Source organism: Rattus rattus, chromosome X, assembly GCF_011064425.1.
Source record: "Rattus rattus isolate New Zealand chromosome X, Rrattus_CSIRO_v1, whole genome shotgun sequence".
Lineage (NCBI taxonomy): Eukaryota > Metazoa > Chordata > Mammalia > Rodentia > Muridae > Rattus > Rattus rattus.
In genome coordinates this window covers 43,743,877-43,815,965 of record NC_046172.1, presented here as the reverse complement: position 1 = coordinate 43,815,965, position 72,089 = coordinate 43,743,877, and the positions used below count along the sequence as shown (strand labels likewise).

The 72,089-nt window shown below is 38.3% G+C and overlaps 1 protein-coding gene across 2 annotated transcripts; it reads left to right on the top strand.

Annotated features, from left to right (window-relative positions):
• The first annotated feature begins 16,674 nt into the window (after positions 1 to 16,674).
• Positions 16,675 to 40,671, top strand: LOC116888896 (dystrophin-like). 2 transcript variants are annotated; one of them, XR_004386354.1, is made up of 4 exons: positions 16,676 to 17,211; positions 26,346 to 26,438; positions 33,432 to 33,463; positions 38,129 to 40,671. XR_004386354.1 is itself a non-coding variant. In XM_032890157.1 (3 exons), exons 1-3 carry the CDS (start codon positions 17,169 to 17,171, stop codon positions 38,224 to 38,226), a joined length of 234 nt encoding a protein of 77 aa, XP_032746048.1. In that variant the 5' UTR covers positions 16,675 to 17,168; the 3' UTR covers positions 38,227 to 40,671. The 2 variants fall into 2 exon arrangements, 1 of the variants encoding a protein (XP_032746048.1); XM_032890157.1 differs by lacking the exon at positions 33,432 to 33,463 and having other exon boundaries at positions 16,675 to 17,211.
• The last annotated feature ends 31,418 nt before the right edge of the window (positions 40,672 to 72,089 follow it).

Here is a 72,089-nt window from a genome sequence, read left to right as displayed (position 1 = left end):
AAGACATGGGTGACAGTTGTCCAGGAATATAAGTTAGTACAACCCAAAATGTGTTGTACAGAATGTCTTTGAGAGACTTTAAAGTACTTTAAGGACAGATGAGCTTTCATATAAGGTATCATTGTTACATTAAATGATTGCTTGGAGACATTTAGGAGGGAAGCCATCTGATTAATGATGTTTAACCCAGTACTGTCCTCACTTAGTTGACCTCAAACCCAATTGTAATATTATACAGAACACATAGGAAGAAAGAAATTCACGTCTGTAATAAACCAACCAAAGACAGGGATAGTTAGCTTTCTATTATAAGTTTTAAAGTCTGGCCTTTGTCTTTTCTCAGGAGATTCAAAATACAGGGAGGGGTCTGACCATAAATCCTGGACATATGCTAGTGCTGAGTCTACAAAATGCAAAGGAGCATGTGAGATCATTCTTTGAGATCATTTCTTTAGAGAAAATTCTTTGCACCCATTTTGTGGACTGTTGTGAATCATCTGGGTTTTCCACTAAACCATGAACAAAAGATTCCACTAATACTTTGATACAATGAAGTTACTATTATAAAATACATAGTTGTTCACTGTTTGGCTTTTGAAAGTTTGAAAGTTGCCAAAGAAGGCAGAATAGTACATTTTTTAGAAAAATGTTTTATATACAATGGCCTCTTCTTGCTTCTCACACTTGCTAGGTCACGAGTTTAACATGTGTAGTCAACACAGAAGAAGACTTATTTTCTGTCCCTTTACCTTACAACAGGAATGCAAATGTAGCTTTAAAGTACTTTGTAAATATGAATTTATAGTATGTGTACTTATTATATGGTACTGTGCAATGCTGCTTCAGGAAACACTGAAATTTTAAAGAAGAATGCTCAGTACGCCCACCTTGTATGGCTTGTTGATGAGCATGTTCCAATCCATAGAGAGTCATAGAGTCATCGGAAAGAATGTCGAAAAAAGGTCTGGAGTTTTAAGAGTTAAGTCTTGAGTAAGGAGCTTAAGTGAGTTGTGGGGGAAGGTCACAATCATAGAGGACACAGAAAGGACATCTAGAAAGAACGTGTATATAGATCAAACACCAAGGGCCTTCTGGTGTGCTTCTTGAGAGGCTTCTGCAAATGGCTAACTTCTTCCATTTTGTATTTTTATCTTAATAATTAAAAGGTAACCTTTGTGTCTGCTACAAAGTACCACTCTTTACACTGTAAGTATAGGCCCTAAGCAAATAAATTCATATATGTTCTTTTTCTATAATTTTCTAACAAATCAGGGTAATAGTTTTAAAAGTAAGTAACCTATGCATTTCTTTATTTACATTTTTTCTCCATCTTTATTAATTTGGGTATTTCTTATTTACATTTCAATTGTTATTCCCTTTCCCAGTTTCCCCTCCGGAAATCCTCTATCCCATTCCTCCTCCCCCTGCTTCTATGAGGGTGCTCCCTACCCAACTGACCATTCCCTCCCACCTCCCTACCCTGGCATTCCCCTACACTGAGGCATCAAACCTTCACAGGACCAAGGGCATCTTCTCCCATTGATGCCCAACAAGGCCATCCTCTACTACATATGCAGCTGGAGCCATGGGTTGCTTCATGTGTACTTTGTGTTGGTGGTTTAGTCCCTGGGAGCTCTGGGGTATCTGGTTGGTTGATATTGTTGTTCTTCCTATGGGGATGAAAACCCCTTCATCTCCTTCAGTCCTTTCTCTAACTCCTCTATTGTGGACCCCATTCTCAGTCCAATAGTTGGCTATGAGCATCCTCATCTGTATTGGCCAGGCTCACACAGCTATAATCAGGCTCCTGTCAGCATGCACTTCTTGGCATCCGTAATAGTTTCTGGGTTTGGTGACTGTATGTGGGATGGATCCCTAGGTGTGGCAGTCTCTGGATGGCCTTTCCTTCAGTCTCTGCTCCACACTTTGTCTAAGTATTTCCTCTTGTGAGTATTTTGTTCCCCCTTCTAAAAAAGACTGAAGCATCCACATGATTCCTAGTCATTTTAAATTTTCCTAATGTTTGTTACTGTGGCAGAAATAAACAATGCCCCACACACTCAAATAGGAGCTCTTGATAGCTATGAGATAGTGTTTCACCTTTCACTGTCTACTGAGTTCTAGGTGCATACATGTGTTATATAAATATGTGGAGGGAAAATACTTTTTGTAATTTGTACTGTGACAGAAAAAAAACTGCATCTTGTAGGTAAGACAAATTTTAGGTTGAAGGTTTTGTGGATAAATTGATGTCCTCCTCTCCACTGGAAATCCCTGCCGACTACTTCAGTTTCCATATACCCCACCGGTTGGAGTCTCAGCTAGGATTACCTCTATAAACTCCTCAGAGCCTCCCTTGTCCTAAGTTTCCAGCTAGTCCCACAAATGCTTCCCGTTGATTTCTGTTCATACCTCCAGCCCTCTTCTGCCTTGCCTTTCCCCACACTTGATCCCCATCCCCATTCCCCTCCGAACCCACTCTCCTACCCAGTTCCTCCCCCCACCTCCATCCACCTCCCATGAGTATTTTGTTTCCCAGTCTGAGTAAGATTCACACATCCTCCCTTGAGCCCTCCTTATTACTTTCTTTTGGTCTGTAAATGTATGTAGCATAACTATCCTGTACTTTATAGCTAATACCCACTTATAAGTGAATGCATACCATGCATGTCTTTCTGGGTTTGAGTTACCTCTCTCAGGATAATATTTTCTAGTTCCATCTATTTGGCTGCAAATTTCATGATGTCTTCATTTTTAATGCCTGAGTAACATTCTATTGTGTAAATGTACCACATTTCCTTTATTCAGTTTAGGGACATCTAGATCATTTACAGTTTCTAGCTATGAAAAATAAAGTTGCTATGAACATAGTTGAGCAAGTGCCTTTGTGGGCTGTTCAAGCATCTTTTTACATATATGCCCAGGAGTGGTATAGCTGCGATTTCAGGTAAAAACTGTTCCCACTTTTTTAAGAAACTGCCAGATTGATTTTGAGAGCAGTTAATACCAGTCTGCATTCCCACCAACAATGGAAGAGTGTTCCCCTTGCTCCACATCCTCACCATCATGAGCTCTTCTGATGGTGTAAGATAGAATAAGATAGAATCTCAGAGTCGTTTTGATTTGCATTTCCCTGATGACTAAGGGGTTTGAACATTTCTTTAAGTGCTTCTAAATCATTCAAGAATTCTCTGTTTAGCTCTGCACACCATTTTTAATTGAGTAATCTGGTTTGTTTTGTATCTAATTTTTGAGTTATTTAAATATTTTGGATTTTATTCCTCTGTCAGATGTAATGTTGAAGAACTTTTCCAATTCTGTACGCTGCCATTTTGTCCTTAGTCTTGCAAAAGCTTTTCAGTTTCATGAGCTCTCGTTTATTAATTATTGATCTTAGTGCCTGAGCAATTGGTGTTCTGTTCAGAAATTTGTCTTCTGTGCAAGTATGCTCAAGTATCTCTTCTATTAGATTCAGTGGTCTGGTTTTATGTTGAGCTCTTTGATCTCCTTGGACTTAAGGTTTATGCAGGATGATAAATACGGATCTCTTTGTGTTCTTCTACATACAGACATCCAGTTAGAGCAGAACCATTTGTTGGAGATGCTTTCTTTTTTCCCCCCACTGTATGTCTTTGTCTTGTTTAGCAAAAATCAAGTGTCTATAGGTATATGGATTTATTTCTGGGTCTTCAATTCTATTTTATTGATTAACCTGCCTGTAATGCCAATACACTGTGGTTTTTATTGCCATTGCTCTGTACTATAGCTTGAAGTCAGGGCTAGTGATACCTCTAAAAGTTCTTTTATTGTACCAGATTGTTGTACTATCTTGGGTTTTTTGTTTTTCCAGTGAAGTTAATAATTGCTTTTTCACAATATGTAAAGGATTGTGTTGGAAATTTGGGTATTGCATTGAATTGGTAGATTGCTTTAGGCAAGATGGCCATTATTACTATACTAGTCGTACTGATCCATGAGCATGGGAGATCTTTTCATCTTCTGAGATCTTCAATTTCTTTCTTCAGAGACTTGAAGTTCTTATCATACAGATCTTTCACTTGCTTGGTTGGAGTTACATCAAGATATTTTATATTATTTGTGGTTATTATGAAGGATTCATTTCCCTAATTTCTCCCTCATCCCATTTATCATTTGTATAAAAGAAAGCTACTGCTTCCTTTGAGTTAATTTTGTATCCATCCACTTTGCTGAAGTTGTTTATCAGGTTTAGGAGTTCTCTGGTAGAATTTTTGGGGTAACTTAACTTCATTTTTTAATGCTGACTAGCATTCTATTGTACAGGCATATCCCATTTTTATATCTATTCATAAGTTGGATATTTGGGTTATTTTGACATATTGGCTACTTATACAAGTAAAGGGAATTATTTTGAAAAATGTTTTTTTTTAAATTTCTGTCAGTGGAATACAAGATATCAAATATGGTAAGAGTGTTAAAAAGTACATTTCAGAAAGTGGAAAATATGCCATTAGGTTGAATTTATTGGGAGAACTTAAGACCTTGTTTAACTACATAAGAGGGGCTCAAGTTAGAACATATAAAGTGTAAAATTATGACTCTCTTAGTGACTATTAAACCTTCTTGCTGAGCATAGATCATGAAACTTTGACATTTCACCCTACTTGTCTGAAAACCCAAACACTTTTTCCAGTGATACTCTTCCTAGGGACTTGACTAATTCACCTCCAGTCCTGGTTGGCCTTTTGGTTAGAGAAGAATATCTGCTACCATGTTTTCCTCGTCAGATTTATTTTCATATAGTGTGTCTAGGATTTATTATGACTCCTTCACTTTTGCTGAACAGATGAGAAACATATTTCTCCTATAGATAATAATGTGTATAGCACCTAATCATGGATTTGTGAAGAACCTGTAAATCGGTAAAGCCAGTTAATATTGTTAAGTTCTGGTGGAGGGTTTTTTGGTTTTGTGGCTTTTTTTTTTTTTTTGGATTTGAGCAAACATTAGATTGATGTGTCAGTGGCATACTCAGAAAATATAGCATCTAGATATATTACCCTAGTCAACTTGACCCCAAATAATTTATTTTAATGGTAATCGAGATATTATTTGACAGTTTTCTTAAGCAACTACCATAGTTGATCAAACCCAAGGAGTTCTCATCATGATTTTAACTAAGTAACTTTATTTTTCCTAAGTGTTCATCCTTGATAAACTTCACTAAAGCACAGATGGTGGGAAATGCACACTAATTGCAAAGTTTGGAGGTAGTAGCTATAACATGGCTAGGGGCTAGAACTCAAGTGAACATCAGGCAGATTTAGAAGGCTAATTCACTTTCCTCGCACTATATATTTACATTTTCTACCAAGCTCATTACAGTTTCATAGATTGTTTTCATTTAGGATTATCTAAGTAGTGTTTTCTGATAGGGAATTTTCAGCACACCTGAGGCTCCAAATCTGAAAACCACAAAACAGAGGGGGGGGGAAGGGAGGGAGAGAGAGAAACAGAAAGAGACATGGAGATAGAGACAGAGATACAGAAAGAGGGGGAAATAAGAGCAGCTGCAACCAACATTTGTGGAATACATGGTATGAACAAAGCTTAGTCCCAAGAACAATTTACACACAGAATACAGACCAGTGACATTGGCTCTTCAATCCTCATAATGAGATTAGTGCTTAAGTCAGTTGCTCCATTTCAGCAGGGAGTAAATCAAGGTCTTTCTAGACATCATCTCTCAAATTCCATTTTCATTCCCTCCTCTGCCAAGGGTGGTGAAAGGCAACAGAAAGACAAGGTGTCAAAAAGTTATATTGTTCAGATTTTTCTCCTGATGGTTTTCTCTCCACCGTATGCTTTGACATCTATTTTAAAATGCATACGTCCCTGGAAGAAATGATGAATTATTCTAAAATCCCAGTAAGTATTACGTCTCTTATATAAGGCCTTTACACCTAGTAAATTCCAGTAGGAATTAAGAACTTTGATTTTTTCAAAAGGGAGACCCTGTTAAGGAAAAAAACAAGGGATTAGGAGTGAGCCTGGGGGAGTCCTCCCATTTTTACTGTTTTGCTCAAGGCAGATCTAAAATATGCACACTATTATTTCCTACACTGTGAGATTCTTCTTAATTAACATTGGTAATGCCAAGTCATATGAATATCTTTTCTATCTAGTCTACAGGCATTTTTGACTTGGTGTTTGATAACGTATTTTGATATAGCTTTAAATAGTTATGATTGAAAAGGTTTGTTCAGTTTCCAGTTTCAAATGTATCATGCCGGCGGACTATTATGTCTTTTTAAAAAAGGAACTACTAATTCAGTAAGTATGTAGTGGCTCATAGTTTTATATGATTTATTACATTCTGTCAATAAAAATCTTGGTGGACTTGGTTGCATCGCTTTTAATATTGTATAAGGATTTCTAATGTCTCTGATCTGTCCCTTTTCTATATATACTACATATTGACCCTATGTGGGCTCAGACTTATTAAATAGTATAATGTACAGTACTGTTTAAGAATATATTGATCACTGGAAAATTACCTTCATTTTTTAATTCACATATATATATTTAAATACCTATATAATTACTCTTAGAAGGGGAGTTCCATTTAAAGAGTAGATGACCTATGTGAAATCATTTTACCTCTGCAAATTAGTAGAAATTACAAAGGACTGTTGTAGTTATCTATGCTACTTAGCATTGCCTTAGAGATACTTGTAAATCGTTGCAAGGGACCAGTTGCTTCCACGTTCCCACCTAGTAGCGATGAGTCAATAAACCATGCCAACTTTTCTGCCCATTAGGTGCTTAGGAAATGTAAGTTTGTACCTGGGCAACAGAGTTTGTACACTTTGTGACAAAATTAATCAGCAACAACTATGTATGTATAACATGGAAGGTTGTTTTAGCTCTACAGAGAATAAGAAATTAATAATGGAATGGGAAATTTTTTTAGGATGACTGGCTACAAGAAGAAATCATAGTGACAGAAGCCATGTGCAATGAATTTGAATTAGTGTTCTTTAGGGAGCTCTGAGAAAAATACAATTTACAAGATAATCAAGAATGTAAATAGATTCTCTGTGGAGTTATTGTCTGATCCCTGACATATATTCATCTATATTGAAATTACTCCATGACTTCATCCTAACAATTAAAGAATCAGTAGGGGTGAGATTTACAGCTTCAAGAAGCTGGTATGTATCAGTTAGGGATGTAAATTTGTAAGCGACTGTTAAAATGAGTAAATTGTGTACTTGTGCAAACTCCTTAAAATATTCACCTTGAGAGCCATAGCATATCTATAATCCCAGCACTTGGGGGAAAAGGGTCAGCAATTCCAGGCAAATTGGTACTGCACAACAAAACATTGTCTCAAACAATGTAAAGCCTCTTACCTTGAAATGGCAGTTATATAGTAGTATCTTATCAATAATTTAAGGGAATAACCTCCTGTACATGTCTTATAAACACTGGATTTAAAAAAAAATCTAGACACTGGAAAGATGGCTCTGTGATTAAGAGGACTTGAGTTTAATTCTTGGCTCCAATGGCAGATAACTTACAACTACTTCTCACTCCAGCTCCACAGGATCCAGTATTGTTGTCTGACTCATGTATATATGTAGCCCCTCACCCACAATTAAAAACAACATAAATCTTAAATAATTCTAGCATTATAGTATGTTTTAAAAGTATATGAATAATTTTAGCTATGTGAATAGATACACCAAGCTGAAAAGCTTTGTTGCCCAATCTCTAACAAAAATATAACGTAAAAGTCCTGTGACCATGACTGTATTTATTTTAAAGCAATTGGCATTATGGCACATGCTTAATGCAGAAAGACCATAAGTTCTGGGTCAGCCTGGACTATGCATTAAGTTCTCAATGAGCCTAGACTTTATTACAAAGCTGTATTTGAAGAACAAAACAAAGCAAAAACCTAAAGCCAAAGCTTCATTTAATTAAACTTGTCTCCATGGGACTGAAGAGATGTCTCGTGGGTTATAGCCACTTCTGTTCTTCTAGAGGATCTGAGTTCAATTCTCAATACACTCATGATGGCTTTCATCCATTTATAACTCCAATTCCAGGAGATCAAGTGCCCTGTTCTGGCTTCCATGTGAAGTAGCCACGCCCATGTTGCACAGATACACCTACAGGCAAACACTCATACCTACACATTAAAAAAAATTAGTATTTAGTCATCTCAAATTCAGCCTCATGTATCAAGGCTTCTTGATAAATCCAAGCATTTATAAGTCACTTAAAAAAGAATTTAGACTTAAAGAACTTTACAGCTTATTTAATTGTTGGCCGAGAAACCACTTTAGTTGAGAGGCTAGCCTGGGTTATATAGTGAATTCTAAACCACCCATGGCTATAAAATGAGACCTTGTAAAGAGACTTTCCTTGAGTTGCATATCATATCAGAACTCTTGGCATAACAAGATGTGTCACATCAAAGCCTCAGGGTAGTAAGCAATCAATCAAGTTACTTAATTAAAGCTAAAAGCCATAAGTTTATCATATTTTTATTTAGGGAATGAATGCTTGATTGACTCATTGGAGCAGTGCATCGTGGAATGAATTAATACTAAGAGAACCTTGACTATACATCTGAAAAATCTGTATGCCCTGGTTTCCTCTGATTAAGATGAGATTAGCTCTTATACTAAGTCATCTTCCTTTGCTCTCGCATTTATCTAGTGGCAGTTAATATATGAAATGAAAAGTGAGAAGGACATAGCTTAACTTTAAAATTAGATAAATATCTTTGTGGACCAGAAATGGCAAGAAAAGCTAAACAGATGGTAGTGAGCAATAAATGAGATAAAATTTGTGGTCTTCCAACTTCTGATACCAAAAAGTGATTTAAAATTATCTTTAGACAGTGGGTTTTAGAGCCAAGATTGTGTTGGGAAATCAGGGCCACACAAAAACATAAACATACACACACACACACACACACACACACACACACACACACACACACACACACACATACTTGTACTTGAACACAGACATTTTAACCTCTTTATTGAACAAAAAAGTAAAAGCAAACATGGGGCTAATGTATAGACCATGGGAGGCTGGTAGGTGGGTCAGCACCACAGCCTTGAAAGCAGCATCTGAAACAATCTGCCTATTGCCTGGTGGTGAGACGTGTGGTGTTTCTACATCACTCAGTGTAGATGCCAATAGAAGATATGGTTGTAGACTGTCACTCCCAAAATGGTGAATGGGAGCAGCCTCAAAGCCACTTGACACACAGAAAGAGAAGTTCAGAAGAACAAAAGATGAAGGAAAACCTAGGCACATGTTTTTCAAGCATGTTTTCACCGAGAGTCCAAAGGAAGTAATGATAGCATGCCTCCCTCCAATGAACCATCCAAAGATGTAGTCTAGAGAATGTTACAACAAATATTGCTTGAAATTGCATTCATGACAAAGATATAAATAAAGGAGTACCATTCACTAAAATCTGACTCTTTAAAAATGAAAAAGCCATTGACATTTTGTAAACTCCACAAAGTATACATTTGATCGAACTGGGTGAAAGGTTAGGGAAGGGAAGGAAAATAATATGCTTAGAAACACGGTATACACAAAGCTGAGGGGGAAGGACAAGATATACAAGTGCATAATTAAGAGAAGTAGAGAACTGACCTTTAGGACTGACCTTGACATTTAAGGGCTTTTCAGAAGAAAATGGAAAGAATTACACAAAAGGGCTAAAAAAAACTAACTAAAAATCTATTTCAGAATTTAAGAAGGATGTGAGTCTTCAATTAAATGTTCTCCCAAGAGGCCAGTAACTGTGTAGAAAGAAAAAGCCTATACCCTATGAATAGCAGTTAGTGTTCGTTACACCTCAGCTTTGAGAAGCCTTGGGTGATTAGCATGAGCTTCTGTTATCGAAAGACAGAAAACTAGAAATGAAATGTGTTGTATATACTTAACCATGTTTCCCAGACAAAGACGCTTAAGTGCTAACTTACAAAAAGAGGCTTGTGGACAACTGGACCACAGAATCAGTATAACAAGAAAGATGTCTCTAGAAGAGATAGTCTTCTGTTCTATCTTTATGACAGTAAGTGACAAAACAGTAATAACATTGTTACATCATTCAAGTAAATGTGCCAAACTAGTGGTACTAAAGGCACCACTAGTGACCCAATTAGTAGAAAGGAAGGTTTTAACAACAATTTCAGGGAAGTGGTTTTCCTTTTAGTATTTGTTTATGTGTATGAATGTACATTTGTGTAAGTCACCTGCCTTGACCATGGAGTCAGAAGAGAATGTTGAGCTCTTTTGAAACTGGAATGAAAGGCCATTGTAAACCATCAGATGGATGCTAGGAAATAAATCTAGGTCCTCTGGAAGAGCTCTTAACTGCCTAACTAAAACACCCCTCCTTAGTCCCAATAGTAGCGTGCGTGCGTGCGTGTGTGCGTGTGTGTGTGTGTGTATGTAAAACTGTATGATACAAGGAAGGGAAAATGATTGTTGCTGTGGAATGAGCACCTCTGAACATAGTTTCCATTTCCTAGAAACAGTTAACTGATTGCTTGATAAAATGCTCACGAATTGGATTTAATTAATTTGGACAACTACATAAATTTGGTTTAGATGTAGAGATGCAGAGCTGCAGAGTCTGGCTGAAGGAAAGTAAACATCCATGAAGTTTGTGTCACTGCTTTACCAGGGGTGATTGTTAAGAAACACACTTACTTCACAAACAGCGCTTGGAGATTGATTGCAAGAGGATCTCAGTCGGTATAGTCTAGTGATTGATTCTGTTCTTATAAATCAAAAAGATCAAACATTGATTTCCTTCATGACTTTAGATTCCTGAAATTTTTGTGCAGTTTAGTACAAGGTACGGCTAAAACAATAACAGATTAGGAGTTTCCTGTGTCATTGTGGAATCTAGATTTATTTGACCCTGAATTTTTTAGTCTGGAGCACAAGCCATTTCTCTAATGTTAAACCTTCTTCATGAGATAATCTGACTGTCTCATATATTATTCAATGGAAAATCTCCTCTTTGCTCCTGGCCAGAACCTCTTCATTTATCTTGTCTAGAGAAATAATTATCTAAGAACAGCTGAAATCTGTTTTAGATTACTAAAATCTGAAATTTGCTGAAATCCAAAATTTTAGTTTGCTAGTTATTGTAACCAGAAGGGTGTCAAAGGCAGAGTATCCTTGTTTGTAACTGTATGTTCAGTATCTTCCAAAGCATTAAGATACTTCTATTCCATAATATTGTCTGTATTCCCTAGAATGGCAATTGAGTATAACCAGAACTGAGTGGAATAGTTATCGAGGGAAAAAAATCAATAACAATCTAAGTCTTTATACCTATAACTGCATAAAGCCCCATGTAAGTAGGTTATAATAGATTCAAAAGGAGAAACTAATAGATTATTTCAACATTCATCTAAGAAATTGGTTAGCTGCATGTTATCAGAAATTTAGTAAACACACAGACAATGCCAACATTAATGGACTTTATGTATACTGTCTTATGAAAAGGAACATACATATTTTTAAATACTTATTTAAAGGTGATTATGAGCTAGAACTAGATCATATCCAGATAAAATGTTAATTGAATTAAAAAGTAGACCAAAATGATTAGTAAAATGGTTGGAAATAGAAAAAACTGTACCTCTAAATCACAATGTGTTGAATTTAAAAGTCCACAAACATTACAAAATATAAGTAAACAAATTAAATCAAGTAATATAGGTATATATATGGTTGATGCAGAGATTGAGAAATGCATCCCAAACTTTCTAAAAACTGTAAAAATAAAAAGTAATCATTAATGGGTCCACACCTTTAATCTAGGCACTAGAGGACAGAAGCAGGAGGATCTCTGTGATTTTGAGGCCATGCAGGTCTATGTACAGAATTCCAGGCCAGCCAGGGCTACATAGTGAGACCCCCATCTCAAACAATAATAGCAAATGGCATTGAAAATCAACAGAGAAACAAAACAGAAATACATAAAGCCATGGATATGAAATATTGTAGCTATAACACAAAAATAATGAAGAGCTTTGTAACATTCCTGTGTGTGAAAACTCAATTATATAAACTTAGTTCTTCTCAGTTTTAATATCTAAATTCAATATAATTCAAACTCAAAATGTGATCAGGGATTTTCATAAAATATGAAAATTTGATACGAAAATCATACAGATCAAAGAGATTACAATAACCTAGATAATTTTGAGGAAGAATAGAGTGGAAATGTGAAGTCCTACAAGACAGCAATTGATTTAAAGTTATACAAACCAATGGAATAGAGTAGAGAGTACATAAGTACAACTGTGTGTTGATGAACACTTGATGTTTTGCAGAGGCAATGACAAAGACCAAGTAGTGAGTGGAGTCGCTATCAATGTTCATCTGTGAGAGGAAAGTAAAGTTAGATCATAGGTTCACACTATATACAAAAAGATTTTGTAAAAATTAAAGTCCCAAATGAAAAAGGTAAAAAATTAGTTTTTAAAGAACCTGCTATTTGTTTTCTATGTGTGTTGGGTTAAGTTCCACACTTAAGGGGTCAGAAGACAAACTGTACAAGTTGGTTCTCTCCACTATTTAAGTTCTACTGATTGAATTCAGGTCAAGTTTGCCTGCACACTTGACCTGTTAAGCCATCTCCCTGGTCCACAGTTTTTATATATAATTTAACTTTCATTGAAATAGCTGTTTTACATACATATATTCTGATCCATTTCTCCCCAACTCCTCCCAGATTCTCATTTACCCCATTTAACTCACATTCTTTCTTTATCTCTCTGTCTTTTTCTCATTAGAAAATGGGCAACTAAACACACACACACACACACACACACACACACACACACACACACACACACACACACACCTGATTAGGGCAAAACAAGCAAACATTCAGGGAAAAAAGAGCCAAAGGAAAAGCCTAAGAAGCATTCAGTTGCATATCCACACACAAATACACACAAACACAAAGGGGGGTTGGGGAGATCCCATAAAAACACGAAATCAGAAACCATATTATATAAGCAAAAGATTTGTGAGATAAAAAAAAAACTTACCCAAAGAAAGCATTATAAGACAAATCCTTCCAAAAACACCCCGGAGTTCATTTTGTGTTAGTCATCTATGGCTGGCCATTGAACCTGCCGTTGAGTGAGTGTGGTTTATATACCTAGCTACCCAGAGAGACTCCATTGGAGGAAACTAATGTTTTCTTTGTGGGTTATTGTCAGTTGGAGATCGGGCTGTGTGCCCACTTCCCCCCTTACTGCTAGGACCCCATCTGGCTTAGCCCTGTGCAGGCTCTGTGCATGCTGTCACACCCTCTGGGAGTTCATAGGTGTATCGGTCCTGTAGTGTTTAGAAGGCCTTGTTTGCTTGGTGTCTTCCATCCGCACTGGCTCATACGATTTTTCTGCCTCCTTCACAAAGCTCCCTGACCTGTTATGGGGAAGGATTTGACGGAGATATCCCTATAAGGACTGAGTGTTCCAAAGTTTATCACGTGCTGGTCATTGTCCAGTTGTAGGTCTTTGTATTTGTTCCTATGTACTTACCACAGGAGGACACTTCTCTGATGATGGCCGAGCAAGACACTGATCTATGGATATAGAAAAATACTATTGATTCATTTCATGGCTACATTCTCTCAGCAGAACAGTGGTATTTGGTTTTCTCCTAGGTACATGGTCTATCTAGTCTCAGGTTCTCAGCCACCTGAGCAGTATCAGGAATGGGCTCCATCTTGTGTACTGCTCCTTAGTTGTAATCAAATACTGGTTGGCAACTCTCACAACTTTTATACCACTATTGCATCAAAGTCACCATTGAAGTTCAAAGAGTTTGTAGCTGGATAGGTGTCTACCTTTCTCCTTCGGTGGCCTGCAGCAAACGGTAGTTCAGTACCATGAAAGCTAGTCAATAGTGGTGAAGGTTCTAGTCAGGTACTAGTTAGATTCATCCATAATCAATGAGTTATATAGCTGTTATCTCTATTAGTGTAGGGCCTAGAACATATATATGTATTTATGTATACACATATACATACATACTTACATATATATATATATATTCTTTTCCTATTGTATATTATATCCTATTGTATATTCTACTGTGTTATATATTATATATTCAGTATCCTATTATAAATTCTGTATGTAAAGCATTTGTATATATATATATATATATGTGTATATTTACATATATATATATATATATATAGGCAAAATACTCTCACACAAAAACAAAGTAAGCAAATCTAAAAATTAATATAATTGTACGAACTAATATGTCCTATATATATTAACTTAAAAAGGATAGGCATTTCTACTCTATCAGAATTTTAATAAGGATGAAAACAATTCAGCAGGATATCAGGCCCCGCCTACAAAGGCTCAAGGTCTTCCAATTTTTTTAATTAATTATTTCATGTATTTACATCTCAAATATTGCCCCCCCACCTGGTCCCTCTTCTCGGAGTTTTCCCCCTCATTCCTCCTCCCCATCGCCTCTAAGAGGATGTTACCCCCAGCCTTTCCCTTCCCTGGGGCATTTAGTTTCTACAGGATTAGGTGCATCGTCTCCCACTGAAAGGCCTGCCAATCTTGACCTGATACCTACAACCAGACTTTACCTCTTTAAGGTTCTACAACCTTCCCTAACAGCAGCAGCAGCTGGGGACCAAGTATTTAAAAACATATTCATATGGGAGACATTTCACATTAACCGTCAACAGTCAGTTATGACAGAAGTTCAACTCACCAGTGATCAGAAATGTGAAGATTAAAATATAGCCATCAGATGGTCGAAGGTGTGAAGGTTTGGTAATTCCAAGGTTTTATTTTTATGAGAGTGTGTGGCAAAGGAAATGTTACATTCACTACTGCTAAGAGAGTGCATTGGTAAAACCATTTATGAGACCACTTTGGTGCAGCATATGAAGCATTTACACGGACCCCTAACTCCTATATCAAGATGTATATTTATAGAATCCTTTAAACTGGTTTCCAAAGAGATTGCTGTTAAGGAAGTTCATTACATCATGGTTTGTAATAGTGGGAAACTGAAAACTTGGACATATTCAAGCAACAAGATAAAACCTTATAGCAATAAAGTAACAAACTATTTTGTACCGACATGGATACAGCTGCAGAAATGATGTTGAAGGCCAGAGCAACTCATAACGGTATGTATATTCTTCAGCATAAAGTTCTTAAATGAAACATTTAAGAACATGCAAAGGAATGATGCTAGATTGAATCATGCAAAGCGACTATTTTTCCCTAAGAATAGACAGTAATAGCATCATAATTTCAAGGTAACACAGGACTACATGCATGGTATTGATGGACATAGAATTCAGTATGGCATTATCTTTTTAGCAGTGATGCTGAGGAGAGAATGGTATGGGATTGATAAGGTACATTGGGGTAGCTTCAGGTTTGGCTGCCACAATTTATGGCAAATTATGGCAGGTGTTAAGTTTATTAAAGCTGGGTGATAGGTACACATGGTCATACTCTGTATGTGTGTGTGAGTGTATGTACATGTGTGCATGCGTGCGTGTGTGCATGTGTGTGTGTGTATTCTACATTTCTGTTGACTTTTTTAAAAAGAAAAAGTCTTAATGGGGTATATAAAATTTTAATCTCCCATTAGAAAAAATATTTACAAAATGATTAAATCTTCTGATGCTTCCTTATCTGAACATAGCACCCATGAGACTTTTAGTATGACATAAAAAATTGAGAAACATCTCTCCTCACACACCAGTCGAAAGCTTCCAATTTTATTTTGTTCCTTTAACATCGGTAAGATCATCCTCACATAAACCATTCATTAGTGCCTCTTCTGTTCACTTTTCGTTTTGTGGTGGTCAGTTTCTCTGTATGCCAGAGATCAAAATCTAGTGATGAGGTGAAACCTGTTTTCCTCTTCTTTCTTAACTTCTTTACCTAAGAAATCTGCAAAGCGGAATATGATCGTCTGGAAGCAAGCAGCATGAGCAGAAGGCCTGTCCCCACTGCGTCCTCCTCTGAGATGATGCCCACCTCTCCCCAGGAGTCCCAGGGATGCCTGAACTCATTGCTGAGGCCAGTTTTACCTGCCCAACACAAAGGACGTCTGGGCCGAGAGCAAATCCTGGAAGACCAAGAACAACTGGAGTCTCCAGTTACACAGTAGACTGAGGCAGCTCCTGAGCAAGTGTAAGACCTCCCCACCTCTCTAGATGGCTAGTTCCAAACTTCTCCTTTTTCTATTTTTTTCGGAGCTGGGGGCCCAACCCTGATGCCAACAGCTTGCCCCAAGGCAAGCGCTCTCACTGAGCTAAATCCCCAACCCCAGTTCTAAAACTTTCTACATTTCCTTTAAAAGCAAAACAAAGACAGAACTCAGGTGTTTGACTTCCAACTTTAAAGTACTTTTTCAATATGTCTTTGACATCCTTTCTCTCTCCGATGTGATTTTGGTCAGGGATTGCTTTTGTTCATTTGTTTTCACTTGGAAATGCATTTTTAAGGAAATGTCAGTCGTTTCTTAAGTGGTATACCTGAGGCTCTTTTTTCTCCAAAATCACAACATGTATATTTAAATATTTACACATCCACTGGGAGCCTAGGAAGATATAGCATTAAAACAGACCCCAGCCAGACATGCTCTAGGTTTTCTAAGAATTTAAATATTAAAATAATGTTCGTTTCTATTGTGGTTCTTTATACTTCACGGGTTTTATATGGTCTCTGTTCTCACTTGATCTTCTCAATCATTTAGCCTTTTAATTTTGTGACTTAAATCTTGTTTGACCATATCTATATTTCTCTGCACTTTTATAACTGAAGACAGTTCAGCTGCAAAGATATATGCATGGATTATATCTACAATAAAATATCACACGTTCTTCAATTTCTGAGAATTTTCTAAGTAGGAATGGTAATAACGTCTGAGTCCTGGGTGTCTATAACAATCCAATTTTTTGAGTCGATAGTATTCCTATAGTGTTTGTGAGTTTATTATGGAAAAATAATATTCTTCCGTTTGCATCCTTTTAGCCCCAGGCTGAGGCCAAGGTGAATGGCACCACGGTGTCCTCTCCTTCTACTTCTCTGCAGAGGTCAGATAGCAGTCAGCCTATGCTGCTCCGAGTGGTTGGCAGTCAAACTTCAGAATCTATGGGTAAGTATCAGCTCCTTCTAGAATTACTTTTAGTGTACTGTACTGTACTGTTTTGCTACCAGTACAAATCGTGAAGCCACACCTGTGTCACATATGCCTTAGAGCAACTCGTGTGATTAATTAACTAGAAAGATAGTATGAAAAGCAAGAGGTAGAGAGAAATCAGTCTGCAGGGGAAAAGTAGAATCACATTTTAGGGATGCTTAACTCATTTTATTTTAGGAAACTTTTGAATATCATATCATAGGTAAGAATATTTGAAAAGATATTTCTTAGAAGATGTATTTGAAGCCTGCATCTGCCCAAAGAAAACCTTTTCTAGATGTATACAGCAGTTAGGCGGTATTTGTTCAGGCCAAGATATATGAATTCTGGACAAGGTCTACATTTACAGAAATGGGAGGGGGCATCTATGATACTGCTGCATGTAGATAGAGTTTCTAGGACCTAGGGTCTGACTGCAAAGAAGAAATGAAAAGAGATTTGTTGCCAATATAGAATCAAGTATTTTTCCCCTTTCCCTGAGCTATACATAGGGTTTTCAATGTATTATACAAGTATTTTTACCACAGAACACATACTATACCCCAACTCAGGATTATATATATATTTTTCTAAGTTATGTATGTTATTATTTGTATGTATATGTTTATGCCAGTTGACACAGTTGCTGGAAACTGAGATCTGCTCCTCTGCAAGAGGAGCAAACACTCTCAACCACTGAACCGTCTCTCTAGCCAACCCCCCAGGAGTACATTTTGATTGTTTTGTAATGCATTTAAGAAAACAGCAGACTTCCAGAATTAAATTACACATCCATGGATTTGACTGCTGAAGGATACGAGACAAGAAATATATTACAAAGGGTATCTGGATGCAATATCTGTGGCAGTCTTTTGGTTCTGTTTTTCTTTCTGTTGCTATGACAAAAGCCATGACCTAAGTCAGTGTAGGGGAGGAAGTGTTTATTTCAGTTTATAGCTTACAGTCTATCACTGAGAGGTCAGGGCAAGAACTTAAACAGGAACTCGAAGCAAAAACTACTGAGGAATTCTGCTTTTTGGTGCATAGACCCACACTTAGCTAGCTTTCTAATAAAGGCCAGGGCCTTTTTGCCCATGAATGGTGCTGCAGACAGTAAGCCGGGCCCTCCTACATCAATTAACAATTGACAGGATTCCCCCTTAGACATCCTTTCCAGCCAGCCTATCCAGGCAATACCAGAATTGAGATTCTCTCCTTAGGTGACCCTAAACTGTGTCATGTTGACAATTAACACTAAACAGACAACCTCTATTTGAGTAATGGTGTGGTGAAGAACCGAGAAGTAGATACAACATTGAGGAAGATATGCTCAAAAGGATGAAATCTAAATGAAGAAGAAAGTTAATTACAGCCAATGAGATCACTATGAGTGATGGATCACTTCAGAGAAAGCAGTTTCAGAGAATCTGAGAAGTTGATCAGTGAAAAGAAATGAAAATTAAGGAAAGAAACTTTTAGAACACTTTGTTTTGGTTTTCCCATTGCTGAGACAAATACCTGAGGAAAGCAGCTTGAGGGTGAAAGGGCTTCTTTTGGCTTTGATCGAGGGTACCGTCTATCACAGTGGGGAAGGCATGAGTGCAGAAGCTCCAGAAGCTGCTCATGTTAGATCCCAGTTAGGAAATAGGAAAGAGGTGAATGCGGGTCCCTAGCTCACATTCTCTTTTTATAGTCAGACCAGAAGCCTAGTCAATGAAAAGATATCGCCTGCATTTAGGATGGGTCTTCCCAGTTCAGTTAACCTAGTCTAAAGCTTCCTCACAGACATGCCTACATAGAGTCTTCTAGATTCTGCCACATTGACAGGTAAACCTCACAAATCCCAAGTAGGAATGAGGGCTTAAGACAGAGTTAATTGAATTTGGGGATGAAATGTTAAGTGGTTAGCATGGTCTTATGTCATTTATTCTTCTTTGGGAACCTCTGCACAGAACTGGGTTCTATGAAAGCTGTAATTGGTGTTGCCTACATGATAACATAAGAGTACGAGGCAGAAGCTATACTTCAGTGTCATGAATGGTTATGGCAGCACTTGTTAGGGAGTGTTTATTCTTTGTATTGTGCTGTTAGACAGTCATGTTTAATGAATTCCACCAGAATTTGATCTGTTTCCTTCATTTCTCCTCTTTTATGAGTGAGTAAGCATGAATCAACCCCATGACTGTGTTTCTTTTCCTTGGGTCCTAACCTAATTTTCCTTGGGATTCCCACTATTTCCTGGAAGATCTTAATGGAATACCATGACTGCCATCCCAGATATCTGGAGCCAGAGATGGGGGAGGATCAAGTTGAGATGTGACTGAGGAAGAGAGTGACACCACGGCTTAAAAACAACAGCCCCTCAAATTCTTATTAAATCACACACAGACTTCTTTGTTGTTTGCATTCAAAGCCTGGTGTAGGAATTCATACTTGAGATGATTCATGGACTAAAGAGACACAAAGTGTGGATCTCTTTGGGCATAAAAATAAGGTTGAAAGGTAGAAATGTGTTAGTGTGGAAGACCAAGAGATTAAGGTGAAGTTGGGTGTGGTGACGCACACTTGCAATCCCAAGAGTTGAGAAGCAGAGGCAGAGCAATTGCTGTAAGTTCTAGGCCAGTTGGGTTTATATGGTGAATTCTAGGCCACCCAGGGCTATATAGTGAGAACCCCCCTCAGAAAATGAGGGGGGTACAGAGAGAATGAGAATATATGGATTGAGGTCAGAGGAGTGGGACTGTGATCAAGACAGTTGAACAAATGGGGTATTAGGCATGGTTTCAAGTTCTTCCTATATTTAAGCATTGGAAGTATAAGTTCCACTCAGCTTGAAGTGGTGCATGGAGATCCGAAAGGTCAGATTGTGTACAGCTCAAGGCTGGAGACATTGGATGGACAATTCAATCAGCAGGGTGCTGAGACCATTGGAGTGATTATAGAGAGTCAGAGATGTTGAAGAAGGTAGATGAGGGGTCTAAGAAAATCAGGATGCCTGAGGAGAGACTAGTTGAGGCAAATCCAGTAATGTTCAAAAATTTCCACCAGGGTGGAGGACCCCTCCAGCTCCTAAGAAGGCAAACGTTATAGGGCAGCCAGGGTCCAGTTGTTCTAGACAAGAGAGGAGATACGTTTGTGGTGCTGCTTTGTTACACACTAGAGTTGGGCGCCTCCATGAGAATCTCTTTGCACATGAGATCTGAGGCCAGCCACGGGACTATTGGAAGTGAAAATGACAGCGTAGAGCATGAAAACATACTGTACACCTTTGAGAAGTCAATGAATTCTGAAAACAAATGAGCTTTAGCATCTCTGTTGTTTCCTACTTTAGGGTTTTCCTGTCCTTTTGAAGTAATGCTTGAGAGATTAAATCATGAATTTTAGCTGTGAGCCTCAGAACTCTAGATGCTTAGAAGTATTAATTATTTAGGTTGTCAACACCTAAGAGGCAGCATACCTGTTAGAGCACTCGAGGTAAAGTACGTAGCACACTGTGGTGTTGATGATTTGTAGAACCAAGAATGCTCTGGCAGAACTGAACACAGGGATAGAAGTGCTATACGCTAGTGCCTAAGTTAGGATAAGAGCTAACTTGCCCATATAAAATTGATAGGATATGTTGCAAGGTTTGTTTTTTGAAAGAAAAGACTAAATTCAAAGGTGCTTTTTCTTGAACTGGGTAAACCGACTTTATTTAATAAAGGGGAATAGGGGAACTTTTAAAATGATGGTCCCAGGTGTTTAAATAACTGTGATAAATGTTCTTGTATTTTGAGCCTTTGAGATGTGGTAAGGATGAGATTGGCTGAGTTATATTTTCGATGAAGATAGTATTCTTTAAATATACAGCTTCAATGCTTTTCTTTCAAATGAACATATGGGAGTCATACCAAGTTATTTATCTAAGAATTCAACTATTTTTATCCATCCTCATGTGCAAATTCCATATCATAGATTTAACCAACCAAATTTACAAATATTTGGGGAAGGTGTCCATTTGTAATGAAGAATATAGATCTCTTTGGATCATTATTTCCTGAATTTAATAATAATATAACAACTAGTTATATAGCATTTACATTGTATTGGGCATTACCAGTAATATAGAAATAATTTAAAGTATATGGGAAGATGCATATTGTTTCTATGAAAGTACTTGATTTAAGGGGCATTTTAGCAGTCATTTTGATCCTTTAACCACCCCCACCCCTGACAGATCCAGAGGGACCACTGTATCTCTCTGAGCACAAAGTACTTCTTACTTAAAAGGCTTTTGGCATTGTTTGTATTCTATACAGTTGTTATTGGGAGATTATGCTAATGGAATTTACATTTTACTGGAAGAGACAAATATAAATGGACAAAATTAGTCCTTTTTGATATTTATACTTCTGTATCCTCAGGCAAATGCATTCCTAAGAATTCTTCAAAGTCGGGCTGGAGAGATGGCTCAGCCGTTAAAGGCTAGGCTCACAACCAAAAATATAAGAAGAATTCTTCAAAGTCAATAAGTCCTTACCTTCTCAAACCCACTCTTCCAAATGTGTTTTCTGCTTTATTTAAAATATCAAACATTTCCAAAACATTAAAAACAGATTTTATTGTTAATATTTGTAATTTATATGACCTCTTTTTCTGTTTTTCATTTAGGAAAAACTCCAGGTTTGCAACAAAATTGTAATTAATTCAACATTTTGCCACAGTTGCTATATATCCATTTATTTATGTATCCTTAGATTAATGTTTTGTTTATATGGACATCTATTTTTATATGTCTCTAAGATGACATCTTTACATACTCTGCATTGTTTTATTCATATTTTATGTGCATATCCATCATACTTACATTTATATAATTGTTGGTTTATTTTATTTCAGTGACCTATTTAATGTCTGTTTCACATAAAAGAACATTTTGCCCAAAAGGCTTGAAAACATATCTTCTTTCAAGATGAAAGATATTGTCTTACATAACCAACATAAAATTACTACTCAGGCAATAAACATTGGTCCCAGGACTGTAAATCACTGGTAGAGATTGTATCTGGTATGTGCAAGGCTCTGAATTCAATGTGTAGCACCACACAATAAAATCAAGTAACTGTTGCTGCTTCAACTATGATATCTTCAATTCTGCCAATAACATTCTGTATAGATGATGATGATGATGATGATGATGATGATGGCGGGTTATTACATATATTATTATTATTATTATTATTATTATTATTTTCAAAATCAATGAAAGATCATAGCTTTTATCACTGTCAAGTCTCCTGCAGTCTCCTTCATAATCTAAAATACTTTTTCTGGGCAACTTTACTTATGTTCAAAACCAGTGTTTGTGGAATGGTTTTTGAAGTGGTATTATCTACTTGCCTTCTGCTTCCTTCTGAGTCTGTCCTCTACTAAATATTTTATGCAGAGTTACCATGTAAATGATGTGCAATACTCTTCAGTGAGCTACATCCAGGCCTACTTTAAGGGTCACTCTCTATCCTCTTCTTCATTCTTCTTGGGATTTCCTTCTATTTGCCTACTACTATGTTGATTATTCTATGCCCAGAGTTCTGACCCAGCCATCATCCATCAGTGCATTTTGAAATGTCTGTAAGAAAGAAATAATTTGCTGAGGCACGGTTCCATGTTTAAAAAGAAAATAATTTGCCCAGATACAGTCATTTGTAAACCTTAGCTTCAAATAAAGCTGGATAATATTGTTAATAACTTAAAAAAGAATGTTTAGGCATGTTCATGAGAAGATAAGATAAATGAAGAAAAAATAGTAGTTATCAAGCTTGTCCTGACTGTGGCTATTATAATTAGAACATTCTGGGTTGCCTTTTATATTATAGTTACATAGTGTATTATTAGACAAAGTGTAAATTTTGCTATCTTGCTGGGCCGGCAAATTAAAACATAGTATATAATTATATTTTTTGACCTTTACTTCAAACTTGATATGTATTTACCATTAGTTATGGGGTTTCATATTATTTCACATATATAACATGCAGTGACAGTGATCAAGTTGTGGTAATTATCATTTCTGTCTTTAAATGCCATTCTTATCTGTTGAGGAATCAGTGAGAGTTGATTAAATGACAACTGCCAAAAATTTCAAATTAGGTATTTCTTATTTGGTTATCATCAGGTTGCTACACCTGCAGGTGCTCAGTGGAACCCTCAGCCCTGGCTGTGCTCAAATTGTCTCCCCTCCTCCATAGGTCAGGAAACCATGTGCCTCAAGTACATAAAAACAAACAAAATGCAACAACTCATGTCACTCTAGGTTCCTCCATATGTCACATCCATTCACATTCCCCTCCCTACTAACAGGATTCTAATGGCCAGCTGGCATTCTTGGACCATGGAAGAGCTCTCCTCTCAGTGTTAGATCACTCTGTGGATATTGGTAAACTTCTTGCTGTCCTTTGAGCAAAGCAAGCACACTGGTCTTCTAGAAGCTTTTGAAGTTGCTCTTCTTTTGACTGTTGCTCTATTTCCTGATATACCTATGTGATTCATATCTTCAGGTTCTTAGTACTCGGGCTCAGGTGTGTCTCACTCTTGTCTTAGTGTGCATCACTCCTTTTCACACCTACATAATTAATGAAGGTCTCAAAGAGGGCATTGGATTTCCTGAAGCTACTAACATGGATGTGTAGAACTGAACTCAGGTACTACAAAAGAATAGGATTCACTTCTGAGCCACCTCTCCAGCCCCTTGAGTGTGGCTTTCTATAAAGGCATTACAAAAAAAACCTGTCCCAGTATCTAACAGTCTAACGATACATGACTAGTGATTTATTCTTAAAATATTTATAAGCATATATTAATTGTATAAAGTGGTGGGTATTATTATTATTGCAGTTTTATAATAAAGGATTTTGATCGTGTTCATCATCACCCTTCTATTTTATCTCATTTCCCCTTCTTCTCTTCCTCTTCCCTGTGAGTGGTATTACTTTATATCCAGGTTTCATTTAACTGGTTCACTACTCAGTATAATCAGATATAGAATCTATTCCGTACTAAAACACTTGTCAGTTAACCTATTTGTTCTTTTTTCCTGCCTATATGTGACAAATCTGATTTCAGTTCTTACAAAGAGGTAAGGGAAGCCATCCTGAGAAATCTGGAAAAATTGAGGAAACAGGTTATACTTGTTTATATACAATTTAGGATATATCGGGTATTCTAAAGATATTAGAATGGTTATTGGATCAATGTCTGGGTGCATACATAGCTCCCTGCATTCAAACTCCAACAACCCCAAAAATGTTTGAATAGATACAATTACCATTATCACAAAAGCTTTCTATTAAAACAAGGCAATTTTACATTTGAACTTAGGTACTCCCTTTTGAGACAGGATAGCTTATCTGTAAAGATGAACTTAGCTGACATCATTTGCTTATCCTTTACAGTTTAATCCTTGAAGTCATTCAGGAACAATACTGCCAGTCACATCATTGAACTATACCTGGGTCTTACAATGAACTTCCAAGAACTCGGATATGATGTAATTAAACTGTCAGATATATTGACATGATGCTGAGTGTTTCTGCTGGTTCTGATTTAATCTGTAAGACATACTGTCAGGAACATGGTCTTGCTGTCATTAAAAATGCCTCATGTTTCCCAGTTCAACAAAAATTTGCATTAGTAGTGGAACAAAAAGATGTAATTGGCCCTGCAATTGGTCAGGGTTGTGTCTCTTCTGGTAATATATCATTCATTCCATGATAGTAGGTGTTTAACTTAAATTTATTAAGAATAAATAAACTAGAAATACTAAATGCCACGTTTTTTCTCTTCTGAAGACAGAAACTGAAAATGTGTGTGCGTGGGTGTGTCTATGTGCTCCCACATGTGCGCATGTGTGTAGAGAGAAGAGAGGAAGGAGGAGGAATCTAGTCTCTTGTTTTGTGAACTTCCATTCTTCACAGTGTTTTCCATGCTTAGGGATTTCAATGGATTTGCTCTTGGCACATGACTCACAGAATTAGGCTTTGTTAATCCACCCCAGCTTAATCCTCCATTCTAGGAATCCATATGCAGACTCATGTCCAATTTAGAATATGATTTGTCTTAGCAGTGAATCTCTCTGCTTGTGCCTTAAAAACAAGCTTGAAGATGCAGGAATAAATGCAGGATTAGACTCTTAGCTGAAAATCCAAGCATGGCATAGACCAACGGAAATGAAAAGAATATGTAAATCATTTAATCACTACCTCCCTAGTCATTTCCCAGTCACATGTGAACATGAGCTTGTCCTTAATCCCCTTCATTATTTCTGACTTGCTTGAACAAGGTCTTGCTTTCAAAGTAACAAACTGAGCTTAGAAAGAAGTTATTTTCATGATTAAGAGATTGATTATTATGAAAAACAACTTTCAAAGAACCTTCAGAATTCAAGTTAGTTTCATAACAATTTTGCCTTACTCAAACTGTTGGGTAAAGAGACACTGATGTTCACAATATCTACAAATTCCCAATTAAAAAATGATAATGTAATTCCAAGTAACAATGAGTAAATTCCTCAGCATTCCTGTCTACGATCCTTATAATACTGACATAAGTATTTATTAGTTCATATACAAATGTTTATTCCTTCTTATTACATTTGATTTCAATGTTCCTTTAGTTTTGTTGTTGTTAAATGTGAGACCGAAAAACCCCAGTTCCTCTTGTCTCTTATTACCTTTATGGAGTAAATCCAATCTGCCATGTTCTTATTTTTCTTTTGTGCTGAGGAAGCACACTGCAAGTGTGTGATAATAATTGTTCATCTCACAGAAAAGGTTCACATTTGTTAATGGGCTTCAAGAAAAGATGTTTTATCAACTTCATGTTAACTCATGAGCATGAGCACAAGTTTTCTTCCCCTCGAATAATAGCAGGTCAATTGCCATGCAGATTTCCACGCATTAAGGAAGTAGTCCCTAATTATGAAACTTGAGGACTTGCTTGAGAAGTTTTCTGTTATGATATTCGTGAGAAAGTAAAATGAAGATACGATGGTTTGTAAAATATTTTTGTGGCCCTTTCCTGTGTCTGCATTTGGCAGAAATGTGATGGCTCTTCCTTGCTTTTCTTTCACTAAGGTGAGGAAGATCTTCTGAGTCCTCCCCAGGACACAAGCACAGGGTTAGAAGAAGTGATGGAGCAACTCAACAACTCCTTCCCTAGTTCAAGAGGTAAGGACCTGTAGCTAGAAGGGATTCAGACCTCACCATTCCCCTCCATTCTAACGGATGTGTTATTGTCTATTGGAAGCCAACATGTACTGACAAAAATGCCCATTTGGGTTCATGGTAAGATTTTATTTTTTCGTATAGATTTCTGGCTTAGTGTATTTTGAGTTCAAATACCTGAGTGATTAAAATTGTTTTAGAAGCAAGAACTTATTTGTACTTCTAGAGTGTTTTGGTTCATATGCAGAAGAGCCAATTATGTGGTACTCTTTTCTTAAGAGCAGCATAGTGTGACTTTCACAGATGAGAAAATTAATGCTGTGTGTTCCCTGTGCCAGGGATGTAAGGCTACAGTATGCCACAGCAAGGCCCAGAAAATGGCTAGCAAGTGGTAGTGGTGGGGATTCTGGCTTGCAATCTGATGCCCTTTGTGTTTGAAAATTGTATCATACGCCATCATTTTAATATCGGGATAATTAGATCTCCATAGGTAAGGTTATTGGCTTTTCACTTCCTTATAAAAATAAAAGCCATTCTTTTCTCTATCACATTGACCTTGTATATTATTGCACCCCATATAAAAGCAGGACTTTAGCACACAGAATTTTCCTGCAGACCTGTATGAGCCACAAACATCTTGCTTCATCCAAAGGGTTATTTTATTGCTCTTGATGTAGTTTATTATCTGACACAGTCACAGAACCTCCCCCACCCCTGAACTCTTCCTGTCAACCTATTAAAACAAAACAAAGCAAAACAAAACAGTTACGGTCACCCGTGAGCTGATAGAAGGAAAACATGGAGAAGTAAAAGGAGAAATCCGAAAGGTCCATGTCCAGGGACTAGCTCCCCTAATGGGCAGCCTAGGAAGGAAGGGTGATGGGAAATCTGAGGTTTCTGCTCGTCTCCATAAGGGCAACGAGGAGGATGAGTTTGAGTAGTGTGTTTTCCCCATCTTTTTGTTCAGTGACAGTTAACAATGGCCATTTCCTAGCTATTTGATCTGTGGAGTGAAGGTTGTGTAGTACATCAAAAGCAATAATGTTCTGGTAGAGCGCTGCTATGGAAACCATCAGGAAGCTAATTTTAAAATGTCTGTACCAACCATCTTTTCAGTGCTGAACACCACCGATTGATTTTTAGCAGATAAAATGCTTACCTGTCTTGCACTAACTCCTTGCCCCATCCTCATCCTAACTCTATTAGATATCTCCTCTTCTTAGATGTTATTATTTAGAATGAGAAGACCATATCCAAACTTGTTAGAAAATAAAATGCTTTCCCTTTTGCTGTTATCACTGTGTCCTTGCAGAGTCTACTAGTGTCCACCATGTAGCAGAGAAAGTATTAGAAATGCAAAGGAAGAACAAGTTCTTGGTTTTTGAAGATCTCATTCCCAACATGGGGCAATAATACAATTTCTATAGTGAAGATATATTTTCCATGAGTGAATCCCTGAAGTGTTCTGCTTCTTAGAAAGGAATTAGTTGTTTCTTCAAGATTGCATGGTAGTTAGAGGTGTCAGGGCTTTCGGCCTCTACCATACATTTTATTACCCCTTCCCTTTTTCTTTAAGGTCATAGACATGTTTCCTCCCAGCTTCGTGAACTGCTGCCCCATTTCCCTGCTTTGTGAGAGGTTAAGGGCTACCCTGTTTGTAGGATGGCTATCTCTTCCACATCTAACAGGAATGTAGCAGAGAAGGGACAGCCACATGTATTGTCTGCTGTTTCTGTTTAATTTATTCGGGAATAAAATGTTAGTTACAACCTGGTAAATTGATTTTATGATCCAGTGTTACAAAGTTTTCTTATCTGTCTTGTGTCAGTTCTCCTTGCCCATGTCTGTAGTTTTTAAAAAATAAATTAATTTTTTTTACCATGCAAATTTCTGCCAAAACTGAGCTAATGTCTTAGAGGACTTGGGAGTCTTCCTCTGACTCATCTGTCCATGTTCCTTTCATTGTTACCAGAAACAAATGAAGTTCCTGGTTGATACAGCTAGTTCACACAGCTGTTTCAGTAACTCCAAACAGATGTCAGAGCCAGAGGTCTGACATTTAGTGGAAATGTGTTATTAAATACCACCTTGTGGTTTGTTTTACCCAGCTAGTTAATTTCCAACAGAGGAAAAGCTTTATTGTAGAAAGAAATTAAAACTGTCATAAATTTAAAAAAATAAACAGATAAAGTGTGTTACTGTATGCCTTGAATTTACAACATCTGTGCCACTCCTAAACCTGGAACCAGAAGGTATCTAAACTTTACCTTTCATTTCCAGAGTGCTTAGAAGCACACTGAAATTAAATTCCTTTTTCATAGCCATTCGGCAGGTTAAATTAGGCCTCCGATATTATCTAAATGGTTTTTGCTAAGCTGTTATTGAGATTAATAAATACAGCATGCTTCTTCACTTAGTGCTAAACCTTAGGCAATATAGACTGCAGCACATCCAAGGTATGCATGTGTGCACATTTAAGTCTGTAATTTTATCTTTCCTGGTTAGCCTATAGTTATAGTTAGTTGTTTGTAATTGAGTGTTCAATGTACATTAGCCAGTTTCTGTCTAATTTATTTACATATACTTAAAGAGGAGCAGATCATAGATAAACATTGAATTATAGCATAATAGACATTCACTATGCTAAAACACTGACTTACATTATTGCATAGAAACACTACATGAGTAGAACAAGAAATACATATTACTTAAGATTAAGCACGTTAAGCACTTTTTCATGTATCTCTGATCATTTAGTGGTCTTAAAATGTAGAGTTCTATGTACAAATGTGCACATTAATGAAAGAAGTACTTCCTTAGGGATGTGGTATTGGACTTTCTAAAATGAAGTGCTCCCTTATACAGATTAATAAATATCATAAAAGACAAGTTTAGTGCATAAGAAAATCAAAAAAGTATTCCTGTTTGAGGATTTCTTTTATCTCTGAAGTTTCCTGCATATTGATATTCTACAGAGTACTATCATTAACAGCCCATGGTATCTTTTTTTTTTTTTTTTAATACCACTGCTACCCATATAAGCTCACATACATTCTGTCACATGCCCCAAAATAACCAAGCTTGCAAACAGCTTTTTGAACCCTGCTATTTTTTAATATTGAAATCTTCTACTCTGGCTCTTTTGTAGTCAAAAAATAAAGCTGGAGCACATGCTTAGCATGATCAAGGGCCTGCGTTCAATCCCCAGGATTAAAAGGAAACAGACAAAAAAGTGGGCAGGATCTGGAGAAATAGCTCAGCAGTTAAGCGCATTGGCTTCTTTTCCAAAGAACTTCGGTTTGATTCCCAGCACCTAGAGGGTGACTCACAGTGTTCTATAATGCCAAGTTTCAGGGGATCCATGCCCTTTCTGGCCTCCACATGCACCAGGACAGGCATGAAGAACAGGACAGGCATGTAAAACTTAGACATACATACAGTCAAAATATCCATGCACATAACATAAAATAAATTTTTTTTAAATTTAGACAAAAAATTTCACACCACCACAGAGCAAGCACCAGTGTTTCCTATACACATGGACAAAGGGTAAGGTAAATTATCCATTTATACTGGAGACCCACAATCTACCAATTTTGAGCCCTGTGGGGCCCACTACTGTTTGTAAGAGTGAAGGTTACTGGGACATAGCCACATCCATTCCTTTGTATAGAGTTCATGGTTTCTCTAAAAGCAGAGTAGTAGTTACCAAGTTGAGTAGTTGCTACAGTGACCACGTGGCTTATAAATCCGAAAGTATTTACCACCTGGACCTTCACAGAGAAAGCTTGGTCAGCCCTGCTTTGCACTTTGATCGTGTGTCCATTCAGACTCCTTACATGTGCACACAGCTGCATGCTCCATGGCAGCTCAGCCTTCCAGCTCAGCGAAGCTGAGGAGGTGCACTGTATTGTGCGTTTCCATCTGTATTCCAGAAAGCCTGCACATTCGGAAAAGTACAGCCATTCGAATCATGTTTGAGTTGTAGTAAAATATCAACCACCAAATGATTATCAACCTAAATCCTAATTTAGCTAGTTCTAAACCACTAGTGAGCTAAGAAAGCTGAAGGCACCTAGAAGACAATAATTTTTGCCAATTCTTTTCTCTGAAACTGTGAGTTCCAGTCAATAATCTCAAATTCTTGTTGCCTCAGGAAACTAGACTTTCTCAGACCCAACCAGGCCGCTGATTTATACCTCGGACTGCCCCAGCACACTTCCCTTTTCTCTTGATTCATTTCCTGATAACATATCACATTGCCAGAAGGACATCCTAACCGAAGATCTATGGAATCATTCTAAAGAACATATTTATGAAATAAAAACTTCAAGTGGATACTTGCATTTTAAAATGTTGCAACCAAGTAATTTGTATTTTGTCAGTGAAGAACTATCTTTAGTATACTAGAAAACATTGACTTCTAGCTCAAGAAAAGGGGCCTTTTCTTTCAGAGACTATTTTGTGAAACCCTACAGACAAACCAAGTGTCAAAGAGAAGATTTATTTAGAAAGAAATTAGGATTTCATACAATAAGCCTTCTGAAAAAGTACCCAGGACAGATCAAATACTGATTACTGCATCATTTTTAGCAATAACCACTTGACAATGATGTGAATATGGCTCAGTATAAAATTAATAAAGATCTATAACCTTGGTCACAATCAAATTTTGGAAATAAATAATATAGTTTTCTTACAACTCTGTCCTTGCTAACGTTCTGACGTTTAAAAGTAAACCAAAGAATTGTCAGCCTTTGGAATCTAACCTCTAAAGCAGCAGTTCTCAACCTGTAGGTTGCAAACCCTTTTGGGGTCAAAGGATCCTTTCACAGAGGTTGCATGCATATCAGATATTCTGCATCTCACATATTGACATTATGATTTATAACAGTAGCAACATTACAGTTATGAAGTGATAAAAAATATTTTTGTGGTTGGGGTTTCCACAACAGGAGGAACTGTATTAAGGTGATGCAATGTTAAGAAGGTTGAGAACCACTACAGAGGTAGGACTCATATCCAGATTACTGATAACACAGGAAAGACTCTTGACCATGTCTTCACTGATACTATAATGTTCTACTTGGTTCTCTGTTGATGCAACAAAACACTAGCCAAAAGCAACTTGCAAAGTAAAGGGTTTATTTTATTTGATGCTTTATAGCGTATTATCAGTGGATGTCAACACAGAAATCTAGAGAGAGGAGCTGAAGCAGAAACCATAGAGGAACACCGGTTAATGTCTTTCTTCCAAGCTCACATTCACCTACTATTCTTAAACACACCGGGCTCACCTGCCTAAGGAGAGTCCCACCTCCACTGAGCTGGACCCTCCAACACTAGTTTCCATCAATCAACAAAGTGCCCCATAAAACTGCTAGCAAGCCAGTCTCACGGACGTTCCTTCTTTCCAGGAATTTCAGGTTGACAATCAAGATTGATTCAGTTTCATCAACGCTGATAAAATACCAGGAGCATTTTAGGTAGAGCACATAAGACTGAGTAGTGGCGGAGATGTGGGCCCTATCCTTCATAAGCCCACAGCCTTAGAAGAGAATTGATTCTGCTGCCAGACAATAGAGCGCTGAACAACAAAGATTCTTAACATTTTTTAAAAGAAAAATCTTAACAGAAAGTCCCAAAGGAAAAGTAATTCGTACTAGGTTTTATTTGAACCATCAAATCTGAAATAATGTTCACGCCTCTCTCCCTGTCCTCTACGTTTGCTTCTGGTAATACACACTACTGAGGGGGAACTTGTACCCATTTTTCTCTCTTGTCCCTGGCTTGAGGAACAACATGAATGCATAGTTTTACCTGGCCAAATACCAGTTACTATAACCTTTAAATCTCTTGGTAAAATTCAGAAGAAAAAAAAAAAAAGAACCGAGAGAAGTTCCACTTGGAAAAACCTTTACATGTACATCCCAAGTTTGAAGCCTGAAATGTGAGTTGTTAAAGGTTTGATTTCCATTTCCTACCTACATTCTAGAGTAGTGATTTTGGAATTGGAGATAATTAGTTGTAAAGCCACTGAGAATGGGAGGCACTGAGCATGGTGAGTTGGGGGGAAAGTTAATGCTGGATAGGGTCTTTCCCAGCTGTTGGTTTTATCTGCTCGACATATGGAAACTGCATATAAGACTGCGAGGAATTCTCCCATAGCTAAAATCAAAAAGGCTTTTTCACATCCTGAATACAACATGAAATGGGATGTCCAATTAGGACTATTATCATGGGATATTTTCTTAGCAGACTTTGTTTGCAAAACAGGTTTAATTCTATGCAGGTACAGGGTTCTATAAAACAAGAACAGTCTTTAGCCACTGATTCTCAATACTCGGTTCTCAAGACCTGTTGAATTAAAAGGAGGAGGTGGAAAGATTACTTTTAGATCTCATCCTGTTGTTTGCCCAGTCAGTGGGACTTAACCCTTCCTCTATTTTCTTTCTGTTCCTCACAAACTGGCCCCATCAGGACATGCTCATCTTCTAGGAGATAGGACACACATGCTATTTCCTAGTGTATAGAGCCCATATCCTGTCCTCTGTGGGGTTCCGCTTTGACACACAGCCAACAACTTTTGATGTTTTAATACATCGATTGTCAACTCAAAAGTACAAAGATTATGAGACTGTTGAATGCCAAGCTTGAGATTCTATTATAGTCGCCCTTGAAAACAATGGCCCCATTTGTCAATTTCCTTCTATGTGATTTTTCATCCAGTTTAATGTGTGAAATTTATGGCTACTACAAATGATGTCTTTTGGGTCCTGTTATCTGTTTACACTGATTTTAAGTGTATGTAAAGGTTATTTGACTAGATGTGTCTGTGGGATTTTCTGTTTATTTTTTTTTCTCTAAGGGAATAAATGAATTGTCACCTCAATATCTGTTTGGAAAAAGAAGCGAATTTGTATAAAACTGTATATTTATGCATGTTTTATTTTTCCTTTCTGATCTATCTGCCTCTTCCTCTCTCTATTATTAAAGGAAGAAATGCCCCTGGAAAGCCAATGAGAGAGGTTAGTGAGACTCGGGCTCACAGCCATGGCTTCTGTCTGTCTCATCCTGCTTTCTGTGTCTGGCCTTTGTGTAAGAACTGTGTGTGTGCGCACGCGCATGTGTGTATTACACATTCTGTCATCATGTGAGGATGGAAGCCGCCTCTCTACTTGCAACTCATGAGGAGAATTCCTCAAATGTTCATTGCTGTTGTCATCTCCATGACGACAACAGCAGGAGTGGGGGGAACTGGAGTCTCTCAAATATGGCAATCCTTTCTAATCCCTAGGTTGGAACCTTGCAGTTTGCATCTGTTGCCATCTGCAACACAAACAGAATATTCAAAATAAGTCTCACCTTGAATATTATTGATGAGTCATAAAGCTTCCGTCCATTTCCAGGACCTGAGCATTTTCTGCCAGGGTCCTTGGATGTTATTCTTCTGAGATGATTACTTCCTTTTATTTTGTTTTGCTTTCCCCCTCTTTTCCTGGTTCCTACACTCCTTCATTTCCATTTTAGCTAAGATTGGTTTGAGCATGTATTGTGTGCCAAGCACTGTTATGGGCAGTTGCCATTTATTTTCCTATCATGTAATCTTCATGACAAACCTATGAGGTAGGTATTCTTCTGAACTCTGTTTTTCACACTTAAGGTAACTGAGTCAAGGAGTGTGTAAGCAAAGTGTCCAAAGTGCCAGAGCCAAGGGAGGAATCCAGGAAGCCTGTTTTCAAAAGCCACATTAGTAGCCTTTAGTGCTGGAAAGGCTACATCGTCTCAACATGCCCTTTAGAAGACTCACTTTTTATTTGGCATTTGGATCCAAACAGAATAGTAACCGATTATGTTTAAAAAAAAAAAGAATGTTGGTGTTTTGATGTGTTTTTTCAGTGTCTTTTAAAGGGTTGAAATGAGTAGGGTGTGGCATTAACACTGAATATACTTTGAGTTTTCACAGTGAAAGCTGCTTCATCTTATGCTACTATCTGAACATTGACTTACCTACTGAACTGATCACTGGGTGACAAAGTGTTAAGTGTCAGTCCAAGTGAAATAAGATTGCCCTAACCAAGATTTTCAGGGGAAGGTGGGAGGCAGGCAAGCTCTCCTAAGAGATGCCAATGGCATGTGCTGTTCTGAGAGATAAGCTGGACAGGTCGAATGTTCTTGCGTAAGATCCCCATCCTTAGCACAGAGATATACACGTAGAGCCTGGTACATTTAAACGTAGGCAGTGATGGGGCTGCAGAGAGGTGGCTCAGCAATTAAGTGCTCTGGCAGAGGACCCACATTCAGTTCCCAGTGCTGTTATTGGGAGGCTCAAACCCGCCTGTAACTCCACCTCCATGGGCTTACAAATACCACCTCTCACAAGTACACATAGTTAAAAACATTAGAAAATAGTATAAATCTTTTTTTGAAAAAACCTAAATAGTCATCATACTAGAAATTCTGCCAATCCTGTGCGATTATAATAAATTTCATGGTGCTCAGTGTACACTGATGTCCTTTCCAAAAGATGGAAGAGAATTTTAGGGAAGGGATAGTAGCTTGGAGGAGAAGTTCAGAGAATTTGAATCAGTGATTCACTGAATGCTCCTGACTTGGTCCATGAGACTTCTTGGTTGGTTTTAATGGTAAGTGCCCGCCTTAACATTGTTTTGTGGGGAAAAAAAATGCATCATAACATTGAGTCCCTGAACATATTTTATCCGTGAATAAATATTTTTAAAGTCCAATACGTTGAATTGAATCAGTGACTATGACCTGAGATATAGGACAGTGAGATGAGTTCCCAGATGTCAAAGTGTCACAACCATAATGACATTATATACCTGTAAAATACCCTAAACTCACATTAAGGCCAATTATTTTATTTTCAGAGATGAAATTGCAGAGAAAAAAGATAAGCCTACTTCACTGCAGTATTCTGGCTTTTCTTTGGCCAACTGAATGCTAACCATTTATTTGGGAATTGTATTTAAAAAAAAAAAAAGAGTGCCAGATTGCTATTGAGGTCTTGGATCTTCGCCAGAAAGTCTCAATTCCAATCACTGTGGAAAACAACTCCCTTAGGCAGTGGTGGCATGGGAGACTAAATGTGTTGCAGTCAGTGCCAACTTGGAAACACATAAAACTGTCCTAATGTTCAGCGCATGGTGCCTTTGTGTTCAATAATCCTCGCTTAAGAACGGATTAAGTTAATACTTTCTATAGACATATTTTTGTGTCACACTGTACCTGAAGCCCATTGCTATTGCTTGAATCCTGGCTTCTTTTGGACTTCTTGCATTTATAGTCTGATATTTGAATGCTATCTTTAGTTTTTTGTCAAGTAAAGTTAATGACATCACTGTTCCCCCCCTTAAGATAAATAACCATGACACATATAAGTTTATATCCTACATCCTTATTTTACCCCTCCAGTGAACTGGAGTTTAATTATTTGGGTCAATATTTCATCAAAGATAAGAAATTTGGTTTTATTTTGCTTGCTTTCTGTATTCAATAAAATTTCCATAAAATTAGAACCTTTATTCTAATGAAATGGGTATTTATTGTATTACAAAATATGTAATACCATACTTGTACTTTAAATAGAGCAAGCCATCTCTAAAAAAGCTGACATTTTTATGCTAGTGTGTGTAGTATATTAGGAATAATGAACTTTTTTTTCTTATGACAAAGTTTTGAATAGCAGATACTCCCTATAACTAATACCTCAAGATACTCAAGTATTTCTTCCAGATAACAACTAGTCTAGTTTACAGACTAGAAGTATCCCTTGGGGGATATAGACTATCAGTATGTCTATTTAGTTTATTACCTTTTGAACTGCAATATATAATCCCATACCAATAGCCTTAAAAAGGTTAGTTTTGATTATCTGCAAGTTGATAAGACCTGAGGAGGAACCACAGACACAAGCTTCACCAGCCAACTGTAAAAGATGAATAAAAGAATCTCTTATATTGAAGGTACTATAGAAATAAAAAGAAAGAAAACCCAAGGTATTCTGTTCTGTTTATATTTTCAAATATAGTATCTAGCTACTAGATAGGATCCTAGAGTCAGATGTATGGCATAAGATATGGATAAAATCATATTCACTGCCAGGTTATTAGAGTAGTTCTCACTGGCTTCATTTTTCATTTGTTGGTTGTTTTGTAAAGATGGGATCTCACTGTGTAAACCCAATGGTGGCAATTTGACATCCTTCCTGAGTACTGAATAGGCATATACTAGTATACCTTGGTCTTCCATGTTGAATATATATCCAAAGATCATTTCAGTTTTTTACTGCCAGAACATTGGCCCACTTTATGAATAGTACATATGCTCTGTTAAACATTTTAGTATTTGAAGTCTCAACAAAAATCCAAAGTAATTTTTTAAAACACAATTAGCTCTCAATGAAATTCTCTGCAGTAATAAAACTCAAAGAGATTTACAAGCTTAGCCATCTGAATATAAATGCTTCAGTGGCATTAAACATTTAATAAATCTTGAATTGATCTGTTACCATTACTGTGTAAGTGCTTGCCCATGAATCTTCTAATTCTCCCTTACTTTGTTTAACATATGTATCTCTTGAAATAAATATTAAAACAGAATACATGATCTGGTTTATCTTTATATTTTTCTGGGATTTTAGCAATTATGAGACTCTGTTAAGCTGATACATGGTAAGGTAGTAGTGGCCTCACAAGCTATCTCATTTCTAAGAGCAATACTTGAAAAAGAGAATGACTTACCAAGGTTGAAAAATTAAAGAAAGACCCATAAAATGTGGGGCATATACCAAAAAAATGTAGAGTACATCGCAGATCATTTTACTCCAGATGTTAGTTTTGCTAGAGTATCCACAGATATTATGCTCTTTTGATTCATGTTGGGGGATAAATGGCAGGTCATGCCATATTATTATGAAAAGGCTATTTTGATAGTTAACCCCTCATTTAGTAGTCCAACAAAGATGGATTCTCAGGATCTCCAAACCTTGTACTTACGCAGGTCATAGTCAATTAGTGGGCTTCAGAGTAATTTGGAGCATAAAGTGGTTTTTATTCTGCAGCTTTCTAATTTATATGTGAGCAGTGTACAAAAAGGTCAAATCAAGAATTTATTTTTCAGCCCAAGTAAAAGCAGAAAGAAAATAGTCATGTCTACCATAGCACGGTTATTCTTCATGGGCTTGAAGCAGCCAGTAAATGGCAAATCTATGTGGTAGTCAGGGTCACTGTGTTGCTAATGGTGATCTTAGGTGGTAGTGATTTGATAGTAAAAGTGTAGTATATACAACAGAATAAATACAACTATAGTACATACAACAAAGTGTCAGAGGTGTGTCCCATTACATTTCTTGGTGATAAGAGCCTTGTACCCGTCTATGAAGTCCCTTTGAGATGTGTTAGGAAGATGAATGCTGAATGTATCAATTTACATTTTTCCCCATCAAATGACACCACGCTGATCCAGCATTAAGCTAATAACAACACAATGCAATGCTTCACTAACAAGGCTTTGCTTCTTGCTAGAAATGGTAGAACTGGACTGTGTTCTGCATACCTTCAATGCAGCTTCTGTGTTGTCTTTTCCAGAAATGTAATGATTCCCATTGTGGCAACCAGGGCTACAATGCCTGCACACTTTGTAAACTCTTTTTTTTTTCTCTTTGTTTTCAGGACACAATGTAGGAAGCCTTTTCCACATGGCAGATGATTTGGGCAGAGCGATGGAGTCCTTAGTTTCAGTCATGACAGATGAAGAAGGAGCAGAATAAATGTTTTACAACTCCTGATTCCCGCATGGTTTTTATAATATTCGTACAACAAAGAGGATTAGACAGTAAGAGTTTACAAGAAATAAATCTATATTTTTGTGAAGGGTAGTGGTACTATACTGTAGATTTCAGTAGTTTCTAAGTCTGTTATTGTTTTGTTAACAATGGCAGGTTTTACACGTCTATGCAATTGTACAAAAAAGTTAAAAGAAAACATGTAAAATCTTGATAGCTAAATAACTTGCCATTTCTTTATATGGAACGCATTTTGGGTTGTTTAAAAATTTATAACAGTTATAAAGAAAGATTGTAAACTAAAGTGTGCTTTATAAAAAGTTGTTTTATAAAACCCCACACACACACACACACACACACACACACACACACACACACACACACACACACTGAGGCAGCACATTGTTTTGCATTTCTTTAGCGTGGTATTCATATGGAATTCATGATTTTTTTTTCTTTTCTTGCATATGAAAGATAAGACTTCCTTGAACCCCACCAAATGACTGCTTCATATTGCTCTTTTGAGAATTGTTGACTGAGTGGGGCTGGCTATGGGCTTTCATTTTATACATCTATATGTCTACAAGTATATAAATACTATAGGTATATAGATAAATAGATATGAAATTACTTCTTCAAATGTTCTTGCCACTTTCTAACGGAAATAAATTGCTTCTAGTCATCTGGGCTTATCTACTTGGGCAAGAGTGAATTTTCCCTGGAGCCCAAAGCCAGGAGAATACTACTACACTAAAATATTGTCCAGGGCTCCGGATGTTTCTAGTTTTAAACTTTTCACTGACAGCTAGAGCATTCATTTTTTAAAGGAATATGTGAATGAATACACAGAACTTACTATATCATAGTAATTTGTTGGTTGATATATTTCAACTTCCTACTCCTGGGTTAGATTTAATGATGTTTCTGCAATAGAACATCAGAAGACACTTTTAACTCCCAGGCAGTAAGAGGAAAATGGTAGGGGCTAAAGGTTGTAACTCCTCAGTCAATTCTTATGAGGGGAACAGCAACTCTGTAAAAGAATAGAAGAATATTCACAACTATACATATAAACATCTCTATAATTACAACTAAATTGTTCTGCCCTCTTCATAAACTCAACTTGAAGTGGGTGGTTTTGTTGTTGTTGTTGTTGTTGATGATGATGATGAATTTTAGATTTTAGATTTTCTGGTTTTCTTTTCATTGTGATGATTTTTTTAAATGCTGCAAGATTTAGGATTATTGGTAAGAAAGTAACCCAATCACATTGTGACCCTGGTGAATATCAATCCAGAAGCCCATGAACTGCATTTGTCTCTTTTGCATTGGTTTCCCTGCAAGTAACTGTGCATTGGTTTGTGAGTGAGAAGGCACATCGATTGGAAAGTTTCGAGAGCAAAAGCCTCTCCAGACTCTCTGATGTTATTTGACAGGCTGAAATGTCTAAACAAATGCAAGTCATTGAAACAGGAGAAAAGATTAAACGGAAAGCTAAGGACTGGTAGGAAAAGCTTTACTTCCTCTCATGTCATTTTAGTCCTCTTAGCATTTAAAAAGCATTCTCTCAATAGAAGTTACTCGCCTATTATTTTGCAAATCTGTTACCTCTCTAACATCAAGTGTAATTAACTTCTAGCAAGTGGTTTTTGTCCATTATTAATTGTAATTAACATCAAACACAGCTTCTCATGCTATTTCTACCTCACTTTGGTTTTGGGGTGTTCCTGGTAATTGTGCACACCTAATTTCACAACTTCACCACTTGTCTGTTGTGTGGACACTGGTCTCCTTTTTTTCCTTTATAATTTCCAACAGAAAACCCAAAGCTCTGAGATACAAATTGAAATTTGGTTCTGGTCTTGCTTTTTTTCCCTCTCTCCTTTCTGTGGCACTGGGCATTTTCTTTATCCAAGGGTTTGTTTTCACCGAGATTTAAAACAATGGGTTCCTTTCCGTCCTACTAAGAAGTTTTAAGTTTCATTCTAAAATCCAAGGTAGATAGAGTGCATAGTTTTGTTTTAATCTTTTCATTTTATCTTTTAGATATTAGTTCTGGAGTGATTCTGTCAAAATATTTGAATAAAAACTGAGAGCTTTATTGCTGATTTTAAGCATAATTTGGACATCATTTCGTGTTCTTTATAACCACCAAGTATTAAACTGTAAATCATAATCAGTGTAACTGAAGCATACTCATCACATGGCATGGATCATCATTGTCTCCAGGGACTCGATTCTTACTTGAGTATCATCATAGATTGTGTTTTAACACCAACACTGTAACATTTACTAATTATTTTTTTAAACTTCAGTTTTACTGCATTTTCACAACATATCAGACTTCACCAAATATATGCCTTACTATTGTATTATATTACTGCTTTACTGTGTATCTCAATAAAGCACGCAGTTATGTTACAAAAAAAAGACCTGTTGGTTACTTCATTTCTCTTCCTGTGCTTTTTTTATTTTGGGGTGGGGGTGGGGGCCAGTGTGTTACATGGGCTGCCCTTGAGCTCCTAGATTCAAGTGTTCCATCCTACCTTAGCCTCTGAAGTTGCTGGGACTGCAAGGTCATGCCCTGATTTATTCCTAAACATGTAACATATTTATGTATTCAAAACCTCTTCATATATCCAGACTATATGTGTATGCAGCATATACATACTGTGCACACATATGATATAAATAGAGCCTACATTTAACTGCACACGTGTGTAAATGACATAAAAGCAGGAAGGGGACTATTTGAGGGAGCAAGAGGACTGGTGAGGGGGGAGAATAGATGAGTGATGGCAGTGAGAAGGAATGTGAGCAAGACACAATGTTATGCATGTACGCATGACAATGTTATAATGAAAGCCATTATTTCCTACACTAAAAAACGGTTTACATTAAAAAATACAGGCACAATGGTGCAGATCCTGTAATATCAACACTCAAGACACAAAGGCAGGAGGATCCCCTTAAAGCCAAATCTATGTAAGGAGTCTCAGGCCAGCCAAGGCTACATAGCCAGATCCTGTCACAAGGAAACAAAACCCAGCATGCGTCTATGACCTTGATGTATATGTTTTAATCCCACTGTGCACGTGCCATGGGGTATTTATGATTGCCCAAAGACAACAATGTATGTCATTCCTCATCTTTCACCTTAGGTGAGACAGGTTTCCCCTTGCTTTCAACCACCTTGGACACCAATTGGGATGTCCTACAAGCTTCTAGGGATTCTTCTGACTTTCATCTCATAGGAGAACTGTAACTACAAGCATGGAATACCTACTCCAGGCTTTACATGTATCTGGGGATTTAAACTTAGGTAATCATGCTTGTATGGCAAGCACTTTACCCTCTGAGCCATCTTCTCATCCCCTTGAGATAATCTCCATTTCAGTTTGTAAAATGTTTTCTCATTCTCTCCTTCCAAGTCACATTCTAATACGTATAAACTATTTTATTCAGGGCATTCTTTTGGGATATGTGACTTCAGACTTTGTCATTGTAAGTAGTGAATAATATTACACATGTCCTGTTCCATCATTCCACTTGTACACAAATGTACCCATTGGTACAAATGAAATTGCGGGGTCAAAGGCAAACAAACCATTTTAACTTGGCAGACAAGTTGTCTTTCCCAAGTTTGTTTTATCAATAACCAGTTATTAAGCCAGTTTGAAATTTGCCCCTTACTCCTTAAGAGAATTTCATCATGTCTCTATCAATTGTTAATTGTACAAGACCTCTGGATATGTGAATGGTAGCTGAGGGGCCATAAATGACATCTCAGAAAGAGGTCTCAGAAGGTTTCTGCAAACATGGTGATGGCTATCACTACACTGAGACTTCCTTCCCAATCTCCCTCCCACTGTGCTTCTTCTATTACCAATGAAGACATTGAACAGCAATTGAAAGAAGTTACTTTGTTTAGGGCGGTATGATCCCCAGTGGGGGTCAAATGCTTGTGGGCAACTGAATACATAGTACAGCCAATTCCAATTGATTTGAAAATAATAGAAAATGAGGCAACTCAAGAGTGATGTGCGGGTGGCAGCTCTACTAAGAATCACATGCTAACTTGGGGCAGGGTGCAGAGTAAAGAAATCACCTGAGTGACTGCTGCATTGAAAGGGTATAGAGAAGACTACATACCAAGATCATTGTCAGCCTGTTTGAATAAATGATGCATCCCTCCTCCACTATCCAAATGAGCTTTTTCCACAATACTCAGACTGGCTGTTAACATAATAACTGAGGACTCTTCAGCCTTCTGTTGTGTCTGAAACAACAGTGTAGATGACTCTAAGGAGTTCAATTGGCTTTCCATTCGATTCTTTGCACACGCTGAAGGGGACAGAATTAATAAAGTTAAAAATTAAAGCGGATCAAGCTGGAGCAGATTGTGCACCAGCAAGCAAAATGTGTGTCTGGAGGAAAGCACCGAGACGAATGCATGTGTTCTGTGGAACTGCGATGGGATTTCCTGCATTTGTAATGCTCTAATGGAGGAATGAATACAAAGGCAGGCACTTGCACACATGGAAAGATTTTTCCTTCAGATTAAGTGGAGGAAGGAATTCAAAGCTTTCCTACAGTAGCAAAACTCTGGGAGTGGAAACCACAACTCATTCAATGCCTCTTGACTCTCAAGGTGTGGCTATTGCACAGACTGATAACATGACACATTCCAGAGAATCTACAGCAAATACAATAGCTATTGTGAATATAGGAAGTCTGAGACTTCTGTGAGTGGTTTTTAGGTACAGAAAAGACTATAGTGACTCTCAAGGCCTTTACACACACATGAATATTTTATATATGTGTATTTAGCTCTTCTGCTAACTTTATTTTAAAATAATTCAAACTTATAAAAAATGGGAACAATAGTATCCCAAGCCCTCATGCATCCTTTAATTTAGATGAATCAATTTTTTACAATTACATTGTTTACTTTACAACTCATTTGACACATAGATGACATCACACACACATACACACACACACACACACATACACACACACACACACATCTACAACTGATTTGTAAAGGGCGAATTTATACTTAAATATTTCTTCATTCTAAAAGCTAGGCTGTTCTATTGCATAACCACAGTACACTCATTAAAATAATGACATCTACCACCACATAATGCTACCATTGCCTTCACTACCCATATCCAAATGTCACTTTTGTTTGTATGTTACTGTTCTGTGTTTTTTTTTTTTTTGGCCTAGGACTTACTGCACAATTTCACGACTTTTAGGTGTCATGGCCCTTTAATCTCCTTTGATCTGGAACAGCTTCTCTGTCTTCCCTGTCTTTAAAGACCTTGACACTTTTACAAGCACAAGCTAGTTACTCTGTAGGATGACCTCATTTTGTGTTTGCCGGATGTGTCCTCAGGATTAGATTTAGGGCATGCATTTTTGGCAGGAACACTACACAAGCGATGTTGCCTTCTCACCACATCATCCTAGGAGGCAGGTAATGCTTGTCTAGCCTGTTTTAGTTTTTCTCCTTGTTATCTTAGGTAAGGCAGGGTCTGTGAGAATTTGGTATATCTTTTAAAATATAATTTTACTCAAATCTGTAGAATCAACATATAAGTCTTCTTTTTCATGAATCTTCTTTTTTTATAAAGTACCTTTCTGTGATAGACCTACACAAATTGAGAAATCTGAATACCTTCTTCTAGTGCTCTATACATTTAATGTGCTTTATTTTTAAGCCTCTAATGTCTGACAGGGAAGTATTTCACCATCAACCAAATTAACACCCAATTCAAGTCAATAGAAATAAGCTTGCAGTTCATTGACGTTCTCTAAATGATCCCATGCTACATACTATGTGACCTGAGTCCAGTTTTTCCATTTCTTTACTTTTTTAATCACTTTACTTCTGGCTCTCTACCCTCCTCCTGGTCCCCTACCACAATGCTTCCTTCCATACCTCCTCCTCTGAGTTGGTGGGGGCTCCCCACCTTGGCACATCAAGTCTCTGTGGGGCTAGGCTCATCCTCTCCCACTGAAGCCAGACAAGGCAGCCCAGCTAGAAGAACATATCCCACAGACAGAAATAACTCCAGCTCCAGTTGTTTGGGGACCCACATGAAGACCAAGCTGCACATCGACTACATATGATCAGGGAGGCCTAGGTCCAGCCTGTGTCTATTCTTTGGTTGGTGGTTCAGTTTCTAAGGGTCCCAAGGTTCCATGTTAGTTGACTCTTGGTCTTCCTTTGGAGTTCCTATTTCCTTCAGGCCCTCAATCCTTCCTTCTATTCTCCCATACGAGACCCCAAACTCCATGCACTGTTTGGCTGTGGCTATCTGCATCCTCTAAGTCAGCTACTTGGTGGAGCTTCTCAGAAGACAGCCATGCTAGACTCCTGTCTGCAAGCATAACAGATTGATAGTGTTAGGAATGAGTGCTTGCTCATGAGGTGGGGCTCAAGTTGGGCAGGCTATTACTTGACCATTCCCCCGGTCTCTGCTCTGTTCCCATATTTTAATATGGTTCATTCTGAAAGCACATGTAAGGTGACACATATCACACAAGTTGGAATCCAAAAATTACCTAATTTGGTAAAGTGTCACATTCCTGAAAATATTTTTCTTTACGAAAACACAGATGACTCATAAATTAAACAAATGCATTACAACTGGAAGTAGAGGTGTGTCTCCATAGTATTATACCTGTCTGACATGGCTAAGGCTCTGGATTCTGTCACTTCCTTGCAAAACAATAAAAATAAGCCTATAGATTAGTTTTACTCTGATAGCTCTTGATTTCATTCTAAACTTCTCTAGGCTTTCAAGAGGTATTTAGTCAGAGGTTTCCCAATAGTGCAATCACAGTGTGTCCATATGGCAACAGGTAGACAGCTGGTAGGACTGCAGAATCAATATCACAACATTGGGAGTAGCCAACTGATGCCTATTACATTAAACCTCCTGAAGTTAAGTAAAGATGCTTACAGTGACTCAGTTTCAGACACCATGACATATAAACCGTTACGCATCACCACACTATGGGAGTACTTTTATCATGACAATTTCTATATAAGAATTGAACATCCTACACATGTGATTGAAATAGAAATCTTGTCACAGGCCAGAGGAGGAAAATGACAACTCATTTTTAAAGTGAATGGGACAATCGTGGGTTCCAAACCTTACTTCAGATATCACTCAAACCCTGCCCCGTGCTCTTGAGCTCAATTATCCCTTTTACCTGAGTGGGCTCTCATAGCTATAGTTTTGCCTGTTGTCTTGACATCATTATTAATAGCACCTTTTCTCTCTTTGAAAAAATTTCCTGGTGAATAAGCATCATCCTTAAATCATGGTACTTCTAAATATTTGATTTGGTGCAGTCCTTCATTATGTACCACCATTCATCACTCTGTAGTTTCCCCAGTCATGGTGGTGACAAAACAGCCTCAGCACATTTGCAAATCCTTCTGAGGGAAGCATGAGAAAATTACTCATTCTCCTCACTCCCTGGGCACAGGCTGGATTCTTTTCAATTTCCTTAACTGCCAGGTACCAGCCCTTAGCAATATTTTAATGGCATTAGTTCTTGCATACTCTTCCTAATTTGTCCAGGCTCTAGTCACTTCTCTAGAACAATTTAATGTCTCTTTCCTAGCTTGTAATTCTTAGGGAGCTGAAACATCCTGACCACACCCAGTCTTAGCGTCAGGGAATCCACACTCCAGCTATTAGGAATAAAGGGTGATATCACACATCTGTGTCCTTTTCAGGTACCTACTTGCCTTAGGCCACAGAAGTCTGACTGAGGTAATGTCTCTTACAGAGGAACACCCGGGGCCAATGGCTAACTGACACAAACAGGAACCCAGTGCTCTTGCCTCAATATGGGAACAATACTGAGGGCCATCGCAGTCCAAGATCAGCCGCAGAACCCATTGAAGCCTTAGTTTCGATCAGAACAGTTCAGCTTCTTGACTACCCTGCCTACCCTCCTCACTCCCTTGGGTCATGAGAAGCTTGCAAGGAGTGGCTCGCAGAGAGTTCTCCCTGTAAAGCATGCTCCCTCTTAGAGACAATTGCCAAAAGAACCCAATCTAAATCCTTTTTATCACTCTAATAGAAATTGGAGTAAGAAAACTTGCCCCATTTACCTCAAAGCTATTAATGCTTTGCATGATGATGATGACTCTGGGACTTGTATCTATAGTCAAGATTAGATCTATAATTCAGGAACTGTTGACTCAGATGCCTCATGTTTTAAGTACAAATCACATAACCTTTTTCTAACCTGTCCTGTCTAAGAGCAAGTTCTTCTAGCCACTGTTGCTCCTCTGTCATAATCTAAAATGTTGTGTCCCCAAGCTGTTAATGGAAACTCCTTTTTCCAAGTTGCTCTTGCCTCAACCCTGAAATACCTTTTTACTCTATTTTGTTTGTGCGTGCAGTCATTGTACTAGCGAATGCTACTTACTCTTATTTCAAAAATGCATCCAGAGTTTGGCCCCTTCTTCCATCTCTACTTTGAGTACTCTGATCTACCATAGCTAATCAGACCTGCCAAATCACCAGCCTTTAGCTGGTCTCTCAAATTCCATCCTTCCCTTCTGTAGACTGTCCTAAACTCAAAAAAAAATATTACCATGTTAAAGTATATTCTGACTATTTCCACTCCAGTGCTTAAAACTAACCAATGGCTTTCCCAAGTAAAAGTCAAATGTCCTTCTGTAAGTCTACAAGGACCTGAACCCTCCAATTTGTACTTCCCTATCCCTTCCCCTCCTTTACACTCTCTTCCAGCCTTCTGGTACTTTCTCAACAGCTATCTAAATATAGCCTCAAACCTTTATGCTTGCTGTTTTCTCTGCTGGTATTCTCTAAACCGGTGGTATGTACTTCTAATTTCCTAATTCCTTGAAGTCGTTACCAAAAGAGTACGGTCTCAGTCAGATCTATACTAGCCATTATTTGAAATTGAAAACCCAAACCATTATCTTACCCTTTTATTTTTCCCATGCACATTTACTACCAGCTGACAGACTATGATTCTTTCCTCATCTATTTTATGCGTCATCTCCTCCTCTCCTGAAAAGAATGTAAAGTTTGTGAGGCTATGAAGTTCCATAAAGTATCTATGATTCTGAACACAAAGAACATGTACACAGTAGATAACTGAAGTAGGAAGAAAGCTGGAGAGAACACAGGAGTAGTGAGATTTAAGGATTCTGCACATCAACTTCTCTTTCTTGCACATTAGTTGGGCTTTATTATGGGTGGTGTTTAGATCTCCTGAATGCAAGTGACAGCCCAGAGTTGGTGACATGTGTGCTTGGAAATAAGATCTTTAAGAAATATATAAAGAAGAGAACGGGATTTTCATGCATATGGAAAAAATCTGACAGATGATTTAACATCTTTCATTGAAGAGAATGGTCAACTGTTTTCCATCTCTACAGGAAAGAAGTGAAGAAAGACAAGACCTTGAAGAATTTGACTGTCTGAAAAGGTGGCTCATCAGTTCGGAGTCCATAATGCTCTCACAGAAGAATACAGTTCAGCTCCCAGGAATAACATCCAAGTTCTCCTTGCATACTATCCCTAGTTTGTCCAGAATCTAGTTACTTCTCTAAAGTATTTTTATGTCTTTATCCTAGCTGAAACTAATAGATTTAGAAATGAGATCCAGATGCTTACAGTCACCTGTAACTCCAGCTCCAGTGACTCCATTGCCTTCTTCTAGCCTCCAAGGGCAACTGCACACTCACATTCATATAGTGCCACCCCACATATCCACAATCTAAAAATAAAAATACATCTTTTTTATAAAATATTGGGATGACATATGAAGAAAAACATAATGGTTCCTACCCTGAATAAATGTAGTAGTGTGGTAGTTTGCTTGAGAATGTCCCCTATAGCCTCATATATTTGAATATGTGTTCCCAGTTGGGTAAAACTGCTTGGAATAAATAAGAGGTGTGGCTTAATTGAAAGAGATGTATCACTGGCTGTAGGCGTTGAGATTTCAAGAGACTCCCAGTAGGACTCCCAGTGTTCTTTCTTTGCCTCCTGGTTGTAGATCACGATGTGAGCTCTCAGTGGTTCCTTTACTGCATCATCATGGACTGTAATCATCTGAAAGCATAGGCCAAATTAAATGTTTTCTTTTATAAGTTTTTTGGTCATCTTGTTTTATTACAGCAATAGAAAAATAACTAAGACAAGTGGCTTCATTATTTTCTGGACATTCTTATAGGAGGACCGAGTCCTTTTCTGGTTTGGTCATGTTTAAAGGCTGAAACAGGAATATTAAAAGGCTATCCTATGAATGTTTCCTTCATTTGATCTGCTGGCTTGTCTCTGGCTGACCTTCTTTGGCTAACTGTCTTGTCTAAGCCTGGCCTTTTTAACATGATAAGATCTCCTGTTCCAAGTCAAATAACAATTTGCACCAATGGCCCCTTCTAGCATTTTAGGAAATACAGGTCAAAGCCTGTGCCTTTGAAGTGATGTTAGAGTCTTCATTCTTTTCTCTACCTCCCCTGATTCCCATATTGTGTTTCTCTTCAAAATGGTTAGCATCAATAATAGTATGTGATATACTGATGGATTGACAGAAAACTTGACCTATTTTTATACATGTGGTACATGAAGATAATTTAAATTTACAATGATAAAGTAACTTTATGTGGCTTTTCTAATTCTAAAATCACAAGTCTAAATACTAGCATTAATATTCAGAAAATAAACCTACACTAGGTTTTGACTTCAGATCAAGTGCTTAGGATCTAGAGTTACAAAGGGAGTGTGCATATTCTATTATGTACCTCCTAGTAAACAGGAGGAGTTAGGTGGTAAATTATTGATGAATATCATGCCATACTAAAGTAATAGTACAGACAGGAGTATTAAAAAATATATGTGAAAATCAGAAAAAATTTTCAAAGATCAAATCCTCATAATGAATAGCATAATTACATTTACAAGTCCCCTGTTGATACTTTTTTTGTGCCTGTTGTTTGCATGAAGCCTCTCCAATTATTTTGATCTTCAGAATAAGTGTTTGCTGTGGTGATCATGAAAAGATTCCATATGGATTTATCAGCCAGATGTCTAATAAACTGACATGCAGCCCAAGGATTATAGTTACCAATAAAAAAATCTCCGCATTTCTGGTCACATTTTGCAAAGCTTATTTAACAGATAAACATTACCAAAACAGCCCAAGTCCACCAACACCCCCACCTGAATAACAACCTTTAGTGCACTGCTCTGGAATATGTTCAGCATAGTAGGTCACAATTAATGTTTGGTTGAACTTGATTCTTCTATAAATGAATCAACAAATTAAACACATAATATATTCATGAATTTAATAGATATGAATAAATTTCCCATTCCTTAGAAAGGCAGTATATCTGGAGCTTTCTACAAAACAGAACCGATTTCTAAACTATGAAAACGAAGAAATGAAAGATTCATATTAATAGTAAGAATTGTTATGTTAATTATGAGTTATTTGTACTCTGTACTATTTTTTGCTTTCTGCTGAATAGTCATTATCTTACTCCATGTTTTTTTTTGAAATCATTTGAAAAAATACAAATGAAGAAGCTGAATATGAGATACACTTCTATTATCTGCATTCTGAACTGTCACATTAAAATGATCATGTAAATGCTGTCCTGCTTAAACCAGAATTACAAACGGTACTCTAAAAGATGATACAGTCAATAACACCAGTAATAAGCAGACCACAGAATTTTCAGTCTCTAATCCTAGTGCCAGTTGAGCTCTACTCTGGATTCCAGTTCAAGTTCCCTTTGTCTCTTTTTTTAACTTATAAATTATTTTATTACAACTTTAATTGGTGACAATGTATGAGAATAATAATTTTTATTGGATATTTTATTCATTTACATTTCAAATGTTATCCCTATTTTCCAAGTTCCCCTCTGGATGGTCCTCCCTCCCCTGCTTCTTTTTTTTTTTTTTTTATTAACTTGAATATTTTTATATACATTTTAGTGTTATTCCCTTTCCGGTTTCAGGCACACACCTCCCCCTCCCCTTCCTTATGGGTGTTCCCCTCCGACCCTCCCCATTGCCGCCCTCCCCAACAGTCTAGTTCACTGGGGTTCAGTATTAGGGGACCCAGGGCTTCCCTTCCACTGGTGTTCTTACTAGGATATTCATTGCTACCTATGAGGTCAGAGTCCAGGGTCAGTCCATGTATAGTCTTTAGGTAGTGGCTTAGTCCCTGGAAGCTCTGGTTGCTTGGCATTGTTGTACATATGGGGTCTCGAGCCCCTTCAAGCTCTTCCAGTTCTTTCTCTGATTCCTTCGACGGGGGTCCTATTCTCAGTTCAGTGGTTTGCTGCTGACATTCGCCTCAATATTTGCTGTATTCTGGCTGTGTCTCTCAGGAGCGATCTACACTTCTACACTTCTTTGCTTCATCCATCTTGTCTAATTGGGTGGCTGTATATATATGGGCCACATGTGGGGCAGGCTCTGAATGGGTGTTCCTTCAGTCTCTGTTTTAATCTTTGCCTCTCTCTTCCCTGCCAACGGTATTCTTGTTCCCCTTTTAAAGAAGGAGTTAAGCATTCACATTTTGATCATCCGTCTTGAGTTTCATTTGTTCTAGGCATCTAGGGTAATTCAGGCATTTGGGCTAATAGCCACTTATCAATGAGTGCATACCATGTATGTCTTTCTGTGATTGGGTTAGCTCACTCAGGATGATATTTTCCAGTTCCAACCATTTGCCTACAAATTTCATAAACTCGTTGTTTTTGATAGCTGAGTAATATTCCATTGTGTAGATGTACCACATTTTCTGAATCCATTCCTCTGCTGAAGGGCATCTGGGTTCTTTCCAGCTTCTGGCTATTATAAATAAGGCTGCAATGAACATAAGTGGGCACGTGTCTTTTTTTTATATGTTGGGGCATCTTTGGGTATATGCCCAAGAGAGGATAGCTGGATCCTCAGGCAGTTCAATGTCCAATTTTCTGAGGAACCTCCAGACTGATTTCCAGAATGGTTGTACCAGTCTGCAATCCACCAACAATGGAGGAGTGTTCTCTTTCTCCACATCCTCGCCAGCATTTGCTGTCACCTGAGTTTTGATCTTAGCCATTCTCACTGGTGTGAGGTGAAATCTCAGGGTTGTTTTGATTTGCATTTCCCTGATGACTAAAGATGTTGAACATTTCTTTAGGTGTTTCTCAGCCATTCGGCATTCCTCAGCTGTGAATTCTTTGTTTAGCTCTGAACCCCATTTTTTAATAGGGTTATTTTGTCTCCCTGCGGTCTAACTTTTTGAGTTCTTTGTATATTTTGGATATAAGGCCTCTATCTGTTGTAGGATTGGTAAAGATCTTTTCCCAATCTGTTGGTTGCCGTTTTGTCCTAACCACAGTGTCCTTTGCCTTACAGAAGCTTTGCAGTTTTATGAGATCCCATTTGTCGATTCTTGATCTTAGAGCATAAGCCATTGGTGTTTTGTTCAGGAAATTTTTTTCCAGTGCCCATGTGTTCAGATGCTTCCCTAGTTTTTCTTCTATTAGTTTGAGTGTGTCTGGTTTGATGTGGAGGTCCTTGATCCACTTGGACTTAAGCTTTGTACAGGGTGATAAGCATGGATCGATCTGCATTCTTCTACATGTTGACCTCCAGTTGAACCAGCACCATTTGCTGAAAATGCTATCTTTTTTTTCCATTGGATGGTTTGGCTCCTTTGTCAAAATCAAGTGACCATAGGTGTGTGGGTTCATTTCTGGGTCTTCAATTCTATTCCATTGGTCTATCTGTCTGTCTCTGTACCAATACCATGCAGTTTTTATCACTATTGCTCTGTAATACTGCTTGAGTTCAGGGATAGTGATTCCCCTGAAGTCCTTTTTTATTGTTGAGGATAGTTTTAGCTATCCTGGGTTTTTTGTTATTCCAGATGAATTTGCAAATTGTTCTGTCTAACTCTTTGAAGAATTGGATTGGTATTTTGATGGGGATTGCATTGAATCTGTAGATCGCTTTTGGTAAAATGGCCATTTTTACTATATTAATCCTGCCAATCCATGAGCATGGGAGATCTTTCCACCTTCTGAGGTCTTCTTCAATTTCTTTCTTCAGTGTCTTGAAGTTCTTATTGTACAAATCTTTTACTTGCTTGGTTAAAGTCACACCGAGGTACTTTATATTGTTTGGGTCTATTATGAAGGGTGTCGTTTCCCTAATTTCTTTCTCGGCTTATTTCTCTTTTGCGTAGAGGAAGGCTACTGATTTCTTTGAGTTAATTTTATACCCAGCCACTTTGCTGAAGTTGTTTATCAGCTTTTAGTAGTTCTCTGGTGGAACTTTTGGGATCACTTAAATATACTATCATATCATCTGCAAATAGTGATATTTTGACTTCTTCTTTTCCGATCTGTATCCCCTTGACCTCCTTTTTGTTGTCTGATTGCTCTGGCTAGAACTTCCAAGAACTATATTGAATAAGTAGGGAGAGAGTGGGCAGCCTTGTCTAGTCCCTGATTTTAGTGGGATTGCTTCAAGTTTCTCTCCATTTAGTTTAATGTTAGCCACTGGTTTGCTGTATGTGGCTTTTACTATGTTTAGGTATGGGCCTTGAATTCCTAGTCTTTCCAGGACTTTTATCATGAAGGGGTGTTGAATTTTGTCAAATGCTTTCTCAGCATCTAATGAAATGATCATGTGGTTTTGTTCTTTCAGTTTGTTTATATAATGGATCACGTTGATGGTTTTCCGTATATTAAACCATCCCTGCATGCCTGGGATGAAGCCTACTTGATCATGGTGGATGATTGTTTTGATGTGCTCTTGGATTCGGTTTGCCAGAATTTTGTTGAGTATTTTTGCATCAATGTTCATAAGGGAAATTGGTCTGAAGTTCTCTTTCTTTGTTGGGTCTTTGTGTGGTTTAGGTATAAGAGTAATTGTGGCTTCATAGAAGGAATTGGTAGTGCTCCATCTGTTTCAATTTTGTGGAATAGTTTGGATAATATTGGTATGAGGTCTTCTATGAAGGTCTGATAGAATTCTGCACTAAACCCGTCTGGACCTGGGCTCTTTTGGTTGGGAGACCTTTAATGACTGCTTCTATTTCCTTAGGAGTTATGGGGTTGTTTAACTGGTTTATCTGTTCTGATTTAACTTGGTACCTGGTATCTGTCTAGGAAATTGTCCATTTCCTGCAGATTTTCAAGTTTTGTTGAATATAGGCTTTATAGTAAGATCTGATGATTTTTTGAATTTCCTCTGAATCTGTAGTTATGTCTCCCTTTTCATTTCTGATTTTGTTAATTTGGACACACTCTCTGTGTCCTCTCGTTAGTCTGGCTAGGGGTTTATCTATCTTGTTGATTTTCTCAAAGAACCAACTTTTGGTTCTGTTGATTCTTTCTATGGTCCTTTTTGTTTCTACTTGGTTGATTTCAGCTCTGAGTTTGATTATTTCCTGCCTTCTACTCCTCCTGGGTGTATTTGCTTCTTTTTGTTCTAGAGCTTTTAGGTGTGCTGTCAAGCTGCTGACATATGCTCTTTCCTGTTTCTTTCTGCAGGCACTCAGCGCTATGAGTTTTCCTCTTAGCACAGCTTTCATTGTGTCCCATAAGTTTGGGTATGTTGTCCCTTCATTTTCATTAAATTCTAAAAAGTTTTTAATTTCTTTCTTTATTTCTTCCTTGACCAGGTTATCATTGAGTAGAGCATTGTTCAGTTTCCACGTATATGTGGGCATTCTTCCCTTATTGTTATTGAAGACCAGCTTTAGGCCGTGGTGGTCCGATAGCACGCATGGGATTATTTCTATCTTTCTGTATCTGTTGAGGCCTGTTTTTGACCAATTATATGGTCAATTTTGGAGAAAGTACCATGAGGAGCTGAGAAGAAGGTATATCCTTTTGCTTTAGGGTAGAGCGTTCTATAAATATCCGTTAAGTCCATTTGGCTCATGACTTCTCTTAGTCTGTCTCGTCTCTGTTTAATTTCTGTTTCCATGATCTGTCCATTGATGAGAGTGGGGTGTTGAAATCTCCTACTATTATTGTGTGAGGTGCAATGTGTGTTTTGAGCTTTAGTAAGGTTTCTTTTATGTATGTAGGTGCCCCTTGTATTTGGGGCATAGATATTTAGGATTGAGAGTTCATCTTGGTGGATTTTTCCTTTGATGAATATAAAGTGTCCTTCCTTATCTTTTTTGATGACTTTTAGTTGAAATTGATTTTTATTTGATATTAGAATGGCTACTCCAGCTTGCTTCTTCTGACCATTTGCTTGGAAAGTTGTTTCCCAGCCTTTCACTCTGAGGTAGTGTCTGTCTTTGTCTCTGAGGGTGTGTTTCCTGTAGGCAGCAGAATGCAGGGGTCCTCGTTATGCGTATCCAGTTTGTTAATCTATGTCTTTTTATTGGGGAGTTGAGGCCATTGATGTTGAGCTATATTAAGGAATAGTGATTATTGCTTCCTGTTATATTCATATTTGGATGTAAGGTTGTGTTTGTGTGCTTTTCTTCTCTTTGTTTTGTTGCCAAGACGATTAGTTTCTTGCCTCTTCTTGGGTATAGCTTGCCTCCTTATGTTGGGCTTTACCATTTATTATCCTTTGTAGTGCTGGATTTGTAGAAAGATATTGTGTAAATTTGGTTTTGTCATGGAATATCTTGGTTTCTCCATCTATGTTAATTGAGAGTTTTGCAGGATACAGTAGCCTGGGCTGGCATTTGTGTTCTCTTAGGGTCTGTATGACATCAGTCCAGGATCTTCTGGCTTTCATAGTTTCTGGCGAGAAGTCTGGTGTGATTCTGATAGGTCTGCCTTTATATGTTACTTGACCTTTTTCCCTTACTGCTTTTAATATTCTTTTCTTTATTTTGTCGTTTAGTGTTTTGACTATTATGTGTGGGAGGTGTTTCTTTTCTGGTCCAATCTATTTGGAGTTCTGTAGGCTTCTTGTATGCCTATGGGTATCTCTTTTTTTTAGGTTAGGGAAGTTTTTCTTCTATGATTTTGTTGAAGATATTTACTGGTCCTTTGAGCTGGGAGTCTTCACTCTCTTCTATACCTATTATCCTTAGGTTTGATCTTCTCATTGAGTCCTGGATTTCCTGTATGTTTTGGACCAGTAGCTTTTTCCGCTTTACATTATCTTTGACAGTTGAGTCAATGATTTCTATGGAATCTTCTGCTCCTGAGATTCTCTCTTCCATCTCTTGTATTCTGTTGGTGAAGCTTGTATCTACAGCTCCTTGTCTCTTCTTTTGGTTTTCTATATCCAGGGTTATTTCCATGTGTTCTTTCTTGATTGCTTCTATTTCCATTTTAATTCCTTCATCTGTTTGATTGTGTTTTTCCTGGAATTCTTTCAGGGATTTTGCGATTCCTCTCTGTAGGCTTCTACTTGTTCTCTAAGGAGTTCTTCGTCTTTCTTGAAGTCCTCCAGCATCATGATCAAATATGATTTTGAAACTAGATCTTGCTTTTCTGGTGTGTTTGGATATTCCATGTTTGTTTTGGTGGGAGAATTGGGCTCCGATGATGCCATGTAGTCTTGGTTTCTGTTGCTTGTGTTCCTGTGCTTGCCTCTCGCCATCAGATTATCTCTAGTGTTACTTTGTTCTGCTAATTCTGACAGTGGCTAGACTGTCCTATAAGCCTGTGTGTCAGGAGTGCTGTAGACCTGTTTTATTGTTTTCTTTCAGCCAGTTATGGGGACAGGGTGTTCTGCTTTTTCGTGTGTTTTTGTCTCTACAGGCTTCAGCACGGGCTCTCTCTTGCAGTGGCAGCACCTGTGGGGGAAGATCTGTGCTGCTCTCTTCCAGGGGAGCCCCTCCGTGCACCAGGGTTCCAGATGGCCTTTGGTGTTTTCCTCTGGAATCAGCAATGTGTAGAGAGCAGTCTCTTCTGGTTTCCCGCAGGCGTGTCTGCCTCTCTGAAGGTTTAGCTCTCCTTCCCACGGGATTTGGGTGCAGAGAACTGTTTATCCGGTCTGTTTCCTTCAGGTTCCGGCGGTGTCTCAGGCAGGGCTCCTGCCTCACCTGGGCCCTCTCCCACGGGAGCCCAGAGGCCTTATACAGTTTCCTCTTGGGCCAGGGATGTGGGCAGGGGTGGGCAGTGTTGGTGGTCTCTTCTGCTCTGCAGCCTCGGGAGTGCCCACCTGACCAGGCGGTGGTATCTCTCCCACGGGTTCTGGGAGCAGAGAGCTGCTGCGGGCGGGATCATGGTGTGGGACTTTTTAAACACAGGGACGTGCCTGGTCCTAGGGGATTCTGCCTCTGTTGTCCTGATTCCACCCGGCAAGTCACTTGCAGCAGATAAGTTAGTCTTACCTGTGGTCCCGAGGCTCAAGTTCGCTCGCGGGGTTCTGCCCACGGGCTCTCCGCGGTGGCAGCGACCAGGAAGCCCCTCCCCTGCTTCTATGAGGGTGTTCCCCCACCCTCACCCACTCCCTCCTGCCTCCCTGCCCTGGCATTTTCCAACATGGGGGCATCGAGCCTTCCCAAGGACCAAGGGCCTCTTCTTCCAGTGATGCCCAACAAGGCAGTCCTCTGCTACAAATGCGGCTGGAACCATAGGTCCCCTCATGTGTACTCTTTGGTTGGTGGTTTAGTCCCTGGGAGCACTGGGGTGTCTGGTTGGTTGACATTGTTGTTCTTCCTGTGGGTTGCAAACCCCTTAGCCTTTGTCTCCAACAACATGGACAGAATGAAGATGTATAGAAGACAAATTTGTAAAGCAGACAGATGAATTGTATTTATCTTCCAAGCATAAATAATTCATCCATTGTATATAAGCCAAGTATAAAGTTGTCATATGTTTGTATACGAACACACATACACACATACACACAAACACAATACACACACACACACACACACACACACACACACACACACATTTCTTGGGTACCTATGAAAAGAAAATGTGTTGGTCAACATCTAGCCAGTCTTTAACACAGAGAAAAAGAACTTAGCATACTTGTTTTCATGAAAACAATTGATATATATTATGATTACGCTCCCATTTCAATCCATCCAAATTGCAACTGATGAACAGTGCTAGTAGAGTAAGAACTAAAATATTTAAATGATACCTCTGCGGAGATTGAAAACTCATTAGCAGTCATAACATACATTAAGCATTCCACTAATCCATTCATACTTCGCTTGATGAAACATCCAGCCTACCTATGGTAAATATCATTATAATCACTAAGCAAGCAGAGATCTACATTTTTCCAGTGACAATAATGAGACAAAACTTTTCTCGTGGATAAATAAGAATTGTGATACTTTTAGGAACTATATTGCTGGAACAGTCTAAGACAGACTAAACAAGGGCCAAAGACCAAGACAGGTGGTGGGGGAGTAGATAGCAAAAGGCCTTTGTGTGCCCTGTTGGTAACAGTTTCAAGCTCTAAATGGGCACCCTCTGAAAAAATAAGCACAGAAGCACCAAAGCCAGATGGATGCTTTTTTAATATCATTCATTCTGCCTATTGCATAATGAACTAGCAAGCTGCAAGGAGAAGGATGTAGCTATTTTATGGCTACCATTGTTTTGCCATGAAGAACATTTTGATACAGCCATTTTAACCAGGACATTTTGACATGGGGCAATTTTGAGACAGTCTAAAAGCAAATCATTTCCTTTTTACTTTCAAAATGAAGTGTTTTGTTGTTTTTCTCCTTCTGATTATATGTTCACTGTGAAATATTCAGAAAATATATAGAGGGAAAAGAAAAGTAAAAATCACCCATAATCCTGCACTTAGGGAAATTGCGGCTACCAGATTCTAGGTATATACATCCATAAACATTTCTATGCATACTTTTTTGCAAAGAAACATGATAATAGCACATGTGCAGGTGTAACTTCTTTTCTTTGTTTAGTGACACACCACTCCCACCACTGTTATAAAACAGGAGGTCAGGAAGTCTGGGATTGCAATTGTGCACACATTTGTGTGCCTATGTGTGTGTGTGTGTGTGTGTGTGTGTGTGTGTGTGTGTGCTTGTGTAGTTCAGAAAACAACTTTGCAAGAATAATTCTCTCCTTCCACCATGTGAGTTTAAGTGATGGAATTCAAGTCACCAAGCTTGGTAGCAAGTGCCATCATTCACTGAGCCATTTTGCTGTTTCTGATTATCACAGGTGTTAATAGTGAAAGAGTAGTCCATTTGCTGGCTATTCCATAATGTGGTCAGGAGAATAGGTGACAGCTAAAGTTATACATATAGCTCTCCTGGCTTCATGTCTTAGTCGAGAGCCAAGATATAGCTAATGTGTTGTTGTTTCCCTCAGAGGTCAAATAATATTTTAGACTTTGTTTGGTAATGTAGTCAGAGTTCTTGATATAAATAAAATATACGGAGAGAGAAATGGAGAGATTGATTGATATTAATTTACTTTCTTTAAAAAGTTCCCTTGTGTGATTGCAGGGATTAGCAAGTATAGAATGTGCAGACTAAGCGAGCATGTAAAGACATAAGGAAGAGCTAAATTCAAGTTAAATCTGGTGGCAGAATTCTTTCTCTCTCTCTTTCTCTCTCTCTCTCTCATAGTTTGCCTTTTCTATTTTGATTGTTTATTTATTTATTTTTAGATACTCACTTTAAACACTGCACACTGACCCTCTCCTCGGCACCCCTTCTCCTCTGACCAGGTGGGGACCCCTAGCACATCAACTCTGTGAGGCTAGGAGCTTCCTTTCCCACTGAGGCCAAACAAGGCAGCTCAGCTAGTAGCACATATTTCACTGAGAGGCAAAAGCTGTTTAGGTCCCCCTTCCAGTTGTTTGGACCCACACGAAGACCAAGATACACAGCTGCTACATATGACTGGGGAGGCCTAGTTCCAGCCCATGTATGTTCTTTGGTTGGTGGTTCAGGCTCTGAGATCCCCAAAGTCCAGGTTTGTTGACTCTGTTGGTCTTCCTATGGAGTTCCTATTTCCTTAGAGGTTACAATCCTTCCTCTTATTCTTCCATAAGAGTCCTCAAGCTCCATCCACTATTTGGTTGTGGGTGTCTGCATCTGTCTGTGTCAGCTGCTGGGTGGAGCCTCTCACAAGACAGCCATACTAGACTCCTGTCTGCAAGCATAACAGAACATCATTAATAGTATCAGATATTGGTGCTTGCCCATGGGGTTGTCTCAAGTTGGGCTGATTACTGATTGGCTGTTCCCTCAGTCTCTGCTCCATTCCCTGTGCCTGCGTTTCTTGTAGAAAGGATCCATCTTGGGTCCAATGTTCTGTGGGTAGGTTGATGTCTCTACCATTTCAATGCGGTCCCTGACTGGCTACAGAAGATGGCCTCTTCAGGTTACATATCCCCAATGGTCACCCAGACCTTCAGCTGACTCAATGAGTCCCCCATATATTAGAATTTATTAGGTCTACTGATTTCAATGTTAATCACATTTAAATACTGTTATAGAAACATGTAGAATAATATTGACATAAATTGCTGCTGTTGCCTAGCCACATTGATATATAAAATGAATCAGGGAATGAGCCATATGACCTCTGTTGCGATGTTGACTTTAATGCTACATGCTATTGTATATGTAAAACAAACATAACTATATGTAACCAAACATATAGAGCTGTGTCCCAGGAAGTGTTCTTTACAGAAACAGGTATGAGGCTGGATGTAACCAACAGGTAGTTTGCTGACACTTATTTTCAGTCACTTTAATGTAGGTGATAATGGACAAACATCTTCTTTAAACGTCAGTTTTCTAATCCATGACAAATGTGAATGATAATGTAACTCAGAGGGTAGGATTACAATTAAAAATGATGTTTGTGCAAGTGTGTAGTGGGAGTGAGGAACGTGAATACAGAACTGCATTACTAGCCACTGTTTCTTCTCTGGAAGCTTTGAAGTCCAACCAGTAGCTTAAGATGCTGGTGATCTTTGGGTTAATCATATGGGGGATCCTTATGTCTGTCACTGACTCTTACTGTCCCATGGAAATGAAGTTACAAACCAAAATTCCTGAGAATTTTGATTGTTTTGGTCTATGGGAAAATCTTAGTCTCCAACTTTGATGCTGAGAGAACATGGAACCTTTTAACGAGTGTATTTATCAACTATTTATGCTAACATGAACTTAGAGCATTTACAAAGATAGTTTTAAAAATAAAAAAATGATGTTTGTGGACCATTCAGCACATTTATCAGCACATTCTATATACTTAATAAATACCTTCCTTTTTAATTATTTATCTAATACTTCCTGAGAGTTCAGTCACTTATACCATTTACAGTTGTGGTCTTGCCCCATCTGGGCGAGCTGAGCTAGAGCTACACAGAGGCTCTTTCCTACTTTTTTCTACATGACCCTTCCATTACTCCATGATGTCCAATTGCCATAGCTTGGAGGATTCTGATGCTTTCTCTTTCTGTCTTTGGAATATGCACTACTATTTGTTGCTATGACTCTTCTCATTGTAAGAAGGCAGCTTCTGAGCCATCACCTTACCCTGAAAGTTTCTGACATTTAATTTCATAATAATAAAATAGCTGGTAGTAACTCTGCGAGAGAAAACATGTGAAAACATCATCTAGCTTTAATATGTTCACTAAAAGACTCTGACATTGGTTGAACTGTCAAATCCATTTAGGTTTATGTGCCAATCTACAAAAAAAATGGAATTATACTTAGTTTTTATTTATTTATGGTTTGTATTGGTGTCTATTTTTCAAAAGGATCCTTTTATCTTTATTCCACATCAAATTACTTGTACATACTTTATAACCATTTTTCTATTGAGGTGCTTTTTCTTACTGATTTGTGACATATCTTGTTACATTAAGGAAAATAGTCTTTTGTCATATATGTTAAAATGTCTTTCCATTGCTTATAGTTAGATTTTTTTTCTTCAAGTTTTAAGGACTGTCCATATTTTTTCTATAGTTCATGGATTTGGTATTGGACTTAAAGTTCTCGCCAAAGATTTTATAAATAACTTTTAAGATTATCAGTATCTGTTTTACATGTTCTCTAGGAAAAACATAATTGAAAGAATAATGGTTTATAAAATGTACTCAAGGTCTAAAATTGCCTTTTTGATGGGATGACAATGGAGTAAAAATGGTTTCCACTGTAATTTCTGAACTTTTGTCTCCGTGCTTTATACACTGACTTGCTCTTGCCTTGTTATTGTCTCTCATCCTTCTGAATAACCAGTTTAAAATACAAGAGGAGATGCTTTTGGTGGCCCAAAGAAGCCAACACAAGGATATAGGACCTAACATTCATTACATGATATGCTTCTGCCAACCTTTGGGCAGAAAGTGATGACTCAAAGAATTGATAGGAGAGGCAACCGAAACATTTAATTTCCAGAGGCACCAGGGGCAGAGTCCCTGTAAGTTGTTTCCAGTGCCTGGCATCATTGCTATCTATCAAGGCAGGATGTTTCCCAGTGCAGTGGTTCTGTAAGGGAGTTCTAACTATATGATGAGTGGCTATCTAGATAACGGTTATCTGGACATTCTCATGCACTGCAGTGAGCCTCTTAAACTGCCAAGAAGGGCTCTGCTACTTGCAACTTCTAAACCTGGCTGATAGGGAAACAAGAACAGGATAATGGCTGCCTGAATTGGTTTTGCTAGCCTGGTGAGCTTAAAATAAGCAAGTATCCAGCTCAGTTAAAGAACTTTTAACTCTGGTTTTTATTTGTGCTCTGATAGCAAAATTAGCTAGATTCCGTCCACCAAGCCATACCTTCTATCCACAAGACAAACACCTAAATGGTCCAACACTGAGGTTGCATGAGAGTGGAATGGAGAAATGACTATACTTTCTAACTGGTGAGGCTGTAGCAGCAGACACACAAGCAGGAAAAAAATGAGACTCCTTGAGGTAATGTCAGAAATAGTATTTTTCTACACATACTTGAAACTCATTTAGTTGGCTTTGCCTCTGAACTCTACTTTGACAGAGATTCTAGAAAATAATAAAGAGGTCAGTGTCCAAGGAACTGGAATTCAAATTAAGCACCTTCTCCAACATGTACATACAAGACATAATTAAAACACATGTTTATGTTAGGTTGAAAATATAACTTGTTTTCTTATCCTAGGAGTATTAATTTAAATAGCATCCATTCCAGGACAGCACGATAATCACAATCCTATAAAAGGTAGTAAGTGAACATTTGTGAAAAATTATGGTCCTGTCCCAACAAACAGGTTTTCCTGTAACTACCAACCATAATCCATATTAGATGTTAGGAAAACTCATGAGAAGTTTATTTTTTAATAGAAGCTGTATTTAACCCATCCCATCTCTAGGAAATTGACTTAAGAGTGAGGTAATACCTTAGGTAAACAACTTAGGAAGTCTATCCAAATTTCTCAAAGTGCTTTGCAGACATGAGCTAATTCAGTCTTGTAAATAAGTTTGTGTAATTGGATTCATGTTCAATGTTCCCTTTGAAACTGTCTCATGGGAGACAGTCAGCTAAGGGAAAGGCGCCTGTGGATAATGCAGGCTGACCTCCAACCTCAGGGCACCTTTGGAACCCCAGACAATATCATCAGTTTCTAAGACTAGGCTGCCTTGTTGTGGTATAACATCTGCCTACGTTAGTATTTGAAAGCTTCAAAATGAGGAAGCAGTTTTGAGGATGTGGTGTGTGTGTGTGTGTGTGTGTGTGTGTGTGTGTGTGTGTGTGTGTGCATACTTACGTTTGTGGTGTGAGTTGGGGGAAACACCTGAGGGAAGGAAGCTGGTGATTGTTGCGTTCTTTTTGAAAACATCCTGAGACCACACGGATTTAGATGATATCGGGCTTTGCCTTCCTAGAACTTTAGAACCCCTGAGTAATTCTCAGAAGTCAGTTGAGTGGAAATGATTGCTTTGGATATCGTTTTGGAACAACTACAAGGCTATTCCCATAGGATCCTACATAAAGATGATTGGTATCAGCCTCTATGTTGGGCATGCCCACCCTAATTGCCCCTTCATAACTGAGCCATTTGTCTTGCCAATTTCTGGCCGTCTTGTCTGATTCTGATGTATGACTGTATCAGAGCCTTTTTCCTCTCTGAAAACTACCCTCAGTGGAAGATTATGTACTCTTCCTAAGTTCTGGCGCCTTACTGGTATACAGTCTTGTTCGATGGCTGTCATGTGAAGGGTCGATAAAAGTCTGACATTCATCCCCATGTAGGACATCTCTGAAAAAAACATAGCAGTTCTAAAGCTTACTGTGGAATTAGCTGAGGTCTATGATTCAGCCAACTTTTCCTTGTATCTTGCATTGCTTTTGTTAGTTCTTAGTAGAAACCTTCTCTAGAATGTTCTTCAATGAGCTTCAATGCAGTAATCTCCTTCTAACCCTCTGCTTCCAGAGAACCCAATCTGACATACCCACTTAAAGTACAGGACAACATCTAGAAGAGCCAAAATAATAGCCATACAGTTCTACCTAATTTACTTCTTATAAATTTGTGATACCTATAATTAAATCACCTCTGAGGGGAATGCTGGCTAGGCATGCCTGCCTAACTCGTGGTTATAGCTGATGAGACCTATGCCAAAAAGTGATTACAGGAATGTCAATTGTCTACAGAATATCCAGCAGATTTAGAGCAGGACACAAATGTATTCACTCCCGAGGAAACTTGTGTCAAATGAGACTTGAAGAAGAAATATAGAAAGAACTAATAAATATTGAGCACCCACAATACAAGCAACAGAGAACTGATGAGAGAAAAGTAATTCTTCATGAATCGCATAGTCTACCTGGGCAAACAATGAAAGGAGATATGGTGAAATGTATCAAGAAATTATCCTTGCCCATACCTCTAATGGAAGTCACCTACCGAACTGGAGCCTGTGCCAGCATTCTGAACCCCAGATAAGACTGCCCCCTCCCTCTTGCAGCATCCACATCAACATAACTCTAACTGCCCCTCCTTTCCTCACCATTATTTACTGGCCCATACCTCTGGCAGAAGCCTCCTACCACACCAGAGGCCAGGCCATCTTCCTGAAAACCACCCTCATACTCTGCCCCTGCACACCCAGCATAATTCCAACTACCCCTCCTCTTTCATCACCATATCCTCTCCACATCTCTGGCAGAAACCTCCTAACCCACTAGAGGCCAGGCCAGCATCCTGAAAAACAGAGACCAGGCTAGCTCCCTGAAAAACTGGTAAAAGTCGCCTACCCCACCAGGAGCTAGGCCAGCATCCTGAGCCCCAAAGGATGCCCAGACAGATCAGAGAGCACGCACATTATCAGAACTCCAGCCCCCAATTTGTGTAGCAACTGCCTGCTGAACCAGAGGCTGTTCAGGCCATCAGAAGTCCAGCTCTGTGGATACACTCTACTCAACCACAGGACATTTTGGCTGGAAGACAAGAGAGAAAACACCCATCCAACAAAGCCAATACCAGAAACTGGCACCTAAGATGTATAATCACTCCAAATCCAGATGCCTAAATGTCAGTGTAAGAACAAAATCAACAACAGACAGGGCAATATGTCACCACCAGAGCTGAGCCATTCCACTACAGCAATCCCTGATTATTCCAACACAATGGAAACACAAGAAAATGACCTTAAAACAAACTTTATAGATGGCCTTTCTTTCAGTCTCTGTTCCATTTTTGTCCCTACTTTCCATTTCTGGATTAAAAATTTTGAGAAAGGCCATCCAGAGACTGCCCCACCTAGGGATCCATCCCATCTGTCGACACAACCCCCCACACTATCCCTTTGATGCCAAGAAGCACTTGTTGACAGGAGCCTGGTACAGCTGTTCCCTGAGAGGCTCTGCCAGAGCCTGACAAGTACAGATACAGATACTCATTGGTACTGAGCCAGGGAATGCTAATGGAAATGGAAGGTCTATGAGAAGGAATAAAGGAGCTGAAGGGGATTGCAACCCCTAGGAAGAACAATATCAACTAATTGGACCAACCAGGGCTCTCAGGGACTAAAGCACGAACCAAAGAGTAGACATGAGAGAGCCATGGCTCCAGATAAGTATGTAGCAGAGGATGGCTTTATCTGACATCAGTGGAAGGTAAGGTCCTTGGTTCTATGGAGGCTTGATGCCCAAGTATAGGAGGATGCTAGAGTGGTGAGGTAGGGGTGGGTGAGTGGGTAGACAAGTACCTTTATAGATGCAAGGAGAAGGGATAGAGGGGGTTGGGATGGGGGGGTCTATGAAAGGGTAACCAGGAAGGGGGATATCATTTGAAATGAATAAATGATTAATATAAATGAATATTTATTAAATGAATAAAATGATTAATATAAAAAACTTTATGAAAATGGTAGAGGTCCTCAAAGAAGAAATTAATAAACCCTTTAATGAAATTGAGGTAAATACTATCAAAAGTTGGAATAAATAAATCATTTAGAGAATTCAAGAATTCAAGAAAGCCAAGAAAAAAACAGTTGAAGGAAACAAAACTACTCAAGACCTGAAAATAGGCATAGAAGTAATTAAACACACCTATGTACACACATGCAAGCTGAGGGAATTCCATAAATGGAAAATCTAGGTAACTGAACAGGAACTACAGACCTAAGCATCACCAACAGAATGCAAGAGATGTAAGAGAGAATCTTGGGCATTGAAGATACAAAAGAAGAAATAGATAAATTAGTCAAATAAAATGTTAAATCTAAAAAGTTCCTGACACCAAATACCCAGGAAATCAAGAACATGATGAAAAGACCAAACATAAGAATAATAGGAATAGAAGAAGACTTCCAGCTCAAAGGCCCAGAAAATGCTCTTAACAAAATTATAGAAGAATAATTTTCTAACCTAAAGAAGGACATGCTTATAAAGGTACAAGAACTTCATCGATAGATATTACCTTAGGTTAAATGCTTAGAAAAAGATACACCAAGCAAATGGTCACAAGGAGCAAGTTGGTGTCACAATTTTAATATCTAACAAAATAGACTTCAAACCATGATTAATCAAAAGAGATGGGAAAGGACACTTCATACACATTAAAGGAAAATTCCACCAAGATGACAACTCAATTCTCAAAATCTATGCCCTAAATGCACAGGCACCCACATTTGTAAAAGAAACATTACTACAACCTAAATTACACATTGACCCTTACACATGCATAGTGGGAAACTTCAGATCATTCAGACAGAAAATAAACAGAGAAATAATGGAGATAAAAGGGATTATGACTCAAATGGACATAACATATCTATAGAATATTTCACCCAAGCACACACAAAAAAATGCCTTCTTCTCAGCATCTCACAGAACATTTTCCAAAATTAAATACATACTAGGTCACAAAGCAAGTCTCTACAGTTATTAGAAGATTGAAATAACCCCCTGCATCCTATCAGACCAGCATGGATTAAAACTGGACCTCAACAGCAACAAAAACAACAGAATACCTACAGATTCATGGAAACTGAACAGCTCTCTAATCAATGATCATGGGGTAAAGGCAGAAATAATGAAGAAAATTAAAAACATCCTAGACTTCAAAGAAAATGAAGGTACAGCATATTGAAACTTATTGGACACAATGTAAGCTGTGTTAAGAAGTTTGTAGCACTAAGTGACTTCATAAAGAAATTAGAGTTCTCATACTAGCAGTTTACAAGTTCACCTTAAAACTCTAGAAAAAGAGAAGGAAACACACCCAAGAGGAGTAGATGGAAGGAAGTGGCCAAACCCAGGGCTGAAATAAATTAGAAACAAAGAGAGCTATACAGAAATCAACAAAACCAAGAGCTAGTTCTTTGACAAAATCAATAAGATAAACCCTTATCCAAATTAACTAAAAGACACACAGAGAGAATATCTAAATTAACAAAGTCAGAAAAGAAAAGTGGGAACAAAACAACAGACATTGAGGTAATCCAAAGAATCAGGAAGTCATATTTCAAAAGTTGTACTCCATAAATTGGAAAAATCTAAAGGAAATGGACAATTTTCTCAGTAGATACTACTTAGCAAAATTGAATCAAAGTCAGATAAAGAATTTAAATAAACTCATATCCCCCAAATAAATGGGCACAGTCATTAAAAGTCTCCCAAACAAACAAACAAACAAGATGCTAACGGCCAGATGGCTTTAGGCCAGAACTCTACCATATTTCCTTTCTTTTTTTATATTTTTATTATATATTTCTTTACTTACATTTCAAAGTTTACTCCTCTTCCCAGTTTCCTGTCCATAAACCCTCATTCCCTCCCCTCCCCCTCCCCCATACAGGTGTTCCCCCTATACATCCCTCTGTTGCCCTCCTCCATATTCCCCTGCACTGGGAGTCCAACCTTGGCAAGACCAAGGGCTTTCCCTTCCACTGATGCCCCAACAAGTCTATTCTCTGCTATGTATGCACTTGGAGCCCTGGGTCAGTCCATGTATATTCTTTCAGTAGTGGTTTAGTCCCTGGAAGCTCTGCTTGGTTGGCATTGTTGTTCATATGGGGTTGCAAGCTCCTTCAACTCTTTCAATGCTTCCTCTAATTCCCCCTCTAAGGGGGTCCTGTTCTCAGTTCCGTGATTTGCTGCTAGCATTGACCTCTGTATTGGACATGCTCTGGATGTGTCTCTCAGGAGAGATCTATATCCAGTCCCTTTCTGCATGCATTTTTAGCTTCATTAATCTTATCTAGTTTTGGTGGCTGTATATATATGGGCCACATGTGTATCAGGCTGAATGGCCATTCCTTGAGTCACTGCTTTAAAGTTTGCTTCCATATCCCGTCCTATAAATATTTTCCCCCTTTTAAGGAGGAGTGGGAGCTAGTCCCTGATTTTAGTGGGCTTGCTTCAAGTTTCTCTCCATTTAGTTTAATGTTAGTGACTGGTTTGCTGTATATGGCTTTTACTATGTTTAGGTATGGGCCTTGAATTCCTATTCTTTCCAGGACTTTTATCATGAAGGGGTGTTGAATTTTGTCAAATGCTTTCTCAGCATCTAATGAAATGATCATGTGGTTTTATCTTTCAGTTTGTTTATATAGTGGATTATGTTGATGGTTTTCCATACATTAAATCATCCCTGCATCCCTGGAGAGCTTCCAGGCACTAAGCCACTACCCAAAGACTATACATGGACTGACCCTGGGCTCTAAATGCATAGGTAGCAATGAATAGCCTAGTAAGGGCACCAGTGGAAGGGGACGCCCTTGGTCCTGCCAAGACTGAACCACCAGTGAACGTGATTGTTGGGGGGAGGGTGGTAATGGAGGGAGGTTGGGGAGGGGAACACCCACACAGAAAGGGAGGGGGAAGGGTTAGGGGGATGTTGGCCCGGAAACTGGGAAAGTGAATAACATTCAAAATGTAAATAAGAAATAGTCAAGTTAATAAAGATGGAGGAAAAAAGATAAACATATATAAAGAAATATATAATAAAAAGGAGATACATATACAATTATTATAGATTTAAGAGATTGTTTTTATGCTGTTTCTTTGCACTCGGGTTGTTATGAAATATTTCATTTCTTGTGTTTTCTTGGGTGGTGTTGTCCTTGACCATACATTTGTATGCCTTTTTGAAAGAAAAATGTATTCATTTTTATTTAAAAAAAAGGAATGGGAGCATATGCAATTTAGTTATCCTTCTTTAGCTTCCTGTGGTCTGCAGATTGCATCTTGAGTAATTTGAGCTTTATGGCTAATATTCACTTATCAATGAGTGCATACCAACTGTGGTTTTCTGTGATTGGGTTACCTCACTCAGGATGATATTTTATAGTTCATTCCATTTGCCTATGAATTTCATGAAGTCATTGTTTTTGATAGCAGAGTAGTACTCCATTGTGTAGATGTACCATATTTTTTTTAATCCATTCCTCTGTTGAAGGGCATCTGGGTTCTTTCCAGCTTCTGGCTATTACAAATAAGGCTGCTGTGAACATAGTGGAGCGTGTGTCTTTGTTATTTGTTGAGGCATCTTTTGGGTATACGCCCAAGAGAGGTATAGCTGGGTCGTCAGGTAGTGCAATGTCCAAATTTCTGAGGAACCTCCAGACTGATTTCCAGGGTAGTTGTACCAGTCTGCAACCCCACCAACAATGGAGAAGTGTTCCTCTTTCTCCACATCCTTGCCAGCATCTGCTGTCACCTGAGTTTTTGATCTTAGCCATTCTGACTGGTATGAGGTGGAATCTCAGGGTTGTTTTGATTTGCATTCCCTAATTACTAAGGATGTTGAACATTTCTTTAGGTGTTTCTCAGCCTTTTGATAATCCTCAGCTGAGAATGTTTTGTTTAGCTCTGAACCCCATTCTTTAATAGAGTGATTTGGCTCTCTGGAGTCTAACTTGAGTTCTTTGTATATTTTGGATATTAGCCCTCTATCAGATGTAGGATTGGTAAAGATCTTTTGCCAATCTGTTGGGTGCTATTTTGTCTTAATGACAGTGTTTTTTGCTTTGCAAAAGATTTGCAGTTTTATGAGGTCCCATTTGTTGATTCTTGATCTTAGAGTATAAGCCACTGGTGTTTGGTTTAGGAAATTTTCCCTAGAGCCCATGTGTTTGAGACTGGGTTCGGTCCCCAGCTCCGAAAAATAAAAAAAAAGAAAGAAAAAGAAAAAATCTCAAAAACTGTGATTTCAAATCTAAATCTTGCTTTTCTGGTGTGTTTGGATATCCAGTATTTTCTTTGGTGGGAGAACTGGGCTCTGATGATGCCAAGTAGTCTTGGTTTCTGTTGCTTAGTTTCCTGTGCTTGCCTCTAGCCATTGGGTTGTCTCTGGTGTTTGCTTGTCTTGCTGTTTCTGGGAGTGACTTGACCCTGCTGTAGGCCTCTGTGTCAGCACTCCTGTAGAACTGTTTTCCTGTTTTCTTTCAGCCTTTCCTGAGAACAGGTTCTCTCCTCTCACTTGTGGCTGTGCTCCTGGAGACTGTCTTCCAGCTTGAGGCGCTGGCAGGAATCAAAGGGTCCTGCCCCTGATTGCTTGTGTAGGTCCTTGCACCCAGTGGGCACAGTTGTCACTACGTGATTTCCTATTGTGTCTGCACTGTCGGCAGAGGGTATTCTCCTCTGACTTCTCAGGAGTGTCCACACTTCTGAGGTTCCAGGTCTCTTCCCCACGGGATTTGGGTGCAGGGAGCTGTTCTGCTGTATAAGCTTGGTCCTGGGCACAGACCAAAACCGCAGTTACCGGTGGCTGTCTGTTCCTATATCCCTTTGTCCAGAGGGACTGTACAGTTTCCCTTTGGACCAGGGATGTGGGCCGAGGTGTGCAGAGGTGGCAGTCTGTCCTGCCTCGGAATGTCTGCACTCCTGAGTAGTCCACCCTCTTCCCCATGGGATTTTGTCTACCATACTTTCAAAGAAGGCATAATAACAATATGCCCGAAGTTAATTCACATAATAGAAACAGAAGGAACATTACCAAGTCCATTTTTATGAAGCCACAGTCACCTTGATACCCAAACCACACAAAAGTTCAATGAAGAAAGAATTCCAAGGTTCCCTCATGAACATAGATGCACAAATAATCAATAAAGTACTTGCAAACCAAATCCAAGAACACATCAAATAGATCATCCAACATGATCAAGTAGGCTCTATCACAGATATGTAGAGATTATTCAATATCTGAAATTCTGTCATTTTGTTCACCACATGAACAAACTAAAAGAAAAAAGTACATGATCATTTCATTAGATGCAGGAAAGCCTTTAACAAAATCTAACACCTTCATCATAAAAGTCTTGGAGAGATTGGGGATACAAAGACATACCTAAATATAATAAAGGCAATTTACAGCAAGCCTATAACCACCATTAAAGTAAATAGAGAGAAACTCAAAGCAATTCCACTGTAATCAGGAACAAGGTAAGGCTGTCCACTCTCTTTGTATCTATTTAATATAGTACTTGAATTTCTAGATAAAGTAGTAAGACAGCTAAAAGAGATTAAGGGAATGCAACCTAGAAAGGAAGAAGTCAAAGTATTGGTATTTGCAGATGATACGATAGTATACATACACAATCCCCCAAAATACTGCCAGGGAACTCCTACACCTGATAAATATCTTCAGTGGAGTGACCGTACCCAAGATTAACTAAAAAAAAAAAATCAGTAGCCCTCCTAAATACAAATGACAAAGGGCCTGAGAAAGAATTCAGGGAACAGTATCTTTCACAATAGCCACAGATAGTATAAAATATCCTGGAATAACTCTAAACAAGCAAGTAAAAACCTGCCTGATAAAACTCCAAGTCTGAAGAAAGAAATTGAAGAAGGTATTAGAAAATGGAAAGATCTACCATGCTCATGATCAGTATGAGCAATCTGCACACTTTGAAAGAACAGTAGTCAACTTCATAAGGGAAAACAAAAAACCCAGGATAGCTAAAACAATCCTGTACAATAAAAGAACTTCTGGTGTGTGTGTGGGGGGTGGTGGCGAGCGGCTATCGCCATCCCTGATTTCAAGCTATACTATAGAACAATGGTAATAAGAACCACATGGTATTGACATAAAATGAGACAGTTTGATCTATGACATCAAACCTAAGACTCAAATGTAAATTTACACACCTATGAACACATAATTTTTTTAATAAAGATGCCAGAAATATGCAGTGAAAAACAAAGCATTTCAACAAATGGTGCTAGACTAACTGAACATTGTAATGTAGAAGATACAAATAGATCCATATCTATCACCCTATGAGTCCATTGGGTCAAAGACCTCAACATAAAACCAGACACACTGAACCTGGTAGAAGATAAATTGGGGAAGCACTGGCATAGGAGACAACTTCCTGAACAGAATACCAATAACATAACACAGGTGCTAAAATCAACAATTAATAAATGGGAACTCCATGAAACT

Coding starts and splice junctions, on each gene's coding strand:
- LOC116888896 (XM_032890157.1), top strand. CDS start 17,169: ATGCTGCTCCGAGTGGTTGGCAGTCAAACTTCAGAATCTATGG. Junction 17,212..26,345: donor TCAAACTTCAGAATCTATGG/GTAAGTATCAGC, acceptor TCTTTCACTAAG/GTGAGGAAGATCTTCTGAGT. Junction 26,439..38,128: donor CTCCTTCCCTAGTTCAAGAG/GTAAGGACCTGT, acceptor CTTTGTTTTCAG/GACACAATGTAGGAAGCCTT.